Below are 68,663 nucleotides of genomic sequence, written 5' to 3'. Positions count from 1 at the left end.
ATCCGGTCATTGTATCAATTCATTAGTTTACTTAATAAATCGGGCCTGCTGACGGGTTTGTTTACGCCGGCAAAAAAACAACAAACAGCCGTCGGACACCAGGAGTGTCAATATAATCCTCAGTGGCTTGTAACCGCACTGACCCCCCCCCCCTTCTCCTCACACACACCGACTCGGTAATTACACATGTGACGGAGCTCTGTCGTACGGCTCAGAATATGAGCTTCGGCAGGTCTCAGACGTCACGCAGCGGCGAGCGGAACCCGACCGGGAGAATAACGGCTTCTGCCAGCCCCCGCTAAAACCTCGGAAAAACTAAAGTTGCTGCTGGAAGAGGTGTTAGTGGGGGCAGCAGGGGGTGCTCACCCTGCAGTCCGTGTGGGTCCTAATGCCCCAGTATAGTGATGGGGACACTATACTGTAAACAAGCGCCGTCCTTCGGATGAGACATAAAACCGAGGTCCTGACTCTCTGTGGTCATTAAAAATCCCAGGGCGCTTCTCGAAAAAGAGTAGGGGTGTAACCCCGGCGTCCTGGCCAAATTTCTCATTGGCCCTTAGCAATCATGGCCTCCTAATAATCCCCATATATGAATTGGCTTCATCACTCTGCTCTCCTCCCCACTGAGAGCTGCTGTGTGGGGAGCGTTCTGGCGCACTATGGCTGCCGTCGCATCATCCAGGTGGATGCTGCACATTGGTGGTGGTGGAGGGGAGTCCCCATGATCTGTAAAGCGCTTTGAGTGGAGTGTCCAGAAAAGCGCTATATAAGTGTAAGCAATTATTATTATTATTATTATTATTAACAGTATTGATACCGCACAGCCGAGCTTCGCCATCTCAAATCAAGAGCGGCCGAAACTTGGTGTGGGAAGCGTCAGTTCACCAAATTACCCACAAGAGGGCGACAGAGCTACATGTTTAAAGACCACAATCAGGCCAGATATCCATTTAGCACTTCGAATTGAGAAATAACGTCTTTGCAGTAAGAAAGACCATTTTCGTACTTACATTAAGTGTTTATTTATAAATTATAGAATAGACAGAGAAAAGGGACAATTAAAGGCACTTACAACACTACATATAACATGTTAACTACACAATTTAAGAGTACTTTGAAATTATTGTGCTCTAGAATACAAACTGCACTTAAACCACAAATAAATACATGCATGCATCCACCTAATAATAAACTTCCAGAAAAAGATTCCAAGTCCATGTTTTCATGATATCAGCATTTGTATTTTTTGTGCTCCAAGAACGCTTACAAATAAGGAATGTGGGCCGTTTGGCACTTCATACCAAATTCACTCAACAATCTCATTTTGAACCCAGATTCCAGTCCAGTTTTTGAAAAATCTTTGAATCTGTGGATAGAAGATCAAAGCAGCTCAATTTGTAGTACAAAATCAAGCTTATAAAGTCTGTCTACATTTTGAAAAACAGCTGCAGCTCTCAAAGCCACACAGAGAGCTCTGCAAGACAGCAAAGCTGATACTGCTCTGTAAAATACTGATCTACAGCACTGCCTTCAGACTGGACGGTTCAGTTCCTGGACACCAGAGGTTGTGTTTCCTTTCCACCAGCGATTCCTGGAGCCCAGGAGCCCAGAGATCAGAGCTAAGAAGAGCAGCAGGAAGGGAGGGATCAGCTGGAGGAAAAGAATTGGAGAATTCCCTCCACCGTCAGGATCTGCAATAATAGAGAGATTGTATTAATCTATCCATTTTCAATCATCATCTAAAGGTCATGGGGAAGCCCCAGATCTCTCCATCTCACACTGTCCCCGCATGTTGGACACACCTCTGTTCTCTCCCTCTCACACTGTCCCTGCACGTTGGACACACCTCCGATCGCTCCCTCTCACACTGTCCCTTCACACTGGACACTCACACTCACGCAATATTCAGAAACAAGTTTATTTTTCCATTACCACACATACCATTTTGACAAGAGCAGTGCACCTTTATAATGTTACAGAGAACTGAAATTGTCAGGAAACCTCCTACCTCCCACAGTGACTGTCACAGTGCTGATGGTGTTTCCCTGAAGGTCCCTCACTGTGTAGCTCCCCTGATCAGCTGGAGTGAGGGAGCGCAGTTTCAGAGAGCCGTCCCACACTGACACTCTGTCTCTCTACTGGGGGACACAGCTGGCTGTGCTGTTCTGGATAGAACACACTCAGGTCGAGTCTCCAGCTCCTGCAGGGTCAAACAGCACCCCCACTGGCTCTCCAGTGAACAGAGGGACAGACAGAGAGGCTCCAGGCTGCAGGGTGAGGACTTCTGAGTAAGCTGGGAAGAAAAAACAATCCAACTCAATCTTTCTGAAACAGGTGATGAGATTGAAAGATTTCTTTAGAATGACAAAAAAAAATTGGGTTGCACTGTGGCACAGTGTTTAGCATCGCTGCCTCACAGCACTAAGGCCCTGGGGCAAGTTCCTGGGGTGCTGTCTCTGTGGAGTTTGCATGTTCATGTGGGTTTCCTCCCACAGTCCAAAGACATGCTGGTGGGTTAACTGGCTTCTGGGAAAATTGGCCCTGGTGTGAGTGTCCTGTATGTGTCCTGTGTGATGGACCTGTCCAGAGTATGTGTGTCCTGTGTGTGTTCTGTCCAGGGTGAACCCTGCTTTATGCCCACTGATTGACAGAACAGGCTCCAGCTCCCATAATAAAAACAGTTTATAAACAGATATAACAGTTTCGTGTTAACCTTTACAAACAAAATGTTGACATTCATGCTGAAGCAGGATCGATATTCACACTGCACATTTCCAGCTCTGCAATATCACTACCGAAACATACTGCAGAAGTCCGAGTGAGATCCCCAAGATCTGCTAACAAAGGCTATCTCAACATATGCGTTAGAGCATACAAAAGTGACTTGTACCAACGGCTGCAACAACACATGCCCCTCTACATGTGTTAAAAGGGATAATAATAATGATGATGATAATAAAAATAATAATAATAATAATAAAAATAATTGCTTACACTTATATAGAGCTTTTCTGGACACTCCACTCAAAGCGCTTTACAGGTAATGGGGAATCCCACTCCACCACCAATGTGCAGCCCCACCTGGATGATGCTCTAGTCCGCTCACCACACACCAGCTCTCAGTGGGGAGGAGAGCAGAGTGATGAAGCCAGTTCATAGATGGGGATTATTAGGAGGTCATGATTGGTAAGGGTCAATGGGAAATTTGGCCAGGACGTCAGGGTTACACCCCTACATGGACATGTAACAAAATGCGATTTGACATGTTAAAAGTATGAAATATGACTTTTGTTTCTGGGCCTGTATGCTGTATATAAGAACTCGGTACCCCTTGCATTGAGCGTGTCCGTTCTGCAGGACAGACCCAGCACATGTTGCTTTCCTTATTAATCTCAATAAACACTGAATCTGCACAAGACTGCGTCCTACTCCTCTGATGAAGAATTTTCCCACAGGACATGCTAATGACAAATGTAATGTTTTCCAGATTTTTCACTATCATTTCTTCAACAGCGTCTGTTAGGGATCTGGTCTATTATTGTGGGGCTGGAACTGGAGTCTCCCCCCGTCACACCTGTAAGGACTCTAGCAGCCAAGAGAGGGGAAAAGCGACCTGTCGCTGGAAGACGTGCAGGTAAATGTTCTTGGCACGATAACAAAGGTTGCAAAAGACATCGACACAGAGGTAACTGAAAGCTGTGCAGAGCAACAAAATGAAGACATTGTTGCTAAAGTGCTGCCAGTCCAGGAGGAGGATTTCGTCTACTGACAGAGTCCAACGCGTCAGGAGAGCCAACATGTGGACTTGCAAAGCCCAGAGCCATCATTATAGGATTCATCAGAAGGATGACGAGGGACATGCTGTGGCGAGCGGCCAGAGAGAACAAGTCTCTGAAGGCCAAAGACCTGAGGATTGCAGAGGATCTGTCTGACAGGACAGGCACACCAGGGACCAGCTGTGGGAAAGAGATCCGTGGCCAGTGACTGTCCAGCCCAAGAGATCTCCCTGTAGCGGTTATGAACGCGGTTAATGCTGAACACGGTGGTGTTGTTATCACTTTTAAGGGTTTGAAACTCGCAGTTCAGTAGCTTTCCCCCCCCAAAGAGTTTTTTCTATATTGTTTGTGTCTTTTTCTATTTTCTCTATTAACCCCAGAGGTATTAGGAATATAGTTAAAAGAAAGGCGATTTTTCCATTTTGAAAAAAGAAGAGAGCAGACTTTTATTTTTATTTGTTTACAAGAAACGCCTTGTCACCAAAAGATCAGCCTGATTTTCAGTTTTGGAAAAATCAATGGGGGGATGACATTTGGATTTCTAGTGGTACTAATCATTCAGCCGGCATTGCCATCTTAAAGGGGCACTTTAAAGGGAAAATTCTTTATTATAAGATAGTTTGGATGCAGTCCGATGGCAAATCAGTTCAATGTCCGGGCTACAGGAATATGTCCAGGATTACACCATGTGTTGTGAACAAGCACCGCGAGACCCCCCTCCTTTCCTCTCGGTGGCGTTTCTGTCTGCCTTCGAGTCCAGAATACAGTATGTTCCTGCAGCCACATCTCAGTCAAACACACGATACTGCATTCCCTATACTCCCTCCGCCTCCTCACCAGTGCTCCCAGCGCGTCCATCTTATAAGATAAGATCACTTTATTAGCCCTATACAAGTTCTTGCATTAGGGATTCATCTTTTCACAGACCCCAGCTTGCTCTCCATGAGACACACAGACAGGGAGAGAGAAGCTGGGGGTCAGAGCGCAGGGTCAGCTATTTATACAGCGTCCCTGGAGCCGTTGGGGTTCAGGGCCTTGCTCAGGGGCCCAAAGGAGTAGGATTCCTCTGCCAGCCGCGGGATTTGAACCAGCAACCCTCTACCCGCAGATCCTGAGCCACAGAGCCACCGCACCGCCCTATTATTCGCTAAGGACCTCACATTTCCCATAATGATCGAAGGAAGATAGGGCTTAAATCTCCTTCTCTTCGTGTCGCACCGGGCCCTGCAGCCTCGGCGTTTCCTCCTCAGCTCCTCCGGGAATGATGGCTTCTCCCCGGTGAGTAGAGCCGGACTGTGTTGGGGATGAGCCTTGACCCAATGGAGGTGGTGGCTGAGAGGAGAATGCTGACCAAGCTCACAGCCATCATGAACAACACCTCTCATCCGCTTCATGGGACTGTTACTGGGCAGCGGAGCACATTTAGCAATAGACTGCTCCAGCAACGGTGTTCAAGGGAACGTTTCCACAGGTCTTTCCTCCCAGCGGCTGTCAGGGTGTATGACGCTGCCCTAGGCTAGGACTGTTAGCCCTTCATTTGCTCCTCTATGGACAGCATGTTTACTCCATTGTACTTTTTGGACAATCAGTCTGTGTAAACCTATGCACATTTTGCACATATTTTATTGTTTTTACAGTGACTATGATCAGCACATTTTCCACACACCTATGTATTTATTTTTAATTATTTTGTTTATCTTTTGTTTGATAACTATTCTGATGTCTGTTTTGCTTGTCTTGGGCTGGACTGCTGTAACACATCAATTTCCCTACGGGATTAATAAAGTATTATCTATCTATCTGTTCCTGCAGCCACATCTCAGTTAAACACACGATACTCCATGCTCTACACTCCCTCCGCCTCCTCACCAGTGCTCCCAGCGCGTCACGTGTGTAAACACTTACTCTGCAGCTATCTGCATTACAACCGGAAGCAAACAGTGGTCCGAGTAACAGCCAAAAAGTAGTATCTCGACTCCCTAGTATCCATCTTGTTGTGTGATCGCAAATCGATCCGCCGGCAAAGAAAAGAAAGAAAAACACTAACACCAACCGAAAGAAAAGAAAAGACGACAAAAAAGACACAGAGGTGCTGTAACAGGCAGGATGCCACCAGCACGCCTCCATCTCGAAAGAAATAAAAAAAATACTCTTCGGATTATGGTCATCTTCCATAGATAAAAGGACCGTTAACCTGCTGCTTGTCACTTCATGTGAGCTGCCTGCAACAATCGTTGTCCCTCTTGTTAATAAAACCATTTTGCCATCTTGTGCACCTTGGGCTGGATAGTAACACGCCACACACACCCAGGGATCATAAAATCGGCGATCGGCCTCACAAAACGTTGATCGGTCCCTCTCTATAATGCTCAGAGCTCTTACATCTATTATTAAGTAACCTCATTTTTTTAACTTTAATTTTGTGACTTGATCACATAATTTACTTCATTACGTCTGGCGGTTAAATGTTTGTTTGTTTTTTTCCTCTTGTACCTGTTTCTGATCCTCTGGTTGTATTTGTAAATTATTTATAATTTAATTGTTTAATATTTAAAAATAAAGGATACGAGCACCACCTTACAAGTAAACGTTGCTCTGTTCGTCATAAAATCATGCCGTCGACCTGGACTCCCGTGTTATGCGCAAGAACAACGGAAGAGATATCTCGGAAGCCACTGCAGCGTTCATCCCTCTTTTTGCAACATTTCGGAGTGCAAGTGCCTGGGGCCTACGCACCCTGACCAAATCAAAGAAAAGGAAAGGTGACCTACCTGCCCCGAGGGGACGGAGTTTCTCCAATGTTAAAACATCACAAGATGTGTAAAGGCCGTTATGAAGGGCCCCAGAAACACTCAGACGAGTGAGAGACACCACGGCAGGCTGATTTGTGCAGCTCCCGAACTCTTTGCATCTGTTCCTGAGCCCCGTCGATCGTTTCCCTTTCTTCATATTCTCTCTTTTTTTTCCCACTCACTCCACTGTGAAGCAGTTCCTTCTTGGGTGTTTTCTAGAAACCCAGTGAGAAGTCGGGGAACTTCCCCCTTCTCCACTGCGCAGGCGCCGCAGCCCCACTGCATACCAACAGGGCGGGACCGCTCTTCTATTTTTACAATATGTTTCTATACGCTAGAGCAGAGGTTCCCAACCTATTACAGCCATAAAAACTTACGCGGCCAACACAAGGACCAGCCCGTCCTCACCGTTTTGAAACGGGCTAGCTCTATACCTCACCAGTAGCCTAATCGACACCAGTAATCAGAGAAAATACGCATATACAAGCTACAAACATGGCTTTACAAAGACCGTTTATTGATTACAGAAGGAGTCCTGTCAGCACCTCACAAATAAATAACATTAAAAAATATTTAAAAACTAAGGCACCAGTACAGCTCTTTTTTGATGATATCTCATAATGGTATGATGAAACGTTAGCCTTGTCAAAAACAAAACAACATTTTTTCCAGAAGGGCGGGGTAGCCGGTTTGTGCCAATGAACATATGACGACGTTGAGAGAAAAATATGCACCATAACTATCAGAACAATTACTCAAGAGCGCCTTCTTTCTGGCTAGCTTAGTGAGGGGGCTGGTGCTCTCTGACAGATACCAAATGGTGGAGGTCGGGCGCCAGAGAGAAAAGCTGCAAGCAGAGGTCTGGCTCAACATTAAGCTACTGTATTCGGTCTTTAGTGCCACCAGCGCAGAAACTCCAGTTTCACAAAGATATGTTGTCGGAAACGGCATCAAAAATGTCACTGCTTTGTCTGAAAGACCAGGATACTCCGAAGTAACATGAAGCCAAAACTTGTTTAAGAATTTCTGTGAAAAAATCCATTTTAAAGCACTGTCACAGGATACACTGTCTTCCTTTGTGCTCAAACTTGCGAGGGGCACTTCGCATAAACTCACAAAAGGATTTTCAATCCAGCTGAACCGAACATCTGGAGCCGGAAAGTAGTCGCGCAGTTGGGTCCTCAAACTTTGCAGGTGCTCTGTAATTAACTCTGTGGCAGAGGCTGGTAGCTTCATTTGTTCTTTTGTAAGAAAATCTGACACATTTTCACAAGAGTCGTAGTTTGACCGATCGACACGTTTGGCCCGCATTTCCAGTTTCTTTATTGTGGCTTCTATTTTACTTCGGACGTGACAAATCGTCCCTGCTTTACCTTGAAGACCAAGGATGAGTCCATTTAAGTGACTGAAAATCTCCGCAAGATAAGCCAATTTAGCGAGCCGCTCGAAATCATTGAAACGATTTGAGAGCTCAAATTCTGAGTCGGATAAAAGAAATTCTTACTTCATCACCCAACTCAAAAAGCCAAGTAAGCACCTTGCCCCGAGAAAGCCATCGAACCTCGGTGTGCAAAAGAAGCTGAACATGATCACTACCCATTTCTTCACATAGCACTCGAAGTAAGTGTGACTGTACAGGCCTGCTCTTTATGAAGTTGACTATTTTAACTGCCTCATCCAAAACACTCTTAAGATCTGCTGACATTATTTTGGCAGCCAACGCTTCTAGTGACTGGAGACAAAAAAAGGAGACAGAATTTTAAAATAGAAATAGACACTTGACAGCCAGAAGAATTCCCAATTGTAAAAGCTAAAACATGATACTTTTTACGTACATATTTCCATCATATGTCTCCCCTTTTGATTCTTTAAATTTCTAATAGAATTTAAATTAAAAAAAGGAATTCAACTTTAAAAGCATGAATAGAGGGGGCAGTATTAGACCATTGACCTCTGTGGAAAATACCATTTTGCAAATCTATCCCAAACAGTTTTGTATATCTGCAGTTAAGAAAGATAGGTAACAAAGATTCCTTCTCATTATTACAAAATACAGATAACACACAATTGGGCCACTAGCCAGATTTTGTTATCATACCAAGTCGTAAAAAATATGCTTTTATTTTGATACCCTCTATCTTTATGATTCCAAATACTATATGTATATGGTGAAAAGTTATGCTTATATATTAAATCCAAACACAATAGAACTTGTTTAAGAAAGTTAGATAATTTAAGAGGAATTCTATTAATGTCAAAGTGACATTTTAACACAAATTCCATATCACGTTTATATGGAAAAACCAACTTGGGAGAGAAATTCCATATACTCATTTTTTTTCTAGTACAATTTCTAATCTCCGTGAGCAGAGAGAGAGAGCGAGTTCAAGGTTACTAAATGTTCGTGTCTGGATTGTCTGGATTTATCCAATCACAATACGGCGGAGGTGTAGGGCTTCTCTGGATTTATCCAATCACAATGCGGCGGAGGTCGAAGTCCTGCCCACAGACTGTAGCTAGTGCGCGTAGTTAGCTTCTTCAAACCTGCCGCGAGCTTTGCTTCTCTCTGTCGGGGACTGATCCACCGGCACCTCGCTGCTGTCAGGCGTGAGATACATCGTCTTTATCGTCTAAACTCGTTGCTATTTCACTCGTTCAGTTGCAAAGTTCCTGTTTCTCTCGTCACACAGGTGAGTATTATTGATCCGTCCAGGCGTCTTCACTGGAGGTTTGGGGGGGATGAGACTGAACGTGATCAGATGGAATTGAACTGAAAAATAAAACATAGTGTCGATTACAATAATATATTTTACTTTTTTAATTTAAAGAAAACGAACTTTTACCAGTTTAATTTTTAAATACATCGTAGTTACGTTCGTGATTTTTTTTTTCCTTCGACAACATGATAGAAACTAGCGTGGAAGTTGAGTGTATCTTGGAGGAGTCGGATGTCCGGCCAAAAACTTCCTTTAGTTTGGGTTGTGGGCTTCAGACAGGATGAATAGTTACTTTCCTCCTTGCGGCTTCAGACAGCCCGTGCACGGAGGTTTAAACTGGTGAAAAGTAGCGCGGTGACATTTAAAGCAACAAAGCAGAAGTAATTAGTAAGATAGAGCCGGTGTTGAGCGCTGGAGACCTGCAGCCGGGCGGGGAGGTGAGGCAGAGCGACACCTGTAGTTCTGAAGTTTATACTGACACGGAAAAGTGGACCAGTGGAGTCATTTGCCAGATTTGTCAATGACAGAGTGTAGATATTTTACCAACCAGTCTTCTTACTTTGACAAATACGACGGTCTCTGCCTTAGACTCCAGTTTGTGGCGTCTGAATTCAACGTTCTGCTGTTAAAATACGATAAACTCGTTGCATTCTGAGGGAGAGATGAGAATTAATTAAAGGCGTCGCTCCTGGAAATCTCACAACATGGTGGTCACAGAACGGTTTAACATCGCGACGTGTTTGATAAAATAAGCTTTAAGAATGAAATAATGCATAGATTCCTTCATAACCGAATCTCCAGGTGTGTTGCAGCAGAGCACAGATTTACAGAGAATTCAGACGGGATGGCTGTGTGGTCAGGCTCCGAGTGGGGATCTCTTATTTTCTGAGAAATCAAGAATATGCATTTGGAGGGTCTCCAGGGGGTTTCTTGGGATGGCACAGGACCTGAGTACTGCGTCTGGTAGCCGGGGACACCTGTGTTACACCTAGATTACCAGGCTACATTAAAGAGGAACTGCAGTCCCAGGTTCTCAGACCGGTTATTAAATCTCTGACAAAATAAATTAATTGTAGGTATAGAAACATTGTACAAATTTCAAAATACGGCACAGAATCGTGAACTTTGTGAAAGTACTGTAGGTCGCTATGTTGTGGCAAACCCCTGGTCTCGCCGTGGGCACGATTGAGAATCCCAACAACTTGTGATGCGGCCCTTCCTGCTCACTAGTCCCTGTGATGACAGATGTACGGATGTACGAGCGAATACGTCCAGGTTGTGCAGCAGACGTTTCACACAGAATTGTTCCAGCATGATCTGCAGGCTGAATTAAGAATGAAACATATTGATGGGCAAATCCATTTGGAAGTCAAGAGCAGGATTTCTACTGGATTAAAAGAGACAGATCCACAAGCCTGAGTGGACAGTGTCACAGGGCCGCTCCACCTCACTGGCAGTTGTGTTTCCCTCGATTCATTCTGAATCACAGAACACTGCGGCGATTCAGTGTAAGTCAGGAAATTAGAGGTTTTATATGTTCCTGTTTTACATCAGCAAACAGTATCTTTCTAACCCTTATATATGAAAAAACACGGTAGTTCCCTCTTTAAGGTCCCTTGTCTCTTTCCCCAGGGTGAATCTTACGATGCGACTTCCTGTGTTGGTTTTCTTTCTTTTGCTTGCACTGACAGAGGGTGAGTATCAATTTCCATTCACAAATTTATATTTCCTGTTGATTTTCACTCTCAACAATTCACAAATCCCCTCTTGGCACACCTGACCTGTACTGACCAGAGGAGCCCCAGATCACAGAATCTCACACTGGACACCTCTGATCTCTCCCTCTCACACTGTCCCTGCACGCTGGACACAACTCTGATCTCTCCCTCTCACACTGTCCCTGCACGCTGGGCACACCTCTGATCTCTCCCTCTCACACTGTCCCTGCACGCTGGACACACCTCCGATCTCTCCCTCTCACACTGTCCCTGCACGCTGGACACAACTCCGATCTCTCCCTCTCACACTGTCCCAGCACGCTGGACACACCTCTGATCTCTCCCTCTCACACTGTCCCAGCACGCTGGACATGCCTCTGATCTCTCCCTCTCACACTGTCCCTGCACGATGGACACACCTCTGATCTCTCACTCAGACTGGGCACTCTTTATTTTCCATAATCTCTTACAAAATAAAAATTGAACCTGTGAAAATATACATTTAATATTTAATAAGGTTTGGGGATAAATTCAGAAAAATTTGTGTGCGAGAGGTGTATTCTTCAGCAGTGTATCGGTTTTAAAGTTTTTTTTTCTAAAAAATATTTATCCAGTTGGATTTGTGCCGCAGATAAAAATGTTTAGGGGATATCAGCATGTTTTAAAACCCTAAATGGTGTTGTGTAGAAGTTAATAGGATAGTAAATGAAATCACACATCTCATTTCTCATGATATTAAATAAATGACCATTAATATGACAATTATTAACTAAGAACTCCTTGAGAATTGGCTAATCAAACTTCACATTTGTTTTTGGTTGGTGAATATAAGTTTTTACAAAGATTTATCAGTATTCTTTTTCTTATTGAAATAAATGAAATAATGTTGTTGACTATTGCCAGATACACTGGAGGTGTGTTTGGGTTTGCCTTGATCTACACTGTTTCATCTTCTGAAAGAGACTGAGCAGCAAAAACTGAAAATTGACACAAGTGCCTAGTCCAGCTTATCATAGATGCAACCGCTTCTGATATCCAGGGTTAGAAGAGATGGTAGTTCCCCAACATGGGGCAATATTATTGCACATACAGTACAATGAAATACACAGTATTAATATAGGAGGTGACATTGGTCACAAATTAACTATTGTGTTTAAACTGAATAACTTTCTCGTATAAATGAGTTAATTTTTTTCCTCTGTGGCGCCAATAAGCTTCCATAGGAAACAAGACCCTGAATGAATTAATCCTAGTTTCATTCAAGAATTTTTCCAGTCGGTTAGAAATGGAGGTGAACAGTGTACCTGTTTCCCCTGATCTGTCTGATCACACTCTTTTAAACTGGAGTAAAAATGTGTTGTCTCACATGTGTCTCACTGTGTAAGCTTTGCCTGGAGTCTCTGGTGTTTAGCATGATCACACCCTTTTAAATTGGAGTCAAAAGACATAGTTTCTTGTGAATAGTGTACAGGAGTGTCTCGCTGTGTTTCCTATGATCACACTCTTTCAAACTGGATTGAAGGACCTTTGTCTCTCGTTGATGTTGCTCCGTCCTCATTGTCTCCCAGCATCGTCTGCAGATGCGGATGTGTCTGTGAGAGTCGGCGACGAGGTCACTCTCCACTGTGATGGGACCCCTGCATCCGGAATCCCCCCAGAGCAGCTCCTTTTCATCTGGAAAGCGAATGGGCGCTATGTCAGAGCACAACCTCAATAAATTACATTCAGTTGAACTAATTTTTATTTATTAAATGTAAAAAAATATATCTCAGGGCAGATTTCTATCGAAACACAATATGATCGTTTACATTATATTTTTGGAAGAATGGGACTCTTCATAAGCAGCTAGAGATGTTTTTTTTTTGTCCTTCAGAGATCCAGGCATGCATGAGCCTACCAACCATGAAGCTTTGAGTAAATGAACACAAGATTGGACTGGAATCGGGGTTAAAAATAAGACTCTTGGATCAAGTAGCTACAAACTGCCAAGCGGCCCATATTCCTGATCTAATTTGTATCCATTCTTGTAGCACTAAGAACAATTGTCGATAAGGATCGCGAAAATATCCGGACCTCCGATGTTTTTATGGAACTTTATTATTCAAATGTGCACAATTTGTACTTGAGAGTAAATAATTTCACTCTTGAAAGTGTCTCATGCTGTATATGCCTTTATCCTGACTTTTTCCATTCCCGACTGTTATTTTTTAATGAATTTGTGTTTTGAAAACTAGTCTGCTTTTGCACATTGGCGCGCTCTTGTGGTTTAATGCGAAAAGTTTCCTAGACTGAGTTATATCTTATTTATTTCGCGAAGAGCGGCTGTGTATTAACACTGTAAACAGTGACTCAGGGCAGAATTCCGGGATAGTGTCATTGCAGTTATTCTCCTAAACCCGCTCGTTCACCTGAGTCAGCCGCTTCGTGACGTCAGTCCGGTCTGAAACCCGCAGAAGCTCATTTTCTGAGCCGTCACGGCCATAAGAGGACCCAGTTCGGGACAGGCTGTCTGGAGAGACCGGTTCCGTCTGGGTCTTGGCGGTACCAGTCAGTCGTCACTGGACTGGTAATGGGTTTTGCATGATTCTCTGGGCTCCTCATTGCGTTTTTAACGCCTGATCACTAGGTCTCGATCTAGAATGTTATTTTTTTTAATTAAATCTGGCGCGTCGAGGTTGGACAGCAAATTATCTGCATGTGAACATTTGTAGGAGCAGAGCTCAACTCCTCTCTGGCTGCTGGAGAACTGACGTTACAAGAGCAGCGCTCTGAGGGGGGTGTGGCTGCGGGGGGCTGACCGACTCTCCTATTGGTCCATTTCTTTTATTTAAATAGGGGCGGTTACCCATCCTGTATGGGTGAAGTGACTGAGCCATCCAATAAGAAAAGCGGGTATAATTAGCCACGCGAGTTCGTCCAATCAGAACGCCTCGTTCACGAAACCGAGTCCCTCCTCCTGTGCCGCGGGTCAGTGGCCTCTCTCCTGTCAGGTGTCGCAGGGCGCCAGTCGCCGGTAGCAAGCGGCGCCGGGCAGCACGGAGAAAACTTCCGACAACAGAAGACACGAGGGTTGTGACCGCAGGAGAGATTTAGGATGAAAACGATAAAGAGGAGCGGGGCGGTGTGAGTCGCACCGAGCTCAAGCAAGACGGCGCTGGAGATGGTCTGTCGTTGCTCAAGGCGAACACACACGTCGATTTGAGTTAGTCTGTCGTCGATGGCTTACAGATCCATCAAGGATTCCTTTATTAATGTTAGAATTATACCCCCGATATTCAGCCACATAACCGCCGCAGAATAAAAGAAGAGATATAAGAGAGATATTTAATACAAGTGACCGCTGACAGCTGGATAGGAGACCAAGAAGACACTGGGGCTCATTGGGAAGAGCTCTTGACTTGTAGCCCGGGAGCTGTGGGTTCCAGTCCTTGGTAATAGAGGAGGTTTATTTTCCATTCTTACTTGACATTCACACATGAGTCAATAAAGGTCGGGTGCTTTGTTTGCTATCCTATAGAGTAGTGTGTAGGGAGGGATCTACACTCTTAGCTGATGCATCAGGGGTTCAAAGGCTGGGAGTTATGTGAGCTTTGCTTTCAAGCTCAGGTGTACTACCACGTTGATCAATAAAGCGATAGGTGATCAGGGTGCATGGCCCTATAGAGTAATGCTGCAGCATGCAAGACCAGAACCCCATATCTTAATCTCTCCTCTACAGAGCCACCTTGACACAGACCCCCCTTTTGTTTATGTATGAACATGTCTTAACCCCCAACCCTATAGGCCCATATCACCACAGCACTAAACTCTTTACTTATCAATGTGTTACTATTAGTAAGAATTTGCTTGAAATGAAATCACAGGTCTCAGGTAGGATTCGAGGCTGCAACCACACATCTAGGAGATGCACAGTCTAAACCTATACTCTATAAAGGCACACACACAGAAAGACTAATCTCTTTATTTATCAACCTTTTAATATCAGCAGGACTTGACAACAAACCTGCAGACACAGGCAGGACTTGAACCCCCCACCAGCTGGGTGCAAGGCTCAAACCTACACCACCCATGCCACAAACCCCATCTCTTCACTTGCCAATCCGTTTCTGTCAGTAAGAATAAACCAGAATCTTCTGATGACGTGTCTATCGGCTTAACTCCTACTCCACAGGATCACACATGCACACACACACCTACCATCCCCATCTATCTATCGACGTGGAGATTTCAGTCAGCATTCAATTGAGGAAAAAAATAGATACTGCTATCACTCAGAATTGGAGTTCACAGAGTGAGCACACCTCCGGCTGATGAAAATGAGAGAGGAGAGAGAGAGAGAAAGAGAGAGAGATCAGGCAGGAGCAGCTCAGTATTTAGAGATATGGAGGAGAGAGGTGATTAAACCACTCATGTGGCTGCACACTAACTCAGCCCCTCAGTAGTCCAGCGAAGCAAAAAGCAGAGGATGGGACAGCAGAGGACATTGGTGCCCTGCGAAGCTTCTGTCAGAGTCAGGGAGACAGACACACACACAGGTGGGGCTGGACAACACAGGATGTTAAAGCTGCCCGTTCCCCATCCCCGCCACACTTTGTGTAAAGAAGTGCCTTCCCTGTCCTGTCCTGACTGGAGGATCTTATCCAGCTGTGTCTTGACGGGCACCAGGCGATCCTCTTTAACACCCCGGCTGGCAGCTTGTTCCCCACCCCCACCACCCTTTGTGTAAAGTAGCGCCACTCGTTCTCCTTTCCAAAACGCACACCCTCTGAGTGTCCACTCCTGCCCCCTGATCCCCGTTTCACTGCTGTTTCTGGAGAACAACTAGCGAATCTCCATCATGGGGCAGTGAACACACACAAACCCGTTTCATGTACATGACCAGATCTTAATATTCGTCTAATTTCCCCCCCACGTATTCCTCTGCGTCAGGCGGCGAGGACTGCAACAACCTCGGTCTTTCTATGACGGCAACATCCTGTTCAGAGATGCCCCGGTACAGTGCAGAAATGTGTGTTTATACACAAGGGTACCTGCTGCAAAAAACAAAACCACGCAATGTTCCACTTGCACGCCGCCATAGTCCACACCTTGGTGAGAATGCCACATACGATTTTACTCAAAAAGACATAGCTGCTCTGGGACCACATAGGATACATTTCTGTGCTGATAAGAAGGGATAAGTTACTGGATCTCTTTATTCTCAAACAGAGGAGAATGGGGGGAATGTGATACAATTTTCTAAATCCTTAAAGGTCACTGGCCACGTCAGTCCAGCTGTATTCTTCAGATTGAATACTGAATCATGGACAAGAGGGCACAAAGGAAGTGCATTTCAGACAGAGAGCAGGTGGTGCTACTTTGCACAAAGGGAGGTGGAGGTGGGGAACAAGCTGCCCAGCCCTGTGGTTGAAGCCGATACCCTGGCTTCACTCCAGACACAGATGGATGAGACCCTCCAGTCAGGACAGGAGGCACATCTTTACACAGAGGGTGGTGGGGGTGTGGAACAAGCTGCCCAGCCCTGTGGTTGAAGCCGATACCCTGGCTTCTCTTCAGACACAGTTGGATGAGACCCTCCAGTCAGGACAGGGGGCACATCTTTACACAGAGGGTGGTGGGGGTGTGGAACAAGCTGCCCAGCCCTGTGGCTGAAGCCCATACCCTGGCTTAAGATGAGCTCCTCCAGTCAGAACAGGAGGCGCTTCTTTACACAGAGGGTGGTGGGGGTGTGGAACAAGCTGCCCAGCCCTGTGGTTGAAGCCTCTCTCAAGACACAGCTGGGAGAGCCCCTGGACCCAATTAACCACTCACGACCCAACAAGACAGACAGGAGTGATTTGTTGTTTGTTTTCTGCGCACAAGAAAACCCTTTGTTTTTACAGTCATCGGTCATGTTTATTTTTCACGTTTTAATTGGAGGTTCAGTCCTATTGCATTTTCGCGTGATAAGCGTTAAAGCAGGGGCGGTTTTGTTTTGTACACGTCCGAACTACCCGTTTTCAGCCACAGATGAACACAGATAAACACGTGCTCCTTTTTTTCATATGACATCTTGCCACCGGGAATTGTTTTTTTTTCCCTACGTCAAAAAGTAAGAAAAAGGAAGGAGCCCACAACAAGCGAGAACAATAACTGCAGACTCCCTGGAACAGCGTCTTAAAAACCGCAGAGTAGCATCCTGACTTCCTGACTGCTTAGACCACGACAAAGCTCTTCCGCAGAGCGAAAGTCACCTACAGGCGGGTATTTTTTTTTTGTTTTGTTTTAAACAGAACTAAAGCCCGTCTCTCCTGCAGCCGAGCCTGTCGCGACATGGGGTGTTTCATTTCACACGGAAGGAGCGCGTAGAATCAATAGAAAATACAGGAATCTTAGTAGTAGCACGTAATTGTGTTAAAAATAATAACCCCACCGCCCCACCCTTTTCCACCCAGCCGCAGAGGCCAGCGCAATAAACGGCTCGAGTTCAGATCCTTCTTTTTGGTTTTGCATTAAAAAAAGAAAGAAAACAGGTTAGCCGCCAGCCCTTTCTCTTACATGCTCTCGACTTCCAGTCAGCTCGCTGGTAAAGAAGAGGCATTTCCGGTGGGTGTGTGTGTGTGTGTCAGTCAGCCAGCAGGCATGGGGGGATATCATGCTGACCCGCAGCTCTGGGGGTTTGTGCCAGGGCGGATTATATCGTAGAGGGTCCGGTGTGCCGAGTTCTGTCCGGTGATCGGGGGCGTTGGGGGGTAGTTCGGGTCGTCTCAGGAAAAACAAATATCGACTGCCGAAGCTGGGATTCTCCCTCATGCCTTTTAGGTTTGTCGTCCGCATTTTGCTGAAAAGACACAAACAGAAATAAAATGACTTATTTTTTTCGGTGTGGGGAGATTAAGACCTCCCTTTCACTTCGAGTTAACGTCTCTTTAAGTCTATACACAGAAGCGGGACCAAGCCAAACCACAAGCAGTGTGCCATGCAGCACGTCTTTACACAAAGGGTGGTGGGGGTGGGGAACAGGCTGCCCAGCCATGTGTTTGAAGCCGACACCTTGGCTTCTCTCCAGACACAGCTGGATGAGCTCTTCCAGTCAGGACAGAAGACCTGTCTGTACATAAAGAGTGGTGGGGGTGTGGAACAAGCTGCTCAGCCATGTTGTTTTTAGGGCACAGCTGGGCAAGATCCTGACCTACTGAAGCCCCCCATTGGCTGATAATCCGCAGGGCGTCACCTGAATGGGGCAGACACAAAACGAAAAAAACGTTGCCCACCCCCTCTGAGGAAGACGCAGAAGACGCAGACTGAGGAGAGGAGGGCAGACAGAGGAGGAGCCGTCAGCAGGATCAGCAGGCAGGGAAGCTGCAGGCCCGGGGGAAGCGGGGCGCCGGGTCGGGTCGCGTTGCCGGCTTCTCCTCGCCCTTCGCTCGGCGCCGCTGCCTCTGAGCAAGGAAAACAGTAAAATATGACCTGGCTTCGTCTTCATTAGCCGTCTCAACTCGTCTTTTAAATGAAATGTCTGTCCTCTTTTTAAAAAAAAACGCGCACAAATCCGCGTTGGAAATCGAAAACCTTCGGTCGCTCAAGCTAAAAAGATCAATGACGCCAGCGTCTGCGGTACTAATAGGAAATAAAAAAAAACATCGACTGTCGGGCGCAGGCATAGACGGTGGGCCTGTCTTCCCAATCAGAGACATCGACACCAGAGGGCTGCAGTGGAAACTACAGAGAAGAGTGTTGAAAACCGCTAACCCGAGGCTCTCCTTTACACGAAGGGTGGTGGGGGTGGGGAACAAGCTTCCCAGTCCATGTGGTTGAAACCGAAACCCCGGCTTCTCTCCAGGCACAGCTGGATGAGCTCCTCCAGTCAGCACAGGAGGCTCTTCTTTAAACAGAGGGGGGTGGGGGTGTGGAACAAGTTGCCCAGTCCATGCGGTTGAAGCCGATACTCTGGCTTCTCTCCAGACACAGCTGGGTGAGCTCCTTCTAGTTAGGACAGGAGGCGCTTCTTTACACAGAGGATTGTAGGAGCATGGAGCAAACCTCAGCAGGCTCTCAGCACCCTCTCCACCACGCAACGCTGTCCCCCCTTTCGATAAATAAGAGCTTTTCTCACCCACGCAGACGAGCCTGGCTCCTCTCCCGATGCGAAACCGCCCCTTGTCTCTGTCGGCGCAGTAGTAGAGGCCCTGGTCTGCCGGGGTGACCCGCTCGATGGTCAGGCTGGCGGCGCGGTCGGCCGAGGCGCTCGGCGCCAGCGCGTACCGCGGGTCCCGCCTCTCGACGTAGTGGAAGCCCTGGCGGTCGGGCCTCCTGCTGGCCGACACGGCCAGGGCCAGCGCGTCGCGCCGCTGGAAGAACCACAGCGTCTCGTAGCGCGGCTCCAGGTCGCAGGGCAGGGCGGCGGCGGCGGCCCCGCCCGTACAGGGGACCCGTGTGGGCACCGCGGGCCCCCCGTCTCCGCCGCCTCTGGCCTCTCGGAACGCGTCGCCTACAGCCGGGAGATGGGAGGGAGGTCTGAGGTCACGATTTTGGCGAAATAACTTCCTCCACAAGAGTCAAGGGTCCCAGCACTGCTCCCTCTATTCATGCTTTTTAGGTAGGATTCCTTTATTTAAAAAAAAAATGACCCTCTTAGAAATGTAAAGGATCAAAAGGCAGGGCCTACGATGTAAGATAGGTGAAAAAAACTGATTTTCAGCTTTTATCGTTGCGAACTGTCTCCTTTTTTTTTGTATTTCTGGTGTTAAAATAAAAAAAAACTTTTTTTTAAAGAGTCGCAAAAGGAGTTTTTTTTAAAAAAAAAATTAAAACTTTTACTGGATATCACCTCACATGAACCTATGAAGCATTCAATTAAATCCGGTGTTAACACCGGTGTCCTGGCCAAATCCCCCCCCGGTCTTTATCCATCATGGCCTCCTAATAACCCCCGTCTCTGAACTGGCTTCATCACTTTGCTCTCTTGAGAGCTGCTGTGTGGGGAGAGGACTGGAGCATCATCCAGGTGGGGCTGTACACTGGTGGGGGTGGAGGGGATCCCCATGACCTGTGAAGAGCTCTGAGTGGAGTGTTCAGAAAAGCGCTACAGACGTGTAAGGATTATTGACTATTCTTGTTGTCATTTCAATACAAAACAAAACAGAAAAAGTATGTCAAAAAGTAGAAGCGCACACACAAAACAACAACACAATACGCCACCAGAGGTTGTTATTATTATTACAAATCCGAAAACCATAAGTTACAATGTTGTTTTTCGTTTGCCTAATGTTTGTTTTTTAATGGGGTTTAAATAATATTGCATTTCCACCTCATCCACATGAAAGGACGGAGTAGCGGTGCACTATTTCGTTGTGTGAACGCGACATGTATCCACACGGGAGAAACAAATATAACATATAAATATAAACTATATAAACAAATCCTCTTTCTTTCCCACATTACGAAGTATTGCGAGGTATTACGTGATATCAAACTCCTTAAATCAAACACATTTACCTGCTTGAAGGTAAAGGTTTGCAAAACAGCGTTGTAAATGTTTCTGTTTTCGGCTCCACGACCGAAAAGCTGTGTGTCTCTTCTCTTTTCAGCACAGGAATCAACCTCTACTTCTTCCTCGGACGCAGCTCCTTGCTTGAACTTTGTATGTATATACAGTATACACAGACAGCGCCGGTGCTCTTGTCCAGCCGAACAGAGCGCACAGACGTCACCTTGCTCACGCATTCATCCAGAAAGCTGGCCAGGTTTAAGGAGATACAATCCGTGAACGAGGAAAAGGACGACAGGGGTCGGCGCTGGATCCCGAGGTCGAGCTCGTTAACGGGGCCGGAGGGTTGAACAGGTCGCTGGTGCGAACACATTCGCACGCTGGTAAAAATACACGATGATGCCTATGGCACCGCCTGGTTTAGTTTTTGGATTAAACAGTAAACTCTATTCTTACATCTGTTTTTTCTTTTCTTTTCTTTTTTTTCCCCGTTTACAACTGTTTTTTTGTGCAACAGATGCCAGGGACTTGTGCAATATATTTATAACGTGCAATACAACTTTTTTGTGTACTGTTCTGGTTTGTTCTTTGTATATTCTGGACTTGTGAGCGACTCTTCTTAGTGCACTTCTCACTGACAAGACTGATTGGATTGTGTTGTTGTATTGTTGTATCATTTCGTTGCACTGTCGCTGTGTTGACAGTGCTGCTGTCGCAGTGCAATTTCGCTCACGGGATCAATAAAGTATCTATCTATTATCACGTAACAGGTTTATATTCCCTGCTGAAAAGAGAAGAAAGAAAACACAACGTTTCGACCGTGGAGCCTACTTCAGGTTCGACTCAACTACAGACTCCACACAGAAGGATCGCCGCCCAGTACTCGACCACTCGGAGAAGTGAAAACGGGTGGCGGCCGTAACACCCCCTGGTGACACGCCACACCGTCTCCGTCTGCGACTCGACCCCGCTCTCCCAGGCGGGCCGCCAATGAAAGCGTGTCGACGCGTAAGCGCATTATCTTCCCGCGCCGGTGCGAGCCGACCACTCCGGAAAATCTCTTCTGAAAAGTGTCAACACTTGAAGCCCGACGTTCAAACACGAAAAGTCCCTGCAGTGATCTATCGACAAGCGGCGCTCGGTGCGCTCGGCGGCCAGGGGCTCCGGCAGCGGTGACGGAAAAGCCGATCTGCTTCTTGGAAATGACGCGCCCACCCCCTTCCTGACCCGCTCTCCTGCTGCTCTTACCGCGTGTTACAACACGCAGCTCCGCGCCCCTGCGTGCCCTCACATTTCCACCCCCTGCCTCGCCACGGGGCCAAGCGCCGTCCGTCGCGTCGTCAACCAGAGTTCCGGAGTGCAGCGAGTCCCAGCTCCTCGTCACGCCTCGTGAACTGGAACTGGCACTTTCTGGCCACAGGTAACCTGGTACCTGTACTGGTGCAATGGAATTCTTACGGACAGAAAGTCTCTCGATTGTTAAAAAAAAGGTGTGAAAAAACAAAGTGCAGAAACGTGTTCGTTCTCTCTTTGTTGGGCTTATTCGCTTTCCCCACCCGAGCGACTGGGAGCGGACTGATCAGCGCAGCGGTATCGATTATTATTATGATTATTTTAGTCTTTTCTTTTCCCTCGCGGCTAGGCGGGCCAGCTCGAACTCTGACCCCCGGTGGAACTGGGTGTCCGAGCTCGCCAGGGGGGACACGGGAGACGGCGTCAAACTCACAGAGCAGCCACAGCACGGCGACCCCCGTCTTCAGCACCTCCATCCCTGCTGGGGGGTCCCACGAACACGGCTTGCGGCGGGATGTGTGTGTCCAGCGCGGAGCGGCCTAAACACACGCAGTGAGCGAGTTAGACCCAGCGGTTCAAAGCCCAGAATCACCGTGCTGGGTGCAGTTTTGTTTTATTTTGATGAAAAACAGTAAATGGCAAAGAAAACGATCCGAGGTCCGTCAACCCAAATTCATACACACCCGCGAAGAAATCATTCCTATGAAGCGCTGGGCGCAGCCGGGACGGACTTTCAGGGCTGCAGTTACAATAAAAAGTTAAAAAATAAAAGAAACTCGAGACGCCTTTCTGACAGATTCTGAAAGGGGAAGATCTGAACTCATCTTCCACAGTCGGGCGTTGGACCTTGTCGACCATCTGCCCTTTTAAAAGCACTGGTAGGGAATGAACAGTTGGTCATCCAGGTTATTGCTTAAGTAATAATAATAATAATAATAATAATAATAATAATAATAATAATAATAATTGCTTACACTTATATAGCGCTTTTCTGGACACTCCACTCAAAGCGCTTTACAGGTAATGACAGGGACTCCCCTCCACCACCACCAGTACCGCTCTTTCGCAGTCGTTATCGTTAAACATGGCCGATTTACCAGTCCCCGGGGTCGTTTCTTTGCCGATGGGACTCGCATATATGGTGAACCTCCAGCACGTATGAGGTAGGTCACGGTTTGATTCGGGAGTACTCACGGTATTGAGGGGTTCACTGCGCCAGAGCGCTTTCAGCTTCACGAAGCGTATCTCCAGGCCGTTCAATGACTGTGTTCCGAGGCGTCGATATTCTTTTGTAACCTGACTTACGCTCAGTCGCGCCTCTTTACAAAAAAGACTGCGGTTTCCTCTGCGGTCCAGACAGAGGAAACGACGTGCGTTGGTCGCCGAGCTGCCTTGTTAACCGTTCGTGCGCTTAATCTATGAATTGGCTTCATTACTCTGCTCTCCTCCCCACTGATCGCTGCTGTGTGGGGAGCGTTCTAGCGCACTATGGCTGCCGTCGCATCATCCAGGTGGGGCTGCACATTGGTGGTGGTGGAGGAGAGACCCCATTACCTGCGCTTTGAGTGGAGTGTCCAGAAAGAGCTATATAAGTGTAAGCAATTATTATTGAAAAGAGTAGAGAGACACAGCTTTTCGGCCGTGGAACCGAAAACAGAAACATTTACAAACGCTGTTTTGCAAACCTTTACCTTCAAGCAGGTGAATGTGTTCGATTTAAGGAGCTTGATATCACGTTATAACTCGCGAGCAGACTTCGTAATGTGGGAAAGAAAGAGGATTTGTTTATGTAGTTTATATTTATATGTTATATTTGTTTCTCCCGTGTGGATACATGTCGCGTTCACACAACGAAATAGTGCACCGCTACTCCGTCCTTTCATGTGGGTAGAAATGCAATATTATTTCAACCCCATCAAAAAATAAACATTAGGCAAACGAAAAAGAGCATTGTAACTTATGGTTTTCGGATTTGTTATAATAATAACAACCTCTGGTGGCGTATTGTGTTGTGTGTTGTTGTTTTCTGTGTGCGCTTATACTTTTTGACATACTTTTTCTATTTTGTTTTGTATTGAAATAACAACAAGAATAGTCAATAATCAATAATCAATAATCCTTACACATCTGTAGCGATTTTCTGAACACTCCACTCAGAGCTCTTCACAGGTCATGGGGATCCCCTCCACCCCCACCAGTGTGCAGCCCCACCTGGATGATGCTCCAGTCCTCTCCCCACACAGCAGCTCTCAGGAGAGCAGAGTGATGAAGCCAGTTCAGAGACGGGGGTTATTAGGAGGCCATGATGGATAAAGACCAGGGGGGGGGAATTTGGCCAGGACACCGGTGTTAACACCGGATTTAATTGAATGCTTCATAGGTTCATGTGAGGTGATATTCAGTAAAAGTTCAATAATTTTTTTTTAAAAACTCCTTTAGTGACTCTTTAAAAGAAAAAAAAAAGTTTTTTTCACCTATCTTACATCGTAGGCCCTGCCTTTTGATCCTTTACATTTCTAACAGGGTCGATTTTTTTTAAATAAAGGAATCCTACCTAAAAAGCATGAACAGAGGGAGCAGTGCTGGGACCCTTGACTCTTGTGGAGGAAGTTATTTCGCCAAAATCATGACCTCAGCTCTTCCTCCCATCTCCCGGCTGTAGGCGACGCGTTCCGAGAGGCCAGAGGCGGCGGAGACGGGGGGCCCGCGGCGCCCACACGGGTCCCCTGTACGGGCGGGGCCGCCGACGCCGCCGCCGCCGCCCTGCCCTGCGACCTGGAGCCGCGCTACGAGACGCTGTGGTTCGTCCAGCGGCGCGACGCGCTGGCCCTGGCCGTGTCTGCCAGCAGGAGGCCCGACCACCAGGGCTTCCACTACGTCGAGAGGCGGGACCCGCGGTACGCGCTGGCGCCGAGCGCCTCGGCCGACCGCGCCGCCAGCCTGACCATCGAGCGGGTCACCCCGGCAGACCAGGGCCTCTACTACTGCGCCGACAGAGACAAGGGGCGGTTTCGCATCGGGAGAGGAGCCAGGCTACAACCCTCTGTGTAAAGAAGCGCCTCCTGTCCTAACTAGAAGGAGCTCACCGAGCTGTGTCTGGAGAGAAGCCAGGGTATTGGCTTTAACAAACTGTGTGAGCAGCTTGTTCCACACCCCCACCACCCTTTGTGTAAAGGAGAGCCTCGAGTTTGCGGTTTTCAACACTCTTCTCTGTAGTTTCCACTGCGGCCCTCTGGTGTCGATGTCTCTGATTGGGAAGACAGGCCCACCGTCTATGCCTGCGCTCGACAGTCGATGTTTTTTTTATTTCCTATTAGCACCGCAGACGCTGGTGTCATTGATCTTTTTACCTTGAGTGACCGAAGGTTTTCGATGTCCAATGCGGATCTGTGCTCGTTTAAAAAAAAAAAGAGGACAGACATTTCATTCGGGCTGAGCGGTGTCTCTGTGGCTGAGGATCTGCGTCTGTGACTGGAAGGTTGCTGGTTCAAATCCCATGGCCAGTGGAGGAATCCTACTCTGTTGGGCCCCTGAGCAAGACCCTTAACCCCAACTGCTCCAGGGGCACTGTACAATGGCTGACCCTGTGCTCTGACCCCAAGCTCCTCTCCCTGTCCGTGTGTCTATGTATCATGGAGAGCTAGCTGGGGTATGTTAAAGAGATAATTTCCTAATGCGAGAAATTGTAAAGGGTTAATAAAATGATGCTATTTAAAAGATGAATTGCGACGGCTAATGAAGATGAAGCTGGGTCATATATTACTGTTTTTCTTGCTCAGAGGCAGCGGTGCAGAGCGAAGGACGGGCTTGCAGCTCCCCTGCCTGCTGATCCTGTCTGCCCTCCTCTCCTCGGTCTGCGTCTTCTACATCTTCCACAGAGGGGGTAGGCAACGTTTTTTTCATTTTGTGTCTGCCCTGTTAAGGTCAGGATCTCGCCCAGCTGTGTCTGGAGAGAAGCCAGGGTATCGGCTTTAAAAACATGGCTCAGCGGCTTGTTCCCCCCTCCCACCCCCCTTTTTGTACAGAAGTGCCTCGTGTCCTGACTGGAGGATCTCGCCCAGCTGTGCCCTGAGAGAAACCAGGGTACTGGCTTTAACAACATGGCTGAGCAGCTTGTTCCACACCCCCACCACCCTTTGTGTACAGAAGCAACTCCTGTCCTGACTGGAGGAGCTCATCCACCTGTGTCTGGAGAGAAGCCAGGGTATTGGCTTTAACAACATGGCTGAGCAGCCTGTTCCCCACCCCCACAAGCCTTTGTGTAAAGACGTGCTGCATGGCACACTGCTTGTGGTTTGGCTTGGTCCCGCTTCTGTGTATAGACTTAAAGAGACGTTAACTCGAAGTGAAAGGGGGGTCTTAATCTCCCCACACCCAAAAAAATAAGTCATTTTATTTCTGTTTGTGTCTTTTCAGCAAAATGCGGACGACAAACCTAAAAGGCATGAGGGAGAATCCCAGCTTCGGCAGTCGATATTTGTTTTTCCTGAGACGACCTGAACTACCCCCCAACAGAACACGGCACACCGGACCCTCTACAATATAATCCGCCCTTGCACAAACCCGCAGAGCTGCAGGTCAGCACGGTATCCCCCCTCATGCCCGCCGCTGCACACACACACACCCACCGGAAATGCCTCTTCTTTACCAGAGAGCTGACTGGAAGTCGAGAGCATGTCAGAGTAAGAGTGAGGGCCGCTAGCGGCGAACCTGTTTTCTTTCTTTTTTTAATGCAAAACCAAAAAGAAGGATCTGAACACGAGCCGTTTATTGCGCTGGGCTCTGGGGCTAGGTGGAAAGGGGGGGGATTATTTTTAACACAATTACGTGCTACTACTAAGATTCCTGCATTTTCTATTGATTCTACGCGTTCCTTCCATGTGAAATGAAACACCCCATGTCGCGACAGGCTCGGCTGCAGGAAAGACGGGCTTTAGTTCTGTTTAAAACAAAAAAGAATACCCGCCTGTAGGTGACTTTCGCTCTGCAGAAGAGCTTTGTCATGGTCTAAGCAGTCAGGATGCTACTCTGCGGTTTTTAAAGCGCCGTTCCGGGGGGTCTGCAGTAATTGTTCTCGCTTGTTGTGGACTCCTTCCTGTTTCTTACTTTTTGACGTCGGAAAAAAAAATCAGTTCCCCCCCAGAGAATCGTTACCTCTTGTTACTTTTGAGCCGGTGCAAGATGTCATATGAAAAAGGAGCACGTGTTTATCTGTGTTCATCTGTGGATGAAAACGGGTAGTTTGGACGTGTACCAAAACAAAACCGCCCCTGCTTTCACGCTTATCACGCGGAAATACAATAGGACTGAACCTCAAACAACAAATCACTCCTGTCTGTCTTGTTGGGTCGTGAGTGGTTGATTTGTTCCAGGGGCTCATCCAGCTGTGTCTTGAGAGAAGCCCGGGTATGGGCTTCAACCACAGGGCTGGGCAGCTTGTTCCACACCCCCACCACCCTCTGTGTAAAGATGTGCCTCCTGTCCCATCTGTGTCTGGAGAGAAGCCAGGGTATCGGCTTCAACCACGGGGCTGGGCAGCTTGTTCCCCACCTCCACCTTCCTTTGTGCAAAGTAGCACCACCTGCTCTCTGTCTGAAATGCACTTCCTTTGTGCCCTCTTGTCCATGATTCAGTATTCAATCTGAAGAATACAGCTGGACTGACGTGGCCAGTGACCTTTAAGGATTTAGAAAATTGTATCACATTCCCCCCATTCTCCTCTGTTTGAGAATAAAGAGATCCAGTTACTTATCCCTTCTTTTCAGCACAGAAATGTATCCTATGTGGTCCCAGAGCAGCGATGTCTTTTTGAGTAAAATCATATGTGGCATTCTCACCAAGGTGTGGACTATGGCGTGCAAGTGGAACATTGCGTGGTTTTGTTTTTTGCAGCAGGTACCCTTGTGTATGAACGCACATTTCTGCACTGTACCGGGGCATCTGTGAACAGGAAGTTGCCGTCATAGAAAGACCGAGGTTGTTGCATTCCTCGCCGCCTGCAGCAGAGGAATACGTGGGGGGGAAATTAGACGAATATTAAGATCTGGTCATGTACATGAAACGGGTTTGTGTGTGTGTGTACACTGCCCCATGATGGAGATTCGCTAGTCGTTCTCCAGAAACAGCAGTGAAACGGGGATCAGGGGGCAGGAGTGGACGCTCAGAGGGTGTGCGTTTTGGAAAGGAGAACGAGTGGCGCTACTTTACACAAAGGGTGGTGGGGGTGGGGAACAAGCTGCCCAGCCGGGGTGTTAAAGAGGATCGCCTGGTGCCCGTCAAGACACAGCTGGATAAGATCCTCCAGTCAGGACAGGACAGAGAAGGCGCTTCTTTACACAAAGTTTGGCGGGGGTGGGGAACGGGCAGCTTTAACATCCTGTGTTGTCCAGCCCCACCTGTGTGTGTGTCTGTCTCCCTGACTCTGACAGAAGCTTCGCAGGGCACCAATGTCCTCTGCTGTCCCATCCTCTGCTTTTTGCTTCGCTGGACTACCGAGGGGCTGAGTTAGTGTGCAGCCACATGAGTGGTTTAATCACCTATCTTCTCCATATCTCTAAATACTGAGCTGCTCCTGCCTGATCTCTCTCTCTCTCTCTCTCTCTCTCATCTTCATTAGCCAGAGGTGTGCTCACTCTGTGGACTCCGATTCTGAGTGATAGCAGTATCTATTTTTTTCCTCAATTGAATGCTGACTGAAATCTCCACGTCGATAGATAGATGGGGATGGTAGGTGTGTGTGTGCATGTGTGATCCTGTAGAGTAGAAGTTAAGCCGATAGACACGTCATCGGAAGATTCTGGTTTATTCTTACTGACAGAAACGGATTGGTAAGTGAAGAGATGGGGTTTGTGGCATGGGTGGTGTAGGTTTGAGCCTTGCACCCAGCTGGTGGGGGGTTCAAGTCCTGCCTGAGTCTGCAGGTTTGTTGTCAAGTCCTGCTGATATTAAAAGGTTGATAAATAAAGAGATTAGACTTTCTGTGTGTGTGCCTTTATAGAGTATAGGTTTAGACTGTGCATCTCCTAGATGTGTGGTTGCAGCCTCAAATCCTACCTGAGACCTGTGATTTCATTTCAAGCAAATTCTTACTAATAGTAACACATTGATAAGTAAAGAGTTTAGTGCTGTGGTGATATGGGCCTATAGGGTTGGGGGTTAAGACATGTTCATACATAAACAAAAGGGGGGTCTATGTCAGGGTGGGTCTGTAGAGGAGAGATTAAGATATGGGGTTCTGGTCTTGCATGCTGCAGCCTGTCTGTTTTCAAGTTCATTCTTACTGACATCAACACATTGATAAATAAAGAGATTGATCTCTTGTATGTGGGCAGGCTTGTAGCATAGTGGTTACATCCCTAGATTTGGGAGTGGGTGGTGGGTTCAAATCCAATTTAAGCCCTGATCTTCACTTTAATTCTTACTTAAATATCAGAACCTTCATAAATAATGACACTGAGGTCAGGGGAACATGGTGCTGTGGTTTGGAGTTTAATGCTCTGTGCTCATAGGTGTTAAGGTGTGGGCTCAAATCCTGGTTAGAAAGGGAGCTTTCTTTTCAATTTCTGACTTTCAATTTCTGTAGAGTAGGGGTGAAGGCTTTGCGCTCATGTTTGGCAGGTTGTGGGTTCAAATACACCTCCAAGTGTCATTTTCAGTTACAGTCTCCCAGAGAGGGGCACATTGATAAGGAAAGAGATTGGAGATGACCTGGTTTGGCCCTTTAGTTAGTAAAGGCTGTGGGCTTGTAACTCTGGGAGTGTGGGTTCAAATCCTGCCTCAGGACCAGGGGTTTCTTTTCAATTACACTCTTAATAAGAGTAACACGTTGATAAGTAAAGAGAATGGGTCTGTGAGTGTATGTCTTTGTTGAGTAGGGGCTAGGACTCTGGACTTGTGGCTGAGTGGGTGTGGGCTCAAATCCTGGCAATAATTGCATGTTGTTTGTCAGTATAATTCTTAGCAACAGTAACACATTGCTAAGTAAACAGATAGGGGTTGAGCTTTTAGGCCCAGAGGTTAGGAGTCTGGGCTTGTGGCTGACTGGTTGTAAGGAGGAGAGAGTGAGTGGGTAGCAGGGACAGAGCAGAGTATCTAGATTAGCCCAGGGTGAGGGGCTCTTGGGTTCACATTCTACTGAATATGTTGATAGTTTTTGAAAATTTTCAGTAGAAGGTAAACCCCAGAACCCCTCACCCTGGGCTCATCCAGTTACTCTGCTCTCTCTCTCCTCCTTACCCAGTTACCTGCCCCTGCCACTGTCACTGCTCACTCCTGAGCTCAGCACCCAGCCTGGTCTTGAACCTGGGAGAACAGTCTTTTACCTTCTCTTCTATTGATCCCCCCACCTACCCTTATAGTTCCCCTGACTTATCAACACCTTTCTGTCAAGAAGGACTAAACTACAAGCAGACCTGTTTCAGCAAGATTGTAACCCACAACCACCAGACTGTGAGCCCATAGCCTCAACCTTCACACTATGGAGGCACACACTCACAGCCCCACTCTCTTCACACTTATCAGTGTGTTGACATTTCAGGAAGACTTAAACTGAAAACAGACCACAGGTCTCAGAGAGGGTTTGAACCCACAACCAATCAGCCATAAGCTCAGTCTTAGCCTCTACTCTACAAAGGCACCCAGACATAGACCCACTCTCTTTCCTTATCAGTGTGTTATTCTTATAAAGAATGTAATTAAAAATAAACACCTGGCTTGAGGCAGGATTTGAACCCACACTCCCAGAGTTACAGACCCACAGCCTTTACCAACCCTCTATAGCACCACACTGTCCCATCCCCAATCTCTTTCCTTATCAATGTGTCCTTCTCTGTGAGACTATAACTGAAAAGGAAACCAGGGGTGCAAAGCAGGACTTGAACCCACAACCCTTGAAAGCAGCCTCACACTCTTCACCACCACACCACAGGGCCAGACAACCATCAACCCACTCGAATGGAATTGGAAAGAATCATTAAGGCCCCCATAGGATTCAAACCCACAAGTCATAAGCCTAGAGACTCTTCTATAGAGTCACACAGCCACAAGAAATTTAAGTAATGATTAAAATGGAACTAAAGCAGGAGTCACAGACAGGATTTCAACCCACAACCACCCTTCCCTGAGCTTGGGGCCGTAACCACTATCTTAAAGGGCTGCACAGCTACTACCCCCAATCATTTTATTTATCAGTGTGTTGATGTCTGAGAGAATTGAAGTGAAAAGAAACACGTGGTATTCAAACCTCCACCCTTTTAGCTAGCAGCATGGAGTTTTAACCACAACACTATAGGGCCACGTGCATCCCAGTCCCCTCTTTTTATTTATCAGTGTGTTCATGTCAGGACACATTAAACATAAACCAAAATCCACCCATGATTCAAACCCAGAACAATCCAGCCATAGGTCCAGAACCTTAGGCATTACTCTATAGGGCCATGCACCCTGATCACCTATCGCTTTATTGATCAACGTGGTAGTACACCTGAGCTTGAAAGCAAAGCTCACATAACTCCCAGCGTTTGAACCCCTGATGCATCAGCTAAGAGTATAGATCCCTCCCTATGCACTACTCTATAGGACAGCAAACAAAGCACCCGACCTTTATTGACTCATGTGTGAATGTCAAGTAAGAATGGAAAATAAACCTCCTCTATTACCAAGGACTGGAACCCACAGCTCCCGGGCTACAAGTCAAGAGCTCTTCCCAATGAGCCCCAATGTCTTCTTGGTCTCCTATCCAACTGTCAGCGGTCACTTGTATTAAATATCTCTCTTATATCTCTTCTTTTATTCTGCAGCGGTTATGTGGCTGAATATCGGGGGGGCAGACTAACTCAAATCGACGTGTGTGTTCGCCTTGAGCAACGACAGACCCATGTCCAGCGCCGTCTTGCTTGAGCTTGGTGCAACTCACACCGCCCCGCTCCTCTTTATCGTTTTCATCCTAAATCTCTCCTGCGGTCACAACCCTCGTGTCTTCTGTTGTCGGAAGTTTTCTCCGTGCTGCCCAGCGCCGCTTGCTACCGGCGACTGCCGTCCTCCGACACCTGACAGGAGAGAGGCCACTGACCCGCGGCACAGGAGGAGGGACTCGGTTTCGCGAACGAGGCGTTCTGATTGGACGAACTCGCGTGGCTAATTATACCCGCTTTTCTTATTGGATGGCTCAGTCACTTCACCCACACAGGACGGGTAACCGCCCCTATTTAAATAAAAGAAATGGACCAATAGGAGAGTCGGTCAGCCCCCCGCAGCCACACCCCCCTCAGAGCGCTGCTCTTGTGACGTCAGTTCTCCAGCAGCCAGAGAGGAGTTGAGCTCTGCTCCTACAAATGTTCACATGTAGATAATATGCTGTCCAACCTAGATCGAGACCTAGTTATCAGGCGTTAAAAACGCAATGAGGAGCCCAGAGAATCATGCAAAACCCATTACCAGTCCAGTGACGACTGACTGGTACCGCCGAGACCCAGACGGAACCGGTCTCTCCAGACAGCCTGTGCCGAACTGGGTCCTATTACGGCCGTGACGGCTCAGATAATGAGCTTCTGCGGGTTTCAGACCGGACTGACGTTACGAAGCGGCTTGCGGGACTGACTCAGGTGAACGAGCGGGTTTAGGAGAATAACTCCAATGACACTATCCCGGAATTCTGCCCTGAGTCACTGTTTACAGTGTTAATACACAGCCGCTCTTCGCGAAATAAATAAGATCAAGCTCAGTCTAGGAAACCTTTCGCATTAAACCACAAGAGCGCGCCACAGGTGCAAAAGCAGACTAGTTTTCCCAATTACTGCATTTTCTATCGCAAAGACGTTTTTATATGTGCAGCCCAGAAAGATACAACTTTTTTCAAAACACAAATTCATTAAAAATAACAGTCGGGAATGGAAAAAGTCAGGATAAAGGCATATACAGCATGAGACACTTTCAAGAGGGAAATTATTTACTCTCAAGTACAAATTGTGCACATTTGACTAATAATGTTCCATAAAAACATCGGAGGTCCGGATATTTTCGCGATCCTTATCAACAATTGTTCTTAGTGCTACAAGAATGGATACAAATTAGATCAGGAATATGGGCCGCTTGGCAGTTTGTAGCTAATTGATCCAAGAGTCTTATTTTTAACCCCGATTCCAGTCCAATCTTGTGTTCATTTACTCAGAGCTTCATGGTTGGTAGGCTCTTGCCTGCCAGGATCTCTGAAGGACAAAAAAAAAAAAACATCTCTAGCTGCTTATGAAGAGTCCCATTCTTCCAAAAATATAATGTAAACGATCATATTGTGTTTCGATAGAAATCTGCCCTGAGATATATTTTTTTACATTTAATAAATAAAAATTAGTTCAGTTGAATGTAATTTATTGAGGTTGTGCTCTGACATAGCGCCCATCCGCTTTCCAGAAGAAAAGGAGCTGCTCTGGGGGGATTCCGGATGCAGGGGTCCCATCACAGTGGAGAGTGACCTCGTCGCCGACTCTCACAGACACATCCGCATCTGCAGACGATGCTGGGAGACAATGAGGACGGAGCAACATCAACGAGAGACAAAGGTCTTTCAATCCAGTTTGAAAGAGTGTGATCATAGGAAACACAGCGAGACACTCCTGTACACTATTCACGAGAAACTATGCCTTTTGACTCCAATTTAAAAGGGTGTGATCATGCTAAACACCAGAGACTCCAGGCAAAGCTTACACAGTGAGACACATGTGAGACAACACATTTTTACTCCAGTTTAAAAGAGTGTGATCAGACAGATCAGGGGAAACTGGTACACTGTTCACCTCCATTTCTAACCGACTGGAAAAATTATTGAATGAAACTAGGATTAATTCATTCAGGGTCTTGTTTCCTATGGAAGCTTATTGGCGCCACAGAGGAAAAAAAATTAACTCATTTATACGAGAAAGTTATTCAGTTTAAACACAATAGTTAATTTGTGACCAATGTCACCTCCTATATTAATACTGTGCATTTCATTGTACTGTATGTGCAATAATATTGCTCCATGTTGGGGAACTACCATCTCTTCTAACCCTGGATATCAGAAGCGGTTGCATCTATGATAAGCTGGACTAGGCACTTGTGTCAATTTTCAGTTTTTGCTGCTCAGTCTCTTTCAGAAGATGAAACAGTGTAGATCAAGGCAAACCCAAACACACCTCCAGTGTATCTGGCAATAGTCAACAACATTATTTCATTTATTTCAATAAGAATAAGAATACTGATAAATCTTTGTAAAAACTTATATTCACCAACCAAAAACAAATGTGAAGTTTGATTAGCCGATTCTCAAGGAGTTCTTAGTTAATAATTGTCATATTAATGGTCACTTATTTAATATCATGAGAAATGAGATGTGTGATTTCATTTACTATCCTATTAACTTCTACACAACACCATTTAGGGTTTTAAAACATGCAGATATCCCCTAAACATTTTTATCTGCAGCACAAATCCAACTGGATAAATATTTTTTAGAAAAAAAAACTTTAAAACCGATACACTGCTGAAAAATACACCTCTCACACACAAATTATTCTGAATTTATCCCCAAACCTTATTAAATATTAAATGTATATTTTCACAGGTTCAATTCTTATTTTGTAAGAGATTATGGAAAATAAAGAGTGCCCAGTCTGAGTGAGAGATCAGAGGTGTGTCCATCGTGCAGGGACAGTGTGAGAGGGAGAGATCAGAGGCATGTCCAGCGTGCAGGGACAGTGTGAGAGGGAGAGATCAGAGGTGTGTCCAGCGTGCAGGGACAATGTGAGAGGGAGAGATCGGAGTTGTGTCCAGCGTGCAGGGACAGTGTGAGAGGGAGAGATCGGAGTTGTGTCCAGCGTGCAGGGACAGTGTGAGAGGGAGAGATCGGAGGTGTGTCCAGCGTGCAGGGACAGTGTGAGAGGGAGAGATCAGAGGTTTGGTCAGCGTGCAGGGACAGTGTGAGAGGGAGAGATCAGAGGTGTCCAGTGTGAGATTCTGTGATCTGGGGCTCCTCTGGTCAGTACAGGTCAGGTGTGCCAAGAGGGGATTTGTGAATTGTTGAGAGTGAAAATCAACAGGAAATATAAATTTGTGAATGGAAATTGATACTCACCCTCTGTCAGTGCAAGCAAAAGAAAGAAAACCAACACAGGAAGTCGCATCGTAAGATTCACCCTGGGGAAAGAGACAAGGGACCTTAAAGAGGGAACTACCATGTTTTTTTATATATCAGGGTTAGAAAGATACTGTTTGCTGATGTAAAACAGGAACATATAAAACCTCTAATTTCCTGACTTACACTGAATCGCCGCAGTGTTCTGTGATTCAGAATGAATCGAGGGAAACACAACTGCCAGTGAGGTGGAGCGGCCCTGTGACACTGTCCACTCAGGCTTGTGGATCTGTCTCTTTTAATCCAGTAGAAATCCTGCTCTTGACTTCCAAATGGATTTGCCCACCAATATGTTTCATTCTTAATTCAGCCTGCAGATCATGCTGGAACAATTCTGTGTGAAACGTCTGCTGCACAACCTGGACGTATTCGCTCGTACATCCGTACATCTGTCATCACAGGGACTAGTGAGCAGGAAGGGCCGCATCACAATTTGTTGGGATTCTCAGTCGTGCCCATGGCGAGACCAGGGGTTTGCCAGAACATAGCGACCTACAGTACTTTCACAAAATTCACGATTCTGTGCCGTATTTTGAAATTTGTACAATGTTTCTATACCTACAATTAATTTATTTTGTCAGAGATTTAATAACCGGTCTGAGAACCTGGGACTGCAGTTCCTCTTTAATGTAGCCTGGTAATCTAGGTGTAACACAGGTGTCCCCCGCTACCAGATGCAGTACTCAGGTCCTGTGCCATTCTAAGAAACCCCCTGGAGACCCTCCAAATGCATATTCTTGATTTCTCAGAAAATAAGAGATCCCCACTCAGAGCCTGACCACACAGCCATCCCGTCTGAATTCTCTGTAAATCTGTGCTCTGCTGCAACACACCTGGAGATTCGGTTATGAAGGAATCTATGCATTATTTCATTCTTAAAGCTTATTTTATCAAACACGTCGCGATGTAAAACCGTTCTGTGACCACCATGTTGTGAGATTTCCAGGAGCGACGCCTTTAATGAATTCTCATCTCTCCCTAAGAATGCAACGAGTTTATCGTATTTTAACAGCAGAACGTTGAATTCAGACGCCACAAACTGGAGTCTAAAACAGAGACCGTCGTATTTGTCAAAGTAAGGAGACTGGTTGGTAAAATATCTACACTCTGTCATTGACAAATCTGGCAAATGACTCCACTGGTCCACTTTTCCGTGTCAGTATAAACTACAGAACGACAGGTGTCGCTTTGCCTCACCTCCCCGCCCGGCTGCAGGTCTCCAGCGCTCAACACCGGCTCTATCTTACTCATTACTTCTGCTCTGTTGCTTTAAATGTCACCGCGCTACTTTTCACCAGTTTTAAACCTCCGTGCACGGGCTGCCTGAAGCCGCAAGGAAGAAAGTAACTATTCATCCTGTCTGAAGCCCACAACCCAAACTAAAGGAAGTTTTTGGTCAGACATCCAACTCCTCCAAGATGCACTCAACTTCCACGCTAGTTTCTATCATGTTGTCTGACAGCAGCGAGGTGCCGGTGGATCAGTCCCCGACAGAGAGAAGCAAAGCTCGCGGCAGGTTTGAAGAAGCTAACTACGCGCACTAGCTACAGTCTGTGGGCAGGACTTCGACCTCCGCCGCATTGTGATTGGATAAATACAGAGAAGCCCTACACCTCCGCCGTTGTGATTGGATGAATCCAGACAAGCCCCAACACGAACATTTAGTAACCTTGAACTCGCTCTCTCTCTCTGCTCACGGAGATTAGAAATTGTACTAGAAAAAAAAATGAGTATATGGAATTTCCCTCCCAAGTTGGTTTTTCCATATAAACGTGATATGGAATTTTTGTTAAAATGTCACTTTGACATTAGTAGAATTCCTCTTAAATTATCTAACTTTCTTAAACAAGTTCTATTGTATTTGGTTTTAATATATAAGCATAACTTTTCACCATATACATATTGTATTTGGAATCATAAAGATAGAGGGTATCAAAATAAAAGCATATTTATTCCGATTTGGTATGATAACAAAATCTGGCTAGTGGCCCAATTGTGTGTTATCTGTATTTTGTAATAATGAGAATGAATCTTTGTTACCTTTCTTTCTTAACTGCAGATAAACAAAACTGTTTGGGATAGATTTGCAAAATGGTATTTTCCACAGAGGTCAATGGTCTAATACTGCCCCCTCTATTCATGCTTTTAAAGTTGAATTCCTTTTTTTAATTTAAATTCTATTAGAAATTTAAAGAATCAAAAGGGGAGACATATGATGGAAATATGTACGTAAAAAGTATCATGTTTTAGCTTTTACAATTGGGAATTCTTCTGGCTGTCAAGTGTCTATTTCTATTTTAAAATTCTGTCTCCTTTTTTTGTCTCCAGTCACTAGAAGCGTTGGCTGCCAAAATAATGTCAGCAGATCTTAAGAGTGTTTTGGATGAGGCAGTTAAAATAGTCAACTTCATAAAGAGCAGGCCTGTACAGTCACACTTACTTCGAGTGCTATGTGAAGAAATGGGTAGTGATCATGTTCAGCTTCTTTTGCACACCGAGGTTCGATGGCTTTCTCGGGGCAAGGTGCTTACTCGGCTTTTTGAGTTGCGTGATGAAGTAAGAATTTCTTTTATCCGACTCAGAATTTGAGCTCTCAAATCGTTTCAATGATTTCGAGCGGCTCGCTAAATTGGCTTATCTTGCGGAGATTTTCAGTCACTTAAATGGACTCATCCTTGGTCTTCAAGGTAAAGCAGTGACGATTTGTCACGTCCGAAGTAAAATAGAAGCCACAATAAAGAAACTGGAAATGCGGGCCAAACGTGTCGACCGGTCAAACTACGACTCGTGTGAAAATGTGTCAGATTTTCTTACAAAAGAACAAATGCAGCTACCAGCCTCTATCACAGAGTTATTTACATAGCACCTGCAAAGTTTGAGGACCCAACTGCGCGACTACTTCCCGGCTCCAGATGTTCGGTTTAGCTGGATTGAAAATCCTTTTGTGAGTTTATGCGAAGTGCCCCTCGCAAGTTTGAGCACAAAGGAAGACAGTCTATCCTGTGACAGTGCTTTAAAATTGATTTTTTCAAAGAAATGCTTAACCAAGTTTTGGCTTCATGTTACTTCGGAGTATCCTGGTCTTTCAGACAAAGCAGTGACATTTTTGATGCCGTTTCCGACAACATATCTTTGTGAAACTTGAGTTTCTGCGCTGGTGGCACTAAAGACCGAATACAGTAGCTTAATGTTGAGCCAGACCTCTGCTTGCAGCTTTTCTCTCTAGGTTACTGGTGAGGTATAGAGCTAGCCCGTTTCAAAACGGTGAGGACGGGCTGGTCCTTGTGTTGGCCGCGTAAGTTTTTATGGCTGTAATAGGCTGGGAACCTCTGCTCTAGCGTATAGAAACATATTGTAAAAATAGAAGAGCGGACTCGCCCTGTTGGCATGCAGTGGGGCTGCAGCGCCTGCGCAGTGGAGACGGGGGAGGTTCCCCGACTCCTCACTGGGTTTCTAGAAAACACCCAAGAAGGAACTGCTTCACAGCGGAGTGAGTGGAAAAAAAGAGAGAATATGAAGAAAGGGAAACGATCGACGGGGCTCAGGAACAGATGCCAAGCCGCAGAGATGCAAAGAGTTCGGGAGCTGCACAAATCAGCCTGCCGTGGTGTCTCTCACTCGTCTGAGTGTTTCTGGGGCCCTTCATAACGGCCTTTACACATCTTGTGATGTTTTAACATTGGAGAAACTCCGTCCCCTCGGGGCAGGTAGGTCACCTTTCCTTTTCTTGGATTTGGTCAGGGTGCGAAGGCCCCAGGCACTTGCACTCCGAAATGTTGCAAAAAGAGGGATGAACGCTGCAGTGGCTTCCGAGATATCTCTTCCGTTGTTCTTGCGTATAACACGGGAGTCCAGGTCGACGGCATGATTTTATGATTAACAGAGCAACGTTTACTTGTAAGGTGGTGCTTGTATCCTTTATTTTTAAATATTAAACAATTAAATTATAAATAATTTACAAATACAACCAGAGGATCAGAAACGGGTACAAGAGGAAAAAAAACAAACATTTAACCGCCAGACGTAATGAAGTAAATTATGTGATCAAGTCACAAAATTAAAGTTAAAAAAATAAGGTCACTTAATAATAGATGTAAGAGCTCGGAGCATTATAGAGCGATCGACGTTTTGTGAGGCCGATCGCCGATTTTATGATCCCTGGGTGTGTGTGGCGTGTTACTATCCAGCCCAAGACGCACAAGATGGTAGAATGGTTTTATTAACAAGACGGACAACGATTGTTGCAGGCAGCTCACATGAAGTGACAAGCAGCAGGTTAACGGTCCTTTTATCTAAGGAAGATGACCATAATCCGAAGAGTATTTTTTTTATTTCTTTCGAGATGGAGGCGTGCTGGTGGCATCCTGCCTGTTACAGCACCTCTGTGTCTTGTTTGTCGTCTTTTCTTTTCTTTCGGTTGGTTTTTCTTTCTTTTCTTTGCCGGCGGGTCGATTTTCGATCACACAACAAGATGGATACTAGGGAGTCGAGATACTACTTTTTGGCTGTTACTCGGACCACTGTTTGCTTCCGGTTGTAATGCAGATAGCTGCAGAGTAAGTGTTTACACACGTGACGCGCTGGGAGCACTGGTGAGGAGGCGGAGGGAGTGTAGAGCATGGAGTATCGTGTGTTTAACTGAGATGTGGCTGCAGGAACAGATAGATAATACTTTATTAATCCCGTAGGGAAATTGATGTGTTACAGCAGTCCAGCCCAAGACAAGCAAAACAGACATCAGAATAGTTATAAAACAAAAGATAAACAAAATAATTAAAAATAAATACATAGGTGTGTGTGGAAAATGTGCTGATCATAGTTACTGTAAAAACAATAAAATCTGTGCAAAATGTGCATAGGTTTACACAGACTGATTGTCCAAAAAGTACAATGGAGTAAACATGCTGTCCATAGAGGAGCAAATGAAGGGCTAACAGTCCTAGCCTAGGGCAGCGTCATACACCCTGACAGCCGCCAGGAGGAAAGACCTGTGGAAACGTTCCCTTGAACACCGTTGCTGGAGCAGTCTATTGCTAAATGTGCTCCGCTGCCCAGTAACAGTCCCATGAAGCGGATGAGAGGTGTTGTTTATGATGGCTGTGAGCTTGGTCAGCATTCTCCTCTCAGCCACCACCTCCATGGGGTCAAGGCTCATCTCCAACACAGTCTGGCTCTACTAACCGGGGAGAAGCCATCATTCCCGGAGGAGCTGAGGAGGAAACGCCGAGGCTGCAGGGCCTGGTGCGACACGAAGAGAAGGAGATTTAAGCCCTATCTTCCTTCGATCATTATGGGAAATGTGAGGTCCTTAGCGAATAATAGGGCGGTGCGGAGGCTCTGTGGCTCAGGATCTGCGGGTAGAAGGTTGCTGGTTCAAATCCCGCGGCTGGCAGAGGAATCCTACTCCTTTGGGCCCCTGAGCAAGGCCCTGAACCCCAACGGCTCCAGGGACGCTGTATAAATAGCTGACCCTGCGCTCTGACCCCCAGCTTCTCTCTCCCTGTCTGTGTGTCTCATGGAGAGCAAGCTGGGGTCTGTGAAAAGATAAATCCGTAATGCAAGAAATTGTTAATTGGGCTAATAAAGTGATCTTATCTTATAAGATGGACGCGCTGGGAGCACTGGTGAGGAGGCGGAGGGAGTATAGGGAATGCAGTATCGTGTGTTTGACTGAGATGTGGCTGCAGGAACATACTGTATTCTGGACTCGAAGGCAGACAGAAACGCCACCGAGAGGAAAGGAGGGGGTCTCGCGGTGCTTGTTCACAACACATGGTGTAATCCTGGACATATTCCTGTAGCCCGGACATTAAACTGATTTGCCATCGGACTGCATCCATACTATCTTATAATAAAGAATTTTCCCTTTAAAGTGCCCCTTTAAGATGGCAACGCCGGCTGAATGATTAGTACCACTAGAAATCCAAATGTCATCCCCCCATTGACTTTTCCAAAACTGAAAATCAGGCTGATCTTTTGGTGACAAGTAGTTTCTTGTAAAAAAAAATAAAAATAAAAGTCTGCTCTCTTCTTTTTTCAAAATGGAAAAATCGCCTTTCTTTTAACTATATTCCTAATACCTCTGGGGTTAATAGAGAAAATAGAAAAAGACACAAACAATATAGAAAAAACTCTGGGGGGGGGAAAGCTACTGAACTGCGAGCTTCAAACCCTTAAAAGTGATTACAACACCACCGTGTTCAGCATTAACCGCGTTCATAACCGCTACAGGGAGATCTCTTGGGCTGGACAGTCACTGGCCACGGATCTCTTTCCCACAGCTGGTCCCTGGTGTGCCTGTCCTCGGCAGACAGATCCTCTGCAATCCTCAGGTCTTTGGCCTTCAGAGACTCGTTCTCTCTGGCCGCTCGCCACAGCATGTCCCTCGTCATCCTTCTGATGAATCCTATAATGATGGCTCTGGGCTTTGCAAGTCCACATGTTGGCTCTCCTGACGCGTTGGACTCTGTCAGTAGACGAAATCCTCCTCCTGGACTGGCAGCACTTTAGCAACGATGTCTTCATTTTGTTGCTCTGCACAGCTTTCAGTTACCTCTGTGTCGATGTCTTTTGCAACCTTTGTTATCGTGCCAAGAACGTTTACCTGCACGTCTTCCAGCGACAGGTCGCTTTTCCCCTCTCTTGGCTGCTAGAGTCCTTACAGGTGTGACGGGGGGAGACTCCAGTTCCAGCCCCACAATAATAGACCAGATCCCTAACAGACGCTGTTGAAGAAATGATAGTGGAAAAATCTGGAAAACATTACATTTGTCATTAGCATGTCCTGTGGGAAAATTCTTCATCAGAGGAGTAGGACGCAGTCTTGTGCAGATTCAGTGTTTATTGAGATTAATAAGGAAAGCAACATGTGCTGGGTCTGTCCTGCAGAACGGACACGCTCAATGCAAGGGGTACCGAGTTCTTATATACAGCACACAGAACCAGAAACAAAAGTCATATTTCATTCTTTTAACATGTCAAATTGCATTTTGTTACATGTCCATGTAGGGGTGTAACCCTGGTGTCCTGGCCAAATTTCCCATTGGCCCTTACCAATCATGGCCTCCTAATAATTCCCATCTATGAACTGGCTTCATCACTCTGCTCTCCTCCCCACTGAGAGCTGGTGTGTGGTGAGCGGACTGGAGCATCATCCAGGTGTGGCTGCACAGTGGTGGTGGTAGTGGGATTCCCCATTACCTGTAAAGCGCTTTGAGTGGAGTGTCCAGAAAAGCACTATATAAGTGTAGGCAATTATTTTTATTATCATCATCATCATTATTATTATCTCTTTTAACACATGTAGCGGGGCATGTGTTGTTGCAGCCGTTGGTACAAGTCACTTTTGTATGCTCTAACGCATATGTTGAGATAGCCTTTGTTAGCAGATCTTGGGGATCTCACTCGGACTTCTGCAGTATGTTTCGGTAGTGATATTGCAGAGCTGGAAATGTGCAGTGTGAATATTGATCCTGCTTCAGCATGAATGGCAACATTTTGTTTGTAAAGGTTAACACGAAACTGTTTTATCTGTTTATAAACTGTTTTTATTTTGGGAGCTGGAGCCTGTTCTGTCAATCAGTGGGCATAAAGCAGGGTTCACCCTGGACAGAATACACACAGGACACACATACCCTGGACATGTCCATCACACAGGACACACATACCCTGGACAGGTCCATCACACAGGACACATACAGGACACTCACACCAGGGCCAATTTTCCCAGAAGCCAGTTAACCCACCAGCATGTCTTTGGACTGTGGGAGGAAACCCACATGAACATGCAAACCCCACAGAGACAGCACCCCAGGAACTTGCCCAAGGGCCTTAGTGCTGTGAGGCAGCGATGCTAAACACTGTGCCACAGTGCAACCCAATTTTTTTTTGTCATTCTAAAGAAATCTTTCAATCTCATCACCTGTTTCAGAAAGATTGAGTTGGATTGTTTTTTCTTCCCAGCTTACTCAGAAGTCCTCACCCTGCAGCCTGGAGCCTCTCTGTCTGTCCCTCTGTTCACCGGAGAGCCAGTGGAGGTGCTGTTTGACCCTGCAGGAGCTGGAGACTCGACCTGAGTGTGTTCTATCCAGAACAGCACAGCCAGCTGTGTCCCCCAGTACAGAGACAGAGTGTCGGTGTGGGACGGCTCTCTGAAACTGCGCTCCCTCACTCCAGCTGATCAGGGGAGCTACACAGTGAGGGACCTTCAGGGAAACACCATCAGCACTGTGACAGTCACTGTGGGAGGTAAGAGGTTTCCTGACAATTTCAGTTCTCTGTAACATTATAAAGGTGCACTGCTCTTGTCAAAATGGTATGTGTGGTAATGGAAAAATAAACTTGTTTCTGAATATTGCGTGAGTGTGAGTGTCCAGTGTGCAGGGACAGTGTGAGAGGGAGCGATCGGAGTTGTGTCCAACGTGCAGGGACAGTGTGAGAGGGAGAGAACAGAGGTGTGTCCAACATGCGGGGACAGTGTGAGATGGAGAGATCTGGGGCTTCCCCATGACCTTTAGATGATGATTGAAAATGGATAGATTAATACAATCTCTCTATTATTGCAGATCCTGATGGTGGAGGGAATTCTCCAATTCTTTTCCTCCAGCTGATCCCTCCCTTCCTGCTGCTCTTCTTAGCTCTGATCTCTGGGCTCCTGGGCTCCAGGAATCGCTGGTGGAAAGGAAGCACAACCTCTGGTGTCCAGGAACTGAACCGTCCAGTCTGAAGGCAGTGCTGTAGATCAGTATTTTACAGAGCAGTATCAGCTTTGCTGTCTTGCAGAGCTCTCTGTGTGGCTTTAAGAGCTGCAGCTGTTTTTCAAAATGTAGACAGACTTTATAAGCTTGATTTTGTACTACAAATTGAGCTGCTTTGATCTTCTATCCACAGATTCAAAGATTTTTCAAAAACTGGACTGGAATCTGGGTTCAAAATGAGATTGTTGAGTGAATTTGGTATGAAGTGCCAAACGGCCCACATTCCTTATTTGTAAGCGTTCTTGGAGCACAAAAAATACAAATGCTGATATCATGAAAACATGGACTTGGAATCTTTTTCTGGAAGTTTATTATTAGGTGGATGCATGCATGTATTTATTTGTGGTTTAAGTGCAGTTTGTATTCTAGAGCACAATAATTTCAAAGTACTCTTAAATTGTGTAGTTAACATGTTATATGTAGTGTTGTAAGTGCCTTTAATTGTCCCTTTTCTCTGTCTATTCTATAATTTATAAATAAACACTTAATGTAAGTACGAAAATGGTCTTTCTTACTGCAAAGACGTTATTTCTCAATTCGAAGTGCTAAATGGATATCTGGCCTGATTGTGGTCTTTAAACATGTAGCTCTGTCGCCCTCTTGTGGGTAATTTGGTGAACTGACGCTTCCCACGCCAAGTTTCGGCCGCTCTTGATTTGAGATGGCGAAGCTCGGCTGTGCGGTATCAATACTGTTAATAATAATAATAATAATAATAATAATAATAATAATTGCTTACACTTATATAGCGCTTTTCTGGACACTCCACTCAAAGCGCTTTACAGATCATGGGGACTCCCCTCCACCACCACCAATGTGCAGCTTCCACCTGGATGATGCGACGGCAGCCATAGTGCGCCAGAACACTCACCACACATCAGCTCTCAGTGGGGAGGAGAGCAGAGTGATGAAGCCAATTCATATATGGGGATTATTAGGAGGCCATGATTGGTAAGGGCCAATGGGAAATTTGGCCAGGACGCCGGGGTTACACCCCTACTCTTTTCGAGAAACGCCCTGGGATTTTTAATGACCACAGAGAGTCAGGACCTCGGTTTTATGTCTCATCCGAAGGACGGCGCTTGTTTACAGTATAGTGTCCCCATCACTATACTGGGGCATTAGGACCCACACGGACTGCAGGGTGAGCACACCCTACTGGCCCCACTAACACCTCTTCCAGCAGCAACTTTAGTTTTTCCGAGGTTTTAGCGGGGGCTGGCAGAAGCCGTTATTCTCCCGGTCGGGTTCCGCTCGCCGCTGCGTGACATCTGAGACCTGCCGAAGCTCATATTCTGAGCCGTACGACAGAGCTCCGTCACATGTGTAATTACCGAGTCGGTGTGTGTGAGGAGAAGGGGGGGGGGGGTCAGTGCGGTTACAAGCCACTGAGGATTATATTGACTCTCCTGGTGTCCGACGGCTGTTTGTTGTTTTTTTGCCGGCGTAAACAAACCCGTCAGCAGGCCCGATTTATTAAGTAAACTAATGAATTGATACAATGACCATATTACCGGAGCTGTGCTACTGTCCCGGGGCCTGCAGGCGTGTGAGGTGGGCCGGTTCGGTTCAGTTCAGATCGGCCCTGCTCAGCTGGGCCTGAGCTCCGGTGCTGTCTGATATGGGGGGGGGCTGTCTGGAGAGACCGGTTCCGTGTGAGTCTCGGCGGGCCAGGTCATCACTGGACTGGAGATGGGTTCGGCATGATTCTCTGGGCTCTTCATTGGGGTTAAAACGAGTGAGAACTGGATTTGGCAGCGATAGCGCGAGTGATGTGTGCCTAGACTTCGGCTCGCTTTCCTCCCTGGGATATTTCTCTCAATAGTCGATCTCAGACATCACCATCGCAGGACTACAGGCCCTGCGTTAATGAGTACCTGTAAGTGTGGTTCTGACGTCACCTTTCTCTCTCATTAGAACACGGGATCCGTGGTGTTGTGGTTCGTTCGCAATTTTAGTTGACTGTTACAATTAGTTGCCCCTTTCGTCCGACATCTTTTTTTTCTGCTAGGTCGTGTAACCAAAATGTCCTACAAATGCTTCGTCCTGAAGGAAATGATCACCGCCGAGCTACACTCCCGCATCAGTTGTGCCGTTTTTACAGTCGATATGTACAATGCATTTTTTTATTAAAACGATGTTTCGTACATATTATGTATACAGATTTACTAATAAGCCTATTTTTGTTGCTGTTGTTATTCTGTAAAGCGCTTTGAGAGGCCGCCTTTAAAGGTGCTATATAAAATAAAGTGTTATTACTAATATTATTATATAACGCCAGTCATTTTAAAATGTGAGTTCTATGAGTGTTGTTCATTACCTTGACGCATCTCATTTGGGATCGGGTTATCTCCGGCTGATCGCTCGGTTTTTGCTCGTGTCGGGGTGGAGATGAGCCATCTTCTGCGGCTTCCAACAGGTCTCGGCGATACCGCTGTCCAACAGGTTGCAACCTGCTGGGGGACAGGTGACAGGTGCGTCACGATAGAACTCGGCGTTTCTGTTTTGCTGTGTTGTGTTTTCCTGCCGGCGTTTCGCACATCAGCAAACTGCCGGTTTGACCCCCTTCCGGGGGCCACTCTTTAACGCCTCAGTTCACCCGCTATCCCCCCACTTTTCTCAGCTCCAGAAATCGACCCCGAATCTGTAAAACCCCTCTGTCTCGGAGCTCGTCACTCACCCCCTTCTGCTGCTGCTGCTGATGATGACGATGGCGATGACGGCAGAAGAAGAGTTTCACCCGCTTTGAAGCCGGCCGGTCCGGACCCGCAACGACCCTCGGCTTAAGTTGTTCTCCGATACTCGCTTCGTTCACCTCCAGCTCGCCCCGAGAAAACTCGAACTTGTCCCTCGGCTGCAGTTGTCTGCGTGTTCCCCCGGCCTGACAGAGCAGGTGACGGAGACGCCCACTCTGCTGCCGGATCGCTGGAAGGCGTCTCGGGAGAGAGTTTCTGTTCGTTCTCGGCGCCGCCCTGAAATCTCCAGGATTTGCAATGTTGCTATTTTTAGTTTTTAGCCCTCGTGGGGGCGGTGACACATTTCCCCCCGCTATTCTTAGTTCAAAGGACTCTGCTTTGGGGGAGTTTCTGTTTTTCTGTTGTTCTTTCGTTTCAAACGCGGTTGAATGTATTGAAACAAAGCGGGGCAGCATTTTTACACAACATGAATCATACCCAGTTTCTTCGGACGGTCGAAGACATTTAATGTCGTTCTCCCCCCTCCCCCTTCGTACGAGGTTCAAGAAGTGTTCTCTGCCGGCGCTTGAGCTTGGGGTCGCTGTTTTGCCTCTCGTTTCTTTTTTCCAAGAGCGGACCGGAGAGACCAGTCAGACTCGAGGATGGGGCAGTATTTAAAAAAAACCCACTTCGCAGGTCAGAGGCGACGGCGTGACACGAGAATGACTTCGACACTGCTACTAAACGAGACTTTCAGTCCCTTCGCTGACTTTTGCTTTTTGTGTTACTGGGTAGGTTGTTTGTGTCCTAAATGTGCCATTGCAATTAGGAGAAATAACGGACTAGTAGTTGGTTAATAATGTACCCGAGGTTCATAAGCACTGCAATGAACTTGCCCGGAGAAATTTGTCTCCCAACTCCGCACTAAAAATTGTTCTGAACTTGCGAAGAAACCCCAAGTTTATATCTTCCAGAGAACGCTAAAACATTAGCCATTGAAATGAGAAAACCCGCCCAAAAGAACTAACGCACTTAGCTCATGCAGGTGCATCAGGCTTACATTTACGTGTATTTATTTAGCTCGTGCACATAAATGCAGCCTGTCTTTAAAAAAACAAAATGAATAAATTACCGATGTATTCTCTTAACGCGTCTGAAGTATCTCCGTATGACTTAAGTGTGGTTTGATCAAGGAAAAATACAGCGCCCACACGCAGTTGTCTTAAAAACCCAACATTATCACGTGCATTGGACAGATTAATAAATGCACATCGATAGTGGCCCGCAGATCAGTGAACCGGTCAGGATAATTCAGAGATTCCGAACCCCTGTTCAGTTTCCTGCGCGGTAGACGAGCGGTTTAATCCTCGGTACCGGATTCCTGCAGCAGGGTCTGCTCGTGGTTAATTAAGCTCACAGGTGGGAGAGACCCCTGGGCAGTAACGTAGGAACTTCAACTCAAGTTTAGCGCAGAACTGCAGGCCAAAACGCAACTTCTTAGCAACTGACAGGGGGGGAGACTCGTGTGTTCGTCGTATCCCGCGTGGGGGTATTTCATTTTTCTGCAGATTACCTAACAGGATTCTGCCAGTTTATTTCACTCATTCATTTACGGGATCTGATTATTTTTAAAGCATGGCCTTAAACTATCCTGTAGTCGCTCGTTCTAAGAAAAGTCACGAAGACACTCTGAGGCGACGGCACATTCGCCACCCTGACCCGTGCAAATCAGGTTTCTGATTAGGCCCAAAGCCAACGGATTGCCATATGTATAATTCGTCACGGGTCTGCTATTTAAAAGAGTTTCGCAGGTATCCCCGCGGATATCGGTGTGGCAATGGGCGGAGTTATGGGTAGAAGCTAAAGCCTCGCTGTTCTGATCTTATTCTCACGTAGTAGGCGGTACTTGTATCGCTGTAATGTGCATATAAACTGTCGGAAACTCGGCAGACAAGCCGGGATGGCAGAATAGCTGATACGCAGTACAGAGCCGGCGGACTGGACGCGCAGGTGAGTGTGCGAGGACCTCAGACATCACTGCTGGGGGGCAAATAGCATATCAGCCGGGATGAGTCTCGGGCGAGCGTGTTGCTGCAGGACAGAGCTGTGTGCTGATCCCGGCACCTTCCTCAGCGCGGAGGTGCGACTGATCCTCAGGTGGGAAGAGCTCGATTTTAACCGCTGCGAGCTGCATCATTCCAGACAGAAGGGAGTGGATTTAGGCGAGAAGCTTTTCGATTTCTATGAACCAAATGCTCAGTCCCCCTGCTAGTTTTAGATAGAAAATGCACATACGTATTTGGCGACTAGAAAGTGCGTGGTTGTTTTTTTTAGCCGTCTCGTCATTCGCTTAGAATCTTTTTGGACTAGTCCTTTTCCGTTTAAATACGCGTCTCTCTTTGCTTAAAAGTTTAAAACGCGTCGGGTTTTGTAAAGGGAAAGTGCTTCAAGTGGAGTAGAAATGCCGGAGTTTTCGTGTTTTGCGGATCTGCGGATGTGCTACTGCAAATAAAAGGGTTTTGTTCTTCCTTGTTATGACAGTAGGGTGTTAAAATAGGTTGATGAAGAAGGCTCGTGAACTCTATCAAGCCTAACGGAGCCCTTCACCTCCGATAGTCTTTTTCTGTTGACGTAACTCCGTTTTAAATCTTTTTAAGCACACTAAACTGCTGACTTTCAGTTCATAAACCACCCAGCGGAAATAAAGCTTTCTTGCCAGCTGAAAGCATCTTCTAACACTCTCCCGAGACCAAGCAGGCTACACTCGTACACTCCCTCGTACACCTGGAAATATTCTAGATTTGTATGGGCTTTTTAATGAGTTAAAAATCCCCGAAAGGTTTCAGTTGGACCAAACTCACAGAAGTGTGCCCGAGCGTATTCACACGCGTCATCTCGCATTTCTGAGGTATTAAAATTCAGCATCTAAATGCGAAAGTCTGGCGTCGGTATAAACTAGGAGTTAATAAATATTCCATCCTAATAGCACTTTGACCTTTTTAAAAATATTCAAGAACAACGGGGTGTATGGAATGTGGAAGATGGCGCGGAAAGGCTCCTTTCCCCCACCCGCTTGGTCAAACCGGGGATCCCCAGCGCTGGACCTGGTGACCTCCCCAGACCTGGTTTTCACTCCCTAAGGGACCCTAAGAAGTCGCTTCGCGGCGATATTTGCGATAGTTTCTAGATACACGTGTGAGATTTTATTTCCCCTTCCAGCAGTCGAGGTCGAAATGTTGTCTCTTTTCTTTTTTTTTCAGCGAGGAATAAACCTTTACCCATTCCCTCTCCTTACGACGTCCATGTAGCCGAGCGCTCGACTGGACCCCAAAACCACCGGATCCCCGGAAACACTCGGTTGCTGCTGAGAACAGGTTGAAATCCGTGAAGTCGCCCCCTGTCCTACACACGGTGAAACCCACCGCGCTCGTCGGCTCTGCGTGTGTGCCGGTTCGTGCCGTTGCAAGTTGCTCCCGAGCAGTTTCAGGTCGCTTTCCTTTTTTTTCAGGAGACCCAGGACTCTGTGGCGTAGCCTCCTGCAAAAGACACAAACTCAACTGATTTTTTTTTGTCTTCTGAGCAGGTGGAACCAGCGTTGTAGTGTTTCATTGTTTATCTGAGACCTTCTGCCCAGTCACGATTTTTGTTTTTGCCTTGGGGGGGAATCCAAGCTGTTAATCTGTCTTTCCATTTGTATTCTCTACCCAGTTTATATTCACTTATGGCAGGAGGGGGCAATGCCAATTTTCTTGCTGAAACATCTCTTATCTCCCCCTTACAGACCAGCGCGGTCTTTGCAGCGGCCGTTCAGTGTCGCTTCAGCTGCAGATTGGGAGAGTCGACTCTCGTCCGGGATCCTCCTGGCAGGATGGCGCTCCCGACAATCCCTGCTGCCTTTTTACTGGTGCTCTGGACCACGGGTGGGTGACGCTCCGGGCTTTCGATTCAAGTTCCCTTCAGATTCCAGCTGGAGTTCAGTTTCCTCCACCGTCGCGACACGATCCCGGAGGCGCCGGAACAGTTCTTACATTTAGCCGGCAGGTGTATCACCCTGCAGCTCCCAGCTGGCAGCCCCCCCCCACTGAAACTCAGCAGGTGTGAGCCTGGCCAGTACCTGGAGGGGAGACTCCTGGGAAAGCTGAGGCTGCTGCTGGAAGAGGTGTTAGTGGGGCCAGCAGGGGGCGCTCACCCTGCAGTCTGTGTGGGTCCTGATGCCCTGGTATAATGACTGGGACACTGGACTGTAAAAAAGTGCTGTCCTTTGGATGAGATGTAAAACCGAGGTCCTGACTCTCTGTGGCCATTAACAATCCCAGGGCTTTTCTCGGAAAGAGTAGGGGTGTAACCCCGGCGTCCTGGCCAAATTCCCCCCCTGGTCTTTACCCATCATGGCCTCTTAATAACCCCCCCTCTCTGAACTGGCTTCACCACTCTGCTCTCCTCCCCACTGAGAGTTGGTTTGTGGGGAGAGGACTGGTGCACTATGCCTGCCATTGCATCATCCAGGTGGGGGCTGGATGGGTGAGTGTCCAGTGTTTTGTTGATATGTTATTAAACCACTTAGGGCAGCTTAGTACATGGTTATCAAAGCAAAACATCCTGTTGAATCCAGTTCTCTGTGTACTTTCCATGTTTATTCCATTTGCTTTTAAAATAGTACAGTTTGTTTTTTAATGCAAAGCAGTTTCTTATTCTTTATTCTTTATAAATAGGTGGCTCGAAGGCTGGTTTGATGTTTTTAAACATTCTCGAACTGCTTATTCAAAATGAGAATGAGAGACTCCCTTGTCTCTTTATTTGAACTATTTGAAACTTTATTTCAGTTTTCTTAAAAAAAAGACAACTCACAGCTACCAAGTTTGGACCTGCCAATTAATGCTATTTTAACAGTGCAGTTGTGGTTCCATCGGCAGCTCTTGTGGTTACACTGTGAATAAGGAGACAATTATTTTGACTGGTCACAATAAAAGCCCAGAAATACCGGTATTCAAATGAGATGGCTAATTGATAATATCCTCACCGGAAGACACTGAAATTACACCATCCGTTAGTGTAACTCACCGTAAACGCGGAGGGTTTCAGTGTGCGTGTGTAACTTCTTGGAGCTGACAGCAGGTGGTGGGGAGGAGGGGGGTAGCATGTCTCCCCTTGGTGATCCCCAGGCCTGTCTGAAAGCACGTCTGTTGTTTCCCAGAGTCCTGTGCTGGCCCTGTCACTGTGAGATTTTTGGACTCGGCTACACTGCCCTGCATCTCCAAGGATCCAGCCCCTGTGGACCAGCCTGCTGTAAAATGGGTGTTGTCTACAGGAAGACCTGTGCTGTATGTCGAAGGTGGAAGACCTCATTCTGGACCCGGGTTCGAGCACAGAGCCCAGATGTCCGGAGACAAGGCCAGACTGGGAAATTACTCCCTGACCATCGCTGCTGTGACGTTCTCCGACACGGGGCTGTATGAGTGCTATCGGGAAGCCGAGCGAGACCACCTGCAGTTCCTGGAGGACACTTATCTCACTGTCACAGGTAACAGCTCACGAGTCTCGGTTTTAACAGCGTCCAGCTGAGCCCACTGTGGGAGGTGTCTGATAATGTTCACATCTGGATAATCTTGTCCCCAGTTCTTACACTGTCCATCTTTATTAGACTCCAAGGCTGTTTTCAATGTTCTTTTCAAAGTCTGCAAACTAAAATAATCCAAACCCAGCTGACATTCTGATGTTCATCTCTCTGCTTTCAGCTCATGAAGAAAATGTCACCCATCAGTCTGGAGCCTCTCTGTCTCTCCCTCTCCATACTACTGGTCCAGTGGAGGTGCTGTTTGATCCTGCAGGATCTACCCAGTCTTCCAGAGTCTTACTGAGCAGCGCAGGGCCCCCTGACCCCGGGTATGAACACAGAGTGTCAGTGCAGAACAGCTCTCTGACACTGCGCTCCCTCACTCCAGCTGATCAGGGGAGCTACACAGTGAGGGACCTTCAGGGAAACACCATCAGCACTGTGACAGTCACTGTGGGAGGTGAGCAGATCTACAGTAGGGTCACTAGAGGGCTCTTTATTCTTGATAGAGTGTGTTCTTATATCATCCTTTATCCTGATTGTCTTTCAGCTCACAGAGTCACTGTCACCCTGCAGCCTGGAGCCTCTCTGTCTGTCCCTCTGCTCACTGGAGAGCCAGTGGAGGTGCTGTTTGATCCTGCAGGAGGTGGAAACTGGACCTCAGTGTGCTCTGTCCAGAACAGCACAGCCAGCTGTGTCCCCCAGTACAGAGACAGAGTGTCGGTGGAGAATCAGGAGTTGAGACTGCAGGACCTGAGGGCGTCTGATGAGGGGATCTATACAGTTTTGCTCTCACACATCCAGAAGGCCGTCAGCACTGTCTCTCTCACTGTGGAGGGTAAGACTAGACTGAGGTGCAGGAGAACTCCTCAAATCTTGTAACCCTTAACTTCTTGTTCTCAGTTTGAGGTTTTTAACCGCAGGACATTCTCGAGTGTAAAGAGTTTCTCCAGTTCTTGATCCTGTGGAGAGAGATCAGAGGTCTGCTGGTCAGTATCTCTATCAGAAGAGACTTCTCATGTCTTCTTGAAGGTGTGACGAGCTGTGTTTTGTCTCCTCTGTGTTTCCTACATCAGACCCTCTTCGTCACAGGTCTGTCGGAGTGATTGCTGGTGTCACTGGTGTTGGTGTTGCTGGAGTCATCCTGGCAATCCTGGGAGTATGGGTCGGGATGAGGAGATCAAGGACGACGATCAGGAATGACGGGACCTATGAACTGACAAGGAGAGATGATGCCCCGAATGACAGCAGCTCAGCGATCAGTCCTCCAGCAGATCAACCAGAAACTGGTAGTCAGAATGGAGTCTGTCCTCAGGTCCCTGGTGTCCAGGTGACTGAGGAGACAGGAGACGGACACTCTGATCCTGTTGTCTCCAATGGACACAGACTGCAGGGGTGATGAGGAGAGTCAGGACAGTATATTGGGGGTGTAGCGGCAATGCTTGTTAATAAGACAGAATTAAGTGTTGCTGTGCTTTCCCAACTGAGGCCTCATCTCTCCCTTCATCTCTGTGGTGCAGCCACAGAGAAACTATTCATGCAGGCTGATTTAAAGATGTTTTCTTTTGATAAGGGACAGCTCCCAAATGGAGATGCACTTAGCTAAGCCTGGCTATCATGATCAATGGTCATCCATTGGCGCCTATCTGTCTAGGGAGTGCCAGATAAGTGTCAGGAGTAAGTGACTCATATATCACCTTGATCAACCAATCAGGGACTGGTAGGGCCGAGTAACCCACGCGGGACTCTTATGCCCATGGAACTTTCAGCCAATCAACGAGCTGAAGTTCCTCCAGGTAAAAACACGCAACACAGAGAGCCTGAGAAGAATTCTGTGGACTTTTCTAAAGGGAATTCAAAGGAGAATTCCAGGGCAGGACGGCCCAGGAGCAGAAGGCTCCCAAGGGCAGGACATTCTCGCAGCGCGCCTCCTGACCATCCTGAGACTCAGCCCGGACAACCACGGAACGGCTAGTGTGTCCGAGTGCCAGAACCTTCCTTTGTTCTAAGAGTCTAGAGTGGAGGTTGCCAGAGAGTAACCAGCAGCAGGCCTCGTGAACAGGTCGGAACTGTGGACAGCTGAATCACTATTCAGAACTAGCTCTTCATCAGGAACGAACCGGTCCTCTTCCTGACTTGCTGGGACCCACAGTCATCTTTTCTCCTGTGCGCAAACTTTGCTAGTTAAAGCCAACACTAACTAGCCGGTCAGTGAGCATCAGCACAGCCTGGCACCGAGCCAGAGAGAGCGCGGATTGGACAGCAACAGCCTGAAACTGTTTCTTTGTGCCCGCAGGAGAAACGGTCTAAATGAATGATATACTGAACGTATGTCCTCTTGATATATGTAACACTTCGTAACTGACTGAATATATATCTTTTGTATTCTGATAACCCTCTCGATAAGATCTGTTAGGTTTATATGCATATTATATGTATTAATACATGTATCCTCGTGTATTAGTACCTGTGTGTGTGCGTTGTTTGAGTTAAATCGCATGGTTGGATTCTAAAGCCATCAAAAGAATCAATTTTGTGATTTACTGCTACAATTAATAATTGTCCCAGTAAATGCCCAAACCCTACAGAACTGGTGCCTTCAGAGAGCACACTACAGGGGTCAGAACAGGACTGAGCAGTTTGTGTTATTTTGATTTCTACTCTTTTGGACTTTCAAAATGCATTTTGCAGTTCAGTCTTTATCCTGACCTGAAGGAATCCAACAACTGAATTTCAAATTCTCTAAGACTGAAGGAATTCAGTCACAATTCTGTGATACCATAGCGCGTTTTTTTTTTACTCCCTGGCGGAAATGGGCTTCCATAGGTTCTCAGTCCTGCGAAGCAAAAGCAATCTCTGAAAAATCAGACAAATTATTATCAGATCATGTCAAAAGCTGATCAGTATTTCTTTACTGGGAAGCAAAGAAATGCTTGTATTACACATTTTAATATGACATGGAATTACACGTGAAAAATAGTAAAATTATTTTCATTGCGGTACATGTTGATAGAACAGCCCCCACGATAAAGGAAAGTGTGGATGGACGTGTCGCATGTTCCGTACTCTGTCTGACAGCGAGTTTAACACGCTGTCCTCGGAAAATAGAAACTAATTGAACAATAAATTCATCTGAGCCAAATCTACACGTGTGGGTGATTTAATTCTGTCTAAATTGCATGGAACTCCTCCGCTGAGCTCAGATACACACGGGAAAGTGTTCAGGCGGCTTCACGGAGTCCCGCCTCAGACTGGAAGCAGGTTCTAATTAGACGCTGAGAACAATCCGTGTCTCTGTGTGTAATTGATTGTGTTGATTGAGCGGTAGTGTGACCAGGTGTGTGGTAGCAGGTCCTGTCAGTATAAAAACCTAGTCACCGCATTCACACTTTATGCTCTCTTGCTTCAACACAGTTTGGTGGTTTACTTATTTTACTCCTGTAGCAATTTAGCGGGACGTTAATTTGGTGATGCGCTCTTTTCTTTTTGTGCTGTGCCTGTGCGCAGGGGCCGGGCTCCCCGCACTGATATCCACCGGGCCGGCTGGCTGGGACTCTCGGGAATTGGCGCTCCAGGCCGACTTCCCGGCTCCTGAAGACGCAGCCCAGTTGGAGGACTTGAACCTGGCAGATACGCCCTCCGAAGACCTGTCTGCAAGTGAGAACGACTCGCAGTCCTTGGCTCCCGACTTTCGCCGCCTTCCCGTGTCCAGAGACGCGTACTCGCCCTACTTCGACAAGGAGAAGATGAAGCCCCTTACCCGCCTACATCAAGAGCGTCCTGTTTCCTCCCCAGTGAGGGCGGCAGCCGGCTCGCCCGGCCATCGGGGGCACCCGAGGAGTGGCTGTGTGGTGCGACTCCAGCAGGATGTACGTGAGGGTCAGTCAGCTCCTGTTCAGCTTCAGCTGTCGGCCATCGGAGGTGACCTTGGGCAACTGCAGCGTCAGCCGAACCACACGCAGTTACTTCTACTTCATCTACGGGCTTCACGAGTGCGGCACCGAGCGATCGGTAAGCGGGTCTTCATCTACAGGCAGTGTATCGATGTGAGCTGTAGGGCCAGTGTCGGGGTTGCCTTTCCTGGGAATATCCCTTCCTCTGTGACCCTGCAGGTTGTCCAGGCCGCCTGATGTACTCCAACACTCTCCGCTATGCCCCGCCCTCCTCCAGTGCACCTGTGCATCGCTTCATTCCCTTCTCTGTGCCGGTCAAGTGCTCCTACAACAGGTAGGCAGGGCTCTGCTGCTGCTGAGAAGCTGCTGGGAAAGTGTCCAGAAGCCCCTCATCCCCTCTGTCCTGCAGGTTCCATTACTCCTACAAGGTTGGCTATGTCCCCACGTGGGCCAGGAGAAGGACCTTCTTCAAGGACCTGAAGAACAAACACAGCTTTGTGCTGCTCACCACCAACTGTAAGCTCCTTGAGTGAGTGGCTCCTCCTGCCTGCAGGGGGTGCTGTGTGCAGGTGTAATGCTGCCTCTCTCTTTCTCCAGCCCACTGGGTCCGGGTCTCTCCTAAGGATGAGTACTTCCTGGGTCAGCTCATGTACTTCCAGGCCACTGCCTACTTTGCCACAGCGGAGCAGAGGCTGTACATCCACTCGTGTTACGTAACAGAGAAACCGGACCAGCACTCCCAGCCCCGTTTCCCCGTGATCGACACCTTGGGGTACGGCCCCTTCTGGGAGGGGAGGTGGGCAGGAGCCCCGAGAGCCTGCAGGGGTTCATCCTTGTCCTTGTCCCCAGGTGCATGGTGGACAGCAAGGCAGATGGCTGCCTGTCCAGGTTTGTCCCCTCCAAGCAGAAGGATGTGCTCCGCTTCACAATTGATGCCTTCCTCAAGGAAGAAGAAGCTGTCCAGGAAGGTACTGCTCTCAAAGGCTGCTCAGCCTTCTTGCTGTACTGATCCATTGTCTGCTTTTTCATCCATGATCTAGATGTGAACCAGACTGTGGCAGCTGTAGTGCCTAGAGCTGCCAGCTTGCCTTCACTGATGGCAGAAGGTCCTTCTCTGTCCCTCTATTGGCCTTGATCCCTTAATGCTGTGACCTTCCCTCTTGCAGCATGAAGTGACTGAGCTGTACATGCACTTTGTCATGGCTGTGGCTCCTGCTAAAGCAACACCAGGGACCAAGTCCTGCACCTACAACAGGGAGGCGAAGAGGTACTTCTGCAAGGAGCCTGCTGAGGGTGCTCTGGGACATGCCAGGTGGAGGCCTCACCTGTCCTCCTCTCCTCCAGGTGGGAGGAGCTGTATGGTGACCATGAGGCCTGTACCTGCTGTGAGTCCAGGTATGCTGGCAGCCGGAATGAAGGTGGGTCTGGTTCTCTATCCCTTGTGGATGCATCTCTGCCCAAGAGACAACCATGCTTGGACAACTGAGGAATGATCCCATGCTGGACAAAGGGACGGTTTAGATGAGTAGACTGTGGGTCTCTGGGTATAGCAGATCCCTCACTCCTGGGTGTTACTTGTCCACAGGTACCAGGAGCCTGGTGACCAGCAGTCGGGTGGCTGTGGCACCAGTAGAAGCTCCTCTGGATGTGGGAGCTGACTGGACTGAGGATGAGGAGGGAGACCCTCAGAGCACCAGTGAGGATGTGGAGGGAGCAGAGGACTTTGGAGATGTTGGCCAGTGGACAGGTAGGGTCTGGCAGGAGGAGCTCCTGTAGGGGTGGGTCTCCTGCAGTTCAGCTGGATTGTTCTTCTTCTTCCTCCCCAGGTGCTTGAATGAAGGCACCAGCCTGGCCCTTGTGACTCTCCTGCCTCCACTCGCCTTGTAATGGCAACATTTCAATAAAGCTGTGAAAGACCCTTCTGCCTGCCCTTGTTTCTTTATGGTTTATAGGTTTGAATGGGGTGGAGAGATTCAAGGGAAGTGAGACCCATTAATAAATTGAAGTACTGTATTTGTGGGGGTTCCCCTTTCAAGAATGCTTCCTGTATTGCTGCCAATGAGGACTGAAAATGGCTGGAGTAATAAAGCATTGTACTGGGGGAAGATGGCTGCACTATTCCTTGGGCAGGGCAGTGTGACTTTTTTTTTTACTGTGGGAGAGACAGAGGTGTTCAATATACTGGAAATCCTCCCGTTTCCGAGAGGGGTAGTGGTTATGGAGTGAGTTGCTACTGTAGTGCCCAATAAGAGTGAGATCTGGTGTCCTATTCTGGGCTGCACAAACTGACTAAAATAAACACAAGGAAGGAATTGTCAACAGGGGCTTGGTGTAAAGTAGGCCTTCCTTCCTTAGCAGAGGAACAATACTGGTGTGTGAACATCAGTGAATAATGGTGCAGTTAGAATCTCGGAGGTCTTGTCTTATGGGTGTTGGTTTCACAGCAGTGGTAGTGGACAGTCATGAGAAGTATTAGGATTGAGACTGGAGATCCCAGCACTTGATCCGGAAGACAGGTGTTCACAACTACCTCTACCAGCAGCACAGACTGTGTAGATTGAGACTGAACGCTTACTACACAAAGACTCTCCACTGTTTCAGTGTCCCATGTCATGAATTTCAAGTGAATCCTAGTCTTCCTTTGTGACTACCTATAATTAACACAAATCCTGCTGGCCCACTAACAGTTAATCTTTAGCCCTACTGCACTGCCCTATTAAAGCTTCAATGATTTAGGATAAACTATTTTATATAATGGTTCCAAAGGTGGCTTCTCAAAGTCATTGTCCTGCTCGCGGCCGAGCCCGACACACTGTACCGTCTGGTTTCTGTCGCTGGGCGCTCACCCTGCGGTCCATATGGGTCCTAATGCCCCAGTATATGGTAATGGCAATTTCCCTAAGGAAACAAATACTCCAAATTAGTCTGAATGCCACATTCTTCATTGGTCCCATTACATCACAGAAAAACAAAACTACTCACTCTTTAATCTCGTCTAATCCAAGACGCACCGAATATCACAGTCTTCTTTTAACACGCGTGCTGTGATTCCTCTATGTAGCAGAAATGACAACCGAGGAGCCGAGAGATTATTTCAGCATTTCGCGTCAGAACGGAAAACACAAACGACTAACTTGGAATGACTTGCTTTTGACGCTTTTCAAAGCGTTCTTTGTGCACGACGACTGCGCCACCAAGCAAACTACATAAATATGAGAAAACACGCAAGAGAGTTGTCACTCAGAGTGTCGAAGGGTCGATGTATACTGGGGCTCAGTTGAAATGCAACGTCAGGACTTTTCCGAATTATGTCACACGAAGAGAGCACAGCCCTTTCCGCCCTGCCGCGTGTGTCTCGGTAACTCGCTGTGATCGTATAGTGGTCAGTACTTTGCGTTGTGGCCGCAACAACCCCGGTTCGAATCCGGGTCACGGCAGAATAGGGGCGTCTGCTTTTACTACTCGCACGAATGAAGGCAAAAAAAAGCCAATCGACGTGAACGAACGGCGCTTTACAGAGGAGTACTGCCTGACTGGATCGTTGATGAACGACAGAGGCCACTCCGACCTCTTCTCGGTTTTCTTCAATGACTTACTAAGGATCTTCTTCACAATCGCCCATGCAGGGGAAGCCAGTTACACCAAAGCAAACGCAGGAAAGTGCAATTCAAGCAGAGACCAGGAGGGACTTGTTTACACCGAGAGTGGTCGGAGAATGGAACAATACGCCCAGCCCTGTTGCTTTAGCCGATTTTTGATGAGATCTTGGGCTCACTAAGAAGCCCCCGCTGGATGCTAATCTTTCTGTTGTTCTTGCAGGTCCTGCGCTGCTTTTGAGCCGACAGAGCTCGTCCTGGTCTGTCTGCACAGCTCAATTGCAAATGATCGGCTCCGCGTACAGAAGGAACGTGCGTTTGGTACAAGAGTGCACGAAGGCACCGGAAATACATTGGGAACAAATGACCGGTCGCTCAAGACCTCTGTGAAGTACAGTAGCGTGCAAAACGAGGCTCTCGAACCGGGGACCTTCCGCGTGTTAGGCGAACGTGATAGCCTCTACACTACGGAAACCTGCAGGGACCGCTGCTGGTGTCTCGCTTGCGTTTCGGGCTGAGAAAGGGACGCGTCACTTTAGGCAGGTGGCGCTCGAGAGAGGAACAAAGGGCGCGATGAAACAAAATGCCGAAACCTGGGATCAAACCAGGGACCTTCAGAGCTTCAGTCTAACGCTCTCCCAACTGAGCTATTTCGGCAGTGCGCAAAGCCCACAGCCACCTGCTCCAGCCTTCCTGTGTTGCGGCATGAGCGCACCAAGAGGAGCGGGAGAGTGTTGCAGGAACGTCACTCAGAAGGAAAGGAACATGTGACCGGTCGCTCAAGACCTCTGTGAAGTACAGGAGCGTACAGAAAGAGGCTGTTCCCGTCCGGTTTCGAACCGGGGATTTTTCGCGTGTGAGGCAAACGTGATAACCGCTGCACTACGGAAACGGTGAGAAAAGGGACCCACTGGCAGTGAGTATTGAACCTTATTGCATTACTGCTCCCAACCAGTTGATATCAATTTAATTCCTAAGGGTTATGTTCTTGTTTTGAGTATCTCATGTAGACGTTGTAAACAAGTTCAATTACGAAACGGTCTAAATGAATGATATACTTATGTCCTCTTGATATGTGTAACTCTTTGTAACTGAATGAATTTATATCTTTTGTATTCTGTTAAGCCTTACGATAAGATCTGTTAGGTTTGCATGCATATTCTATATATTAACAAATGTATCCTCGTGTATTAGTACCTGTGTGTGCGTTGTTTGAGTTATGTCGCATGGTTGGATTCTAAGACCATTAAAATAATCAATTTTGTGATTTACTGCCACAAAAAATAATTGTCCCAGTAAATGCCCAAACCTCTACAGAACTGGTGCCTCGTGAGAGAACACTACAACAGTGTGTGATATCCTGTCCCAGCCTGAGGAGCAGACAGCGAGCCTGTCTCTTAATAATGCTAATAATACAGTGTGTGATTCCCTGCCCCAGCCAGAGGAACAGACAGTGAGCCTGTCTCTCAATAATAATACAGTGTGTGATCTCCTGTCCCAGCCTGAGGAACAGACAGTGAGCCTGTCTCTCAATAATAATAATACAGTGTGTGATCTCCTGTCCCAGCCTGAGGAACAGACAGTGAGCCTGTCTCTCAATTATAATAATACAGTGTGTGATTTCCTGTCCCAGCCCGGGGAACAGTGAACCAGATACTCAATAATAATAATACAGTGTGTGATCTCCTGTCTCAGCCTGGGGAACACTGAGCCTGTCTCTCAATACTAATTATACAGTGTGTCATTTCCTGCCCCAGTCAGAGGAACAGACAGTGAGCCCGTCTCTCAATAATAATAATACAGTGTGTGATCTCCTTTCCCAACCTGAGGAACAGACAGGAGTGAGCCAGTCTCTCAATAATAATAATAGAGTGTGTGATTTCCTGTCCCAGCCTGAGGAACAGACTGTGAGCCTGTCTCTCAATAATAATAGTGTGTGATTTCCTGTCTCAGCCTGAGGAACAGACAGTGAGCCTGCCTCTCAATAACAAGCCAATGTGTGATCTCCTGCCCCAGTCAGAGGAACAGACAGTGAGCCCGTCTCTCAATAATAATAATACAGTGTGTGATTTCCTGTCCCAGCCTGAGGAACAGACTGTGAGCCTGTCTCTCAATAATAATAGTGTGTGATTTCCTGTCTCAGCCTGAGGAACAGACAGTGAGCCTCTCTCAATAATAATAATACAGTGTGTGATCTCCTGTCCCAGCCTGAGGAACAGACAGTGAGCCTGCCTCTCAATAACAAGCCAATGTGTGATCTCCTGTCCCAGCCTGAGGAACAGAGAGTGAGCCTGTCTCTCAATAATAATACAGTGTGTGATCCTCTGTCCCAGCCTGAGGAACAGACAGTGTTATCTCCTGTCCCAGCCTGGGGAACAGACAGTGAGCCTGTCTCTCAATAATAATAATACAGTGTGTGATCTCCTGTCCCAGACTGAGGAACAGACAGTGAGACTGTCTCTCAATAATTATAATAATACTGTGTGAGCTCCTGACCCAGCCTGGAGAACATACAGTGAGCCAGTCTCTCTATAATAATAATTCAGTGTGGGATCTCCTGTCCAACTCTGAGGAACAGACAGTGAGCCTGTCTCTAAATAATAATAATACAGTGTGTGATCCTCTGTCCCAGCCTGAGGAACAGACAGTGAGCTTGTCTCTCAATAATAATAATACAGTGTGTGATCTCCTGTCCCAGCCTGAGGAACAGTGAGCCTGTCAATCAATAATAATACAGTATGTGATGTCCTGTCTCAGCTTGAGGAACAGAGAGTAAGCCTGTCTCTCAATAATAATAATACAGTGTGGGATCTCCTGTCCCAGCCTGGGGAACAGTGAGCCAGACTCTCAATAATCTTAATAATAATAATACAGTGTGATCTACTGTCCCAGTCTGAGGTACAGTGAGCCTGTCTCTCAATAATAATATAGTGTGTGACCACCTTCTGTGGTCTGTTTCAAATCCGCCCGCGATGAGACACCGAGGAGAAATGAAGAGCCCCAGTCGCGCTAGAAAATCACCCGGGAAAGAGACTTTCAATGTAGGAAAAAAAAGTCGTTAGTAACAGACATAATGTTTGTTTTGTTTTTTTAATCGCTGCAATGTGTGACTAAGCTCATACGACTAAGAGTTGCCCCCTTTGTCTAGATCTGGTAACCTGCTTGTCGCTGGTGGGCCAGATCGTGTCGCCCGTCACTACACTGGGGCATTAAGACCCACACAGACCGCAGGGTGAGTGCCCCCTGCTGGCCCCACTGAGAGGTCGTATCCCACCTCCTCCGCTCTCTGCGAAAAGCAGTATCTTCAGGCCCTGACATCCCACCCCTGCCACTCTCTGCGTAAATAAGTATCGTCAGGCCCTGACATCCCACCCCTGCCACTCCCTGCGTAAAGAAGTGTCGTATGGCCCTGACATCACACCCCCACCACTCTCTGCGGAAAGCACTGTCGTATAGCCCTGACACCCACCCCTCCACTCTTTGAATAAAGCAGTGTTGTCAGGCCCTGACATCCCACCCCCGCCACTGTCTACGTAAAGTAGTATCGTCAGGGCCTGACATCCCACTCCCGCCACTCTCTGCATAAAGCAGTGTCTTATGGCCCTGAAACCCTCCCCTCCACTCTCTACATAAGGCAGTGTTGTCAAGCCCTGACATCCCTCCCCTGCCACTCTCTGTGTAAAGCACTGTCGTATGGCCCTGACATCACACCCCCACCACTCTCTGCGTAAAGCACTGCCGTATAACCCTGACACCCACCCCTCCACACTCTGCGTTAAGCTGTGTTGTCAGGCCCTGATATCCCACCCCCACCATTCTCTGTGTAAAGCACTGCTGTATGGCCCTGACATCACACCCCCACCACTCTCTGCGGAAAGCACTGTCATAAAGCCCTGACACCCACCCCTCCATTTTTTGCATAAAGCAGTGTCGTCAAGCCCTGCCACTCTCTGCGTAAAGAAGTGTCGTATGGCCCTGACATCCCACCCCCACCACTAACTGTGTAAAGTAGTATCGTCAGGCCCTGACATCCCACCCCTGCCACTCCCTGCTTAAAGAAGTGTCGTATGGCCCTGACATCCCACCCCTCCACTCTCTGCATAAAGCAGTGTCGTCAAGCCCTGACATCCCACCCCCACCACTCTCTGTGTAAAGCAGTGTCATATGGCCCTGACATCCTAGCCCCGCCACTCTCTGTGTAAAGCAGTGTCATATGGCCCTGACATCCCACCCCCACCACTCTCTGTGTAAAGCAGACATGTTACAGACATTTACAACAAAGACATATTATAAAATATTGACATATACTGTAGGCGGCTGGAGCATTATTGGGAGACAGACTCACTGTTCCTCAGGCTGTGACAGGAGATCACATACTGGGCTGCCAGATCAACTGAGTTCACTCCTCCCTCTCCCAGTAGGATTGGGACCCGTTGTGATTCTGGCAGGTGTGGGAACTCTGGGATTAGATTTCTGAATTTCGGGAAGAATGTTTCTCTAATCCCAGAGTATCTGTCAAAGTGCAGTAGGAAGTGCACCTCTGTCTCTATTTCTCCCCGCTGGCAGTGGGAGCACAGCCTGTCCTCTCTGGGCAGCCAGGTCTGCCTGTGTCGCCCAGTTTCTATGGCCAGGTTGTGGTCACTGAGCCTGTACTTCGTCAGGGTCTGTTTCTGTTTGTTATTTTTTATTTTGGTCAAATATTCAGCTAGTGTGTATTGTCTGTTTAAGGTTCTGTAGCATTCCAGTTTATGTTGTGTTTGTGTGTGTGTGTCCCAGTGTGTGAGATATTGCTGTTTGATCTGTGCTGTGATGTGGTTGAGTCTGGGTTGTGGTGCTCTAGCAGTGCTGTCCTGAGGCTGGTTAGTGTCGGTGTCACTCACTGCGAGTGTGATCTCAGCAGAGTCTCTGTACTCTTGGGACACTTGACTCACCTGTCTCTCTCTTTCTCTCCCTGTGCTGTCCCTCTCCTGCCCCCTCTCTCCCTCTTTGGACTCCAGCTGGAGGAGGTCCAATCACCACCTCCTGTGAGACAGAAGAAAAATAAGGTGGGTAATGCTCTGATCCTCTCTTTACATCTGTCCAGTGTCCAGTCAGTGTCCAGTCAGTGTGTCTGTATGAACCCCTCTCTCTCTCTCAGTGCAGTGTTCATGTACTGGAGTGTCCAGTCAGTGTGTCTGTATGAACCCCTCTCTCTCTCAGTGCAGTGTTCATGTACTGGAGTGTCCAGTCAGTGTGTCTGTATGAACCCCTCTCTCTCTCAGTGCAGTGTTCATGTACTGGAGTGTCCAGTCATGTGTCTGTATGAACCCCTCTCTCTCTCTCAGTGCAGTGTTCATGTCCTGGAGTGTCCAGTCCGACTCTTAACGTGACTCTCCTGTCTCTGCTTCAGAAGCACTGGTGCGTCTTTTTAAAGTCCCTGAGCTGCGTGTCGGTGGAGACAGATGATCAGGACGAGCTGATGGAGGCGGCGGAGACCGTGGGTCAGGAGAGGAAGAGCGAGGGAGAGGAGGAGCAGGATGCCGGGAAGGACAAGAAGAGGAAGAGGAGGTGCAGGTGAGCAGACAGGGGGACGCCGCCCGGTCATGTCTGTGATTCAAGGAGGAGTCTCCTCTTGCTGTTTGATGTCATGGTGACGTCTGTGTCTGTGTCCCTCACACCTGCAATAACAATATTCTTTCCAGGTTCCTTTCCTGGTTCTGTGCCAGCTAAGATCTGGACTGGACTAGACTGGACTGGAGTGGAGCTGAGGGACGCCAGACTGGACTGCACTGAAGCTGAGGGGCCCCAGACTGAACTGGACAGGAGCTGAGGGACACCAGACTGGACTGGACTGGAGCCTAGGGACACCAGACTGGACTGCACCGGAGCTGAGAGACACCAGACTGGACTGGACTGGACTGGAGCTGAGGGACCCCAGACTGTGCTGGACCTAAGCTGAGGGACCCCAGACTGTGCTGGACCGAAGCTGAGGGAACCCAGTCTGTGCTGGACCGAAGCTGAGGGACCCCAGTCTGGACTGCACTGGAGCTGAGGGGCCCCAGAAATGGACTGGACTGAAGCTGAGGGGCCCCAAACTGGACTGGACTGAAGCTGAGGGACCCCAGACCCCAGTCTGGACTGAAGCTTGTAATTTTTGTTCTTTTGTTAAGCATCAATAAAATTTTTTTAAAAAAAATCTATTTAGCTTTGGTTTTTGGTTTTCTGAACTGGCTCCATCCCTCTGTTCTCCTCCCCACTGAGAGCTGCTGTGTGCTGAGCGGACTGGAGCATCATCCAGGTGGGGGCTGCACACTGGGGGGGCTGGAGGGGATCCCCCTGACCTAGGAGGAGCTCTGAGTGGAGGGTCCAGACTTATTAATTATTATTATTATTCGTGCTGCACTGGGCTTCAGTCCTGGCAGTGAGAGGGGGACTCTGTGATCAGTACAGATACTTATGACTGTATAATAATACACGATAGAAATGGAAAACAGGGTAGCGCTGTAGTCTCTTCGAAACGTTTTGAACTGTCAGAAGAAGTTTTCACAACCCGGACTCGTGAAGGTACAGGTCTTCTCCCATCGTCCGGAGCAAGGTGTATCGTGTCCTGGTGATTTCTCCCGTTTCGAACGGAGTTTAATGTCGCATTTCTACTTTATTAGAGAGAGGCACTGAACATCCTGTGATGGACTGGTGTCCTGTCCAGGGTGTGTGAGGGTGTGTGTGTCCTGTGATGGACTGGTGTCCTGTCCAGGGTGTGTGTGTCCTGTGATGGACTGGTGGATCACAATATTAATTCTCCTCCTTGATTCCCTCCTTCATCGCCAGAGTGAAAGCGGGACACGGCAGTAAAAGCTCAGCCCTGCGGGTGGTGGTCCTCTCGGCCACACTGGGGCGCTGTGGCTCCACGGGGGGCGTTATGTTCCCGCTGGGAATCGCACCGACGCGGCGGAGTTCGTGAACGTCCCAGACACCAAGAAAACGAGAGAGAGAAAAAAGGTCCTGAAGGTCGTTTTCGGGGTTCAAGAAGCAACCCCGAGATTCAGGGAGTTTCCCCGCTGAGCTTACTCTGCCGAAAACACGCAGGTTTTATTTTTTTCCCGTGCCCCCCCCTCACACAGGCCGTTTCTGTAGCGTGAAGTTGTGTTTTATTTTTTTCCCGTGCCCCCCCTCACACAGGCCGTTTCTGTAGCGTGAAGTTGTGTTTTTTTGCGCGGCGGTCGGTGAAGGGCGAAATTTAATTTATTTTTTTCCCACGGTTTGAAACAGAAACAGCCGGGTGGTGTTGTAGAGAGGTCGACGTGTCTGGGTTTCCTCGTCTGCGAAGCCCGTTTTTTTTTGGGGGGGGGGGTCGTGAGGTCCCACGCAGCGCTCGGAAAAGAAAATGGCGTCTCTTTTCCCCGCAGGACGGGGGGGGGGACCCGTGTTTTTTGGACGTGGCGTGGCCCGAAATGTCCGCCCTTGGGCGCTAGAGGGGGGTGGAGGTTGGTCTTTCTTTGACTTGGGGGTCGGGGGGGGTGCTAATTTCACTGAACCCCACCCCACGGAAACCCGTGTTGGACGTGGGGGTGCTGAATGCGCCCTCGACGTGATTTTGTCTTTAAATTCAAGTGCAGCTTTTGTAAGCCTTGGGCCGGAAACAGCTGGACCCGTTTCCCCTGCCTGTCCGAGGTGGCGACTACCGGGGTCGTACAGGGACACCCGGCTGGCCGCCGAGAGTTGGGAAAATAAAATGTCCACCCAAAAAAAACAACAACCGTGAAAAATGACGGCCATTTTTGTTTCGCGGCCGAGCCGTGAGTGCGTCGGGGGTGACGTCACGGTGGCGTCACAATGAGCCGCCTGACGTCACAGAGCGGCGGATTCTAGCGGGGGCGGCGCCGGAGCCCCATGAGCTCAGAGGAGTGAAGAGAGAGGAGGAGGAAAGCGCTATATAGTCTTTTCTAAACACGTGTTTCTTCCAATAAAGTTACTTCGACTTAGATCGTTAGTTTAAGCTTCAGAAACGCTCTTCAGAATCCCCGTGAAATCGGTAAGTCAGTCAAAAGTGAGAAATAACAAAATAAGTGGAGAAATAAGTTGTTTTTTTTACCGTTACTCAACTCTTATGGGTGTGATCGTGCTGTAAAAAGATATTGAGAGGAGGTGCACCTCTACTCAGAGAGTGGTGGGGGTGGGGAACAAGCTGCCCAGCCCTGTGGTTGAAGCCGATACCCTGGCTTCTCTCCAGACACAGCTGGGTGAGCTCCTCCAGTCAGGACAGGAGGCTCTTCTGTACACAGAGGGTGGCGGGGGTGTGGAACAAAGCTGATACCCTGGCTCCTCTCCAGACAGAGCTGGGTGAGCTCCTCCAGTCAGGACAGGAGGCTCTTCTCTACACAGAGGGTGGCGGGGCTGTGGAACAAAGCTGATAACCTGGCTCCTCTCCAGACACAGCTGGGTGAGGTCCTCCAGTCAGGACAGGGGGCTCTTCTGTACACAGAGGGGGGCGGGGGTGGGGAACAAGCCGCCCAGCTGTGTGGCTCCGCCCCCTCCCCTCCCCTCTGTGACTCTGCTTGTCTCGGCAGGACGATGGACCGACAGAGATGCCGCACGGCCGTGCGCGGTCGCAGCAGGACCCGGGCCCGGCGAGGCGTCGTAAGTCCACCCCTCCCGCCCGCCGTCCAGCGTCCAGCGTCCAGCCCTCCTCCGACTGGCCTCTCCGCCCCCAGCAGTGCTCGCTGTATTATAATAATAATAATAATAATAAACTTCACTGATAGAGCACCTTTCACACACATAGCAGCGCAAAGCGCTTGACAGACCAGGTCTCACGGTAACACCTCCAGACGAGGAGAGACACTTCCAGTGGTGATCTTGACTGAGGACACGTCTCGGCTCAAGAGACAGGGTCGCGGGTCCGAGGAAAACCAAGCTGCAGGTCCATTATGGCCTTCTGAGAGCACAGATTGCCTCTGGACGTCCCACACTCTTCCTGGACACACTGTAGAGACTCACCTGTCCAGACTCTCACTGGACACACTGTACACACTCACCTGTCCACACTCTCACTGGACACACTGTACACACTCACCTGTCCACACTTTCACTGGACACACTGTACACACTCACCTGTCCAGACTCTCACTGGACAGACTGTAGAGACTCACCTGTCCAGACTCTTTCTGGACACACTGGACACACTCACCTGTCCAGACTCTCACTGGACACACTGTACACACTCACCTGTCCACACTCTCACTGGACACACTGTACACACTCACCTGTCCACACTCTCACT

The 68,663-nt window shown here is 47.7% G+C and overlaps 3 protein-coding genes, 6 long non-coding RNA genes and 1 other non-coding gene across 18 annotated transcripts in view; 7 read left to right on the top strand and 3 right to left on the bottom strand.

Annotated features, from left to right (window-relative positions):
- LOC148663265 (uncharacterized) overlaps positions 1-5,581 on the top strand; it is a 7,141-nt gene extending 1,560 nt beyond the window's left edge. The window contains exon 3 of the long non-coding RNA XR_015936421.1: positions 3,514-5,581. This is a non-coding gene — a long non-coding RNA (uncharacterized LOC148663265). The remainder of the gene's footprint in view (positions 1-3,513) is intronic.
- LOC148663264 (uncharacterized) lies at positions 998-6,820 on the bottom strand. Its single transcript, XR_015936419.1, has 3 exons — positions 6,548-6,820; positions 2,009-2,293; positions 998-1,691 (listed from the first exon to the last, which is right to left on the bottom strand). It is a non-coding gene; the product is annotated as an uncharacterized LOC148663264 (long non-coding RNA).
- Positions 6,821-9,119: 2,299 nt separating this feature from the next.
- Positions 9,120-13,153, top strand: LOC148663263 (uncharacterized). The gene is made up of 3 exons (XR_015936420.1): positions 9,120-9,258; positions 10,918-10,979; positions 12,572-13,153. It is a non-coding gene; the product is annotated as an uncharacterized LOC148663263 (long non-coding RNA).
- A 2,280-nt stretch (positions 13,154-15,433) lies between these two features.
- On the bottom strand, positions 15,434-23,156 carry LOC148663262 (uncharacterized). The gene is made up of 5 exons (XM_088631373.1): positions 22,960-23,156; positions 22,199-22,304; positions 19,099-19,473; positions 18,257-18,424; positions 15,434-17,823 (listed from the first exon to the last, which is right to left on the bottom strand). Exons 2-5 carry the CDS (start codon positions 22,239-22,241, stop codon positions 17,801-17,803), a joined length of 609 nt encoding a protein of 202 aa, XP_088487499.1. The 5' UTR covers positions 22,242-22,304; positions 22,960-23,156; the 3' UTR covers positions 15,434-17,800.
- A 2,935-nt stretch (positions 23,157-26,091) lies between these two features.
- Positions 26,092-35,334, top strand: LOC148663261 (uncharacterized). The gene is made up of 2 exons (XR_015936426.1): positions 26,092-26,342; positions 33,172-35,334. It is a non-coding gene; the product is annotated as an uncharacterized LOC148663261 (long non-coding RNA).
- Positions 32,693-46,770, bottom strand: LOC148663259 (uncharacterized). 3 transcript variants are annotated; one of them, XR_015936423.1, is made up of 4 exons: positions 46,367-46,770; positions 46,007-46,142; positions 34,871-34,932; positions 32,693-33,277 (listed from the first exon to the last, which is right to left on the bottom strand). It is a non-coding gene; the product is annotated as an uncharacterized LOC148663259 (long non-coding RNA). The 3 variants fall into 3 exon arrangements; XR_015936425.1 differs by having other exon boundaries at positions 46,007-46,139; XR_015936424.1 differs by lacking the exons at positions 46,007-46,142; positions 46,367-46,770 and adding an exon at positions 36,128-36,461.
- LOC148663260 (uncharacterized) lies at positions 38,318-44,188 on the top strand. Its single transcript, XR_015936422.1, has 3 exons — positions 38,318-38,637; positions 42,893-43,177; positions 43,495-44,188. It is a non-coding gene; the product is annotated as an uncharacterized LOC148663260 (long non-coding RNA).
- Positions 46,771-48,173: 1,403 nt separating the features above from the next.
- LOC148663258 (uncharacterized) lies at positions 48,174-55,057 on the top strand. 6 transcript variants are annotated; one of them, XM_088631365.1, is made up of 7 exons: positions 48,174-48,371; positions 49,622-49,735; positions 50,143-50,281; positions 51,556-51,882; positions 52,097-52,375; positions 52,466-52,753; positions 52,992-55,057. In XM_088631365.1, the coding sequence occupies exons 3-7, from the start codon at positions 50,230-50,232 to the stop codon at positions 53,312-53,314; spliced, it is 1,269 nt and encodes a 422-aa protein (XP_088487491.1). In that variant the 5' UTR covers positions 48,174-48,371; positions 49,622-49,735; positions 50,143-50,229; the 3' UTR covers positions 53,315-55,057. The 6 variants fall into 6 exon arrangements, with proteins under 6 accessions (XP_088487491.1, XP_088487490.1, XP_088487493.1 ...); XM_088631364.1 differs by having other exon boundaries at positions 49,622-49,811; XM_088631367.1 differs by lacking the exon at positions 49,622-49,735.
- Positions 55,058-56,039: 982 nt separating this feature from the next.
- On the top strand, positions 56,040-57,726 carry LOC148663257 (zona pellucida sperm-binding protein 3-like). 2 transcript variants are annotated; one of them, XR_015937135.1, is made up of 6 exons: positions 56,040-56,142; positions 56,218-56,324; positions 56,406-56,580; positions 56,658-56,776; positions 56,975-57,555; positions 57,635-57,726. XR_015937135.1 is itself a non-coding variant. In XM_088633033.1 (5 exons), exons 1-5 carry the CDS (start codon positions 56,045-56,047, stop codon positions 56,977-56,979), a joined length of 504 nt encoding a protein of 167 aa, XP_088489159.1. In that variant the 5' UTR covers positions 56,040-56,044; the 3' UTR covers positions 56,980-57,726. The 2 variants fall into 2 exon arrangements, 1 of the variants encoding a protein (XP_088489159.1); XM_088633033.1 differs by having other exon boundaries at positions 56,975-57,726.
- A 1,447-nt stretch (positions 57,727-59,173) lies between these two features.
- trnah-gug (transfer RNA histidin (anticodon GUG)) lies at positions 59,174-59,245 on the top strand. Its single transcript has one exon. It is a non-coding gene; the product is annotated as a tRNA-His (tRNA).
- The last annotated feature ends 9,418 nt before the right edge of the window (positions 59,246-68,663 follow it).

The sequence above is a fragment of the Lepisosteus platostomus genome, chromosome 5 (genome assembly GCF_059453375.1).
Source record: "Lepisosteus platostomus isolate fLepPlt1 chromosome 5, fLepPlt1.hap1, whole genome shotgun sequence".
NCBI lineage: Eukaryota > Metazoa > Chordata > Actinopteri > Semionotiformes > Lepisosteidae > Lepisosteus > Lepisosteus platostomus.
This window is presented reverse-complemented; position numbering and strand designations above follow the sequence as displayed.

Excerpts from the sequence above, each read along its gene's own strand:
- LOC148663262 (XM_088631373.1), bottom strand. The coding sequence starts at position 22,241 with ATGGAGGTGCTGAAGACGGGGGTCGCCGTGCTGTGGCTGCTCT. Across the intron at positions 19,474-22,198 it reads CGCCGTGCTGTGGCTGCTCT|GCGACGCGTTCCGAGAGGCC; the intron begins GTGAGTTTGACG and ends TCCCGGCTGTAG. Across the intron at positions 18,425-19,098 it reads AGCCAGGCTCGTCTGCGTGG|AGGCAGCGGCGCCGAGCGAA; the intron begins GTGAGAAAAGCT and ends TTCCTTGCTCAG.
- LOC148663258 (XM_088631362.1), top strand. The coding sequence starts at position 50,083 with ATGGCAGGAGGGGGCAATGCCAATTTTCTTGCTGAAACATCTCTTATC. Across the intron at positions 50,282-51,555 it reads ACTGGTGCTCTGGACCACGG|AGTCCTGTGCTGGCCCTGTC; the intron begins GTGGGTGACGCT and ends GTTGTTTCCCAG. Across the intron at positions 52,754-52,991 it reads TGTCTCTCTCACTGTGGAGG|ACCCTCTTCGTCACAGGTCT; the intron begins GTAAGACTAGAC and ends TTCCTACATCAG.
- LOC148663257 (XM_088633033.1), top strand. The coding sequence starts at position 56,045 with ATGTACTCCAACACTCTCCGCTATGCCCCGCCCTCCTCCAGTGCACCT. Across the intron at positions 56,143-56,217 it reads GTCAAGTGCTCCTACAACAG|GTTCCATTACTCCTACAAGG; the intron begins GTAGGCAGGGCT and ends TCTGTCCTGCAG. Across the intron at positions 56,325-56,405 it reads TGTGCTGCTCACCACCAACT|CCCACTGGGTCCGGGTCTCT; the intron begins GTAAGCTCCTTG and ends CTCTTTCTCCAG.